Here is a 54,667-nt window from a genome sequence, read left to right as displayed (position 1 = left end):
ATATTAAGCATCTTGTGGACAAGAACTATGTTTGACACACTAAAAATCATCATGTTTTATTGAATTTTATTGGCTCCATCAATTGTAAGAAGCACCTACAGGTAAGAAAGCTCCCATTTAAACCAGTTATCACTGTAAAATATAATTTCAGAAATATTAATATATGAGAAATACACATCTTCAAATGATGAGATTGGTATAAGCCTCTCTCCTAGCTTCTGGCAGAGAATTAACACATTTTTTACTTAAAATGTTCATTGAGGGATCCCTGGGTGGCGCAGCGGTTTGGCGCCTGCCTTTGGCCCAGGGCGCGATCCTGGAGACCCGGGATCGAGTCCCACGTCGGGCTCCCGGTGCATGGAGCCTGCTTCTCCCTCTGCCTGTGTCTCTGCCTCTCTCTCTCTCTCTCTGTGACTATCATAAATAAATAAAAATTAAAAATAAATAAATAAATAAATAAATAAATAAATAAATAAATAAATAAAATGTTCATCGAATAAATAGTAGAAGGGACTTCATAGCTGAACAGCCCCACCACCACATCTACATCCTACTTCTGTTCTTTCCCTCTAGTAGATACTATCATTGCTGAAAGCCCAGTGCCTGTACATAACAGATTCTCAGTAAATGCATTTTGAATGAGGTCATTAGGGTAAGCCCTCATCCAATCTGACTGTGTCCTTATAAGAAAAGGAATTTGGTCACAGATATGCCGATACACAGAGGAGAGACCATGTGAAGACACAGGGAGAAGATGGCCGTCTACAGCCAAGGAAATAGGTCTCTGAAGAAACCAACCCTGCTGACACCTTGATCTTGGACATCTGACCTCCAGAAGTGTACCAAAATAAATTTTTGTTGTTTAAGTCATCCTATTGTGGTATTTTGTATGGCAGCCCTAATAAACCAATACATACCTTATGAAAGGTACTCTCAATACTCGATGCACTAGGCAAACTTCTTCATATAAATCATAGTTTTACGGTAGTTTCTAGCTCCTTCCCGAGATTACTAAGAAACTAAGGAAAACCTTTTCTATCTTGAGCCCAGAGCCTTCCTGAATCTATGTGAAAATCATTCATCTGATTATAGCTACTCTTTGAAATAGAATTATTTTTCCCGTCTGTACATCTTCCTAATTTGATCCTTGTATGTCATTTTCCTTCATTCTGCAATCTGCAAGTTTCATTATACTCTTGCCCTCTCCAAGGAATAAGCCCACCTAAGTAGGATAGAGTTAGAGTTAACCCCCACATTTCCAAGTTTCATGATAGCCATTAGCAAAATAGTTTCTTTTATATACTTTTTTTTTTTAATTTATTTTTTATTATTGGTGTTCAATTTACTAACATACAGAATAACACCCAGTGCCCGTCACCCATTCACTCCCACCCCCCGCCCTCCTCCCCTTCTACCACCCCTAGTTCGTTTCCCAGAGTTAGCAGTCTTTATGTTCTGTCTCCCTTTCTGATATTTCCCACACATTTCTTCTCCCTTCCCTTATTTTCCCTTTCACTATTATTTATATTCCCCAAATGAATGAGAACATATAATGTTTGTCCTTCTCCGACTGACTTACTTCACTCAGCATAATACCCTCCAGTTCCATCCACGTTGAAGCAAATGGTGGGTATTTGTCATTTCTAATAGCTGAGTAATATTCCATTGTATACATAAACCACATCTTCTTTATCCACTCATCTTTCGTTGGACACCGAGGCTCCTTCCACAGTTTGGCTATCGTGGCCATTGCTGCTAGAAACATCGGGGTGCAGGTGTCCCGGCGTTTCATTGCATTTGTATCTTTGGGGTAAATCCCCAACAGTGCAATTGCTGGGTGGTAGGGCAGGTATATTTTTAACTGTTTGAGGAACCTCCACACAGTTTTCCAGAGTGGCTGCACCAGTTCACATTCCCACCAACAGTGTAAGAGGGTTCCCTTTTCTCCACATCCTCTCCAACATTTGTTGTTTCCTGCCTTGTTAATTTTTCCCATTCTCACTGGTGTGAGGTGGTATCTCATTGTGGTTTTGATTTGTATTTCCCTGATGGCAAGTGATGCAGAGCATTTTCTCATGTGCATGTTGGCCATGTCTATGTCTTCTTCTGTGAGATTTCTGTTCATGTCTTTTGCCCATTTCATGATTGGATTGTTTGTTTCTTTGGTGTTGAGTTTAATAAGTTCTTTATAGATCTTGGAAACTAGCCCTTTATCTGATATGTCATTTGCAAATATCTTCTCCCATTCTGTAGGTTGTCTTTGAGTTTTGTTGACTGTATCCTTTGCTGTGCAAAAGCTTCTTATCTTGATGAAGTCCCAATAGTTCATTTTTGCTTTTGTTTCTTTTGCCTTCGTGGATGTATCTTGCAAGAAGTTACTATGGCCGAGTTCAAAAAGGGTGTTGCCTGTGTTCTTCTCTAGGATTTTGATGGAATCTTGTCTCACATTTAGATCTTTCATCCATTTTGAGTTTATCTTGGTGTATGGTGAAAGAGAGTGGTCTAGTTTCATTCTTCTGCATGTGGATGTCCAATTTTCCCAGCACCATTTATTGAAGAGACTGTCTTTCTTCCAATGGATAGTCTTTCCTCCTTTATCGAATATTAGTTGCCCATAAAGTTCAGGGTCCACTTCTGGATTCTCTATTCTGTTCCACTGATCTATGTGTCTGTTTTTGTGCCAGTACCACACTGTCTTGATGACCACAGCTTTGTAGTACAACCTGAAATCTGGCATTGTGATGCCCCCAGATATGGTTTTCTTTTTTAAAATTCCCCTGGCTATTTTATATACTAAAAACCTGGGCAGCCCCAATGGTCCAGCAGTTTAGCGCCGCCTTCAGCCCAGGCATGATCCTAGAAACCCCAGATCAAGTACAGTGTTGGGCTCCCTGCATGGATCCTGTTTCTCCCTCTGCCTGTGTCTCTGCCTCTCTCTCTTTGTGTCTCTCATGAATAAATAAAATCTTTAAAAAAAAAATCTTTCATATCCAATCCTGTTAATCCAGACAATAACTCAGAATCGTAGAACAGGTATTATTATCCCTTTCTGATATACAAGAAAACTTGAAAGCAACATTTCCCAAAGCATGCTCTATAGAACTTTCATTCAGTGAAATAAATATTGAAAAAATATATATTTATATATGAAGACAGTCTTGTTGCAGAGATAAATTTGGTAACAATTGACTCTAGGGATGCCTGGGTGGCTCAGCAGTTAAGCATCTGCCTTCAGCCTAGGGCATGATCCTGGAGTCCCACATCGGGCTCTCTGCATGGAGCCTGCTTCTCCCTCTGTGCCTATGTCTCTGCCTCTCTGTGTGTGTGTCTCTCATGAATAAATAAATAAAATCTTTTCTTTTAAAAAATTGACTCTACTAATGTAAAAAGGATTCCTTACTCCAAGTCTTTTTAGAGCCTTATGTATATCATGATTCTCCAAGAGAATATGGCATTTTCAGACTTCTTTGACCATGGTATCCTATCCCCACATTCTACTCCACCTCCCACTTCCCATCTTACAGAGTGGTCCATGAAACACATAGTTGGAAATACTGGTTTGAGACATTGTGTGATTTCTGTAAGAGCAAATAAATGTCAGAATTATGATTAAACATGGATCTTATTTTATTTTCAGGTCCATAGAAAAGAACTCAGAAACATAGAGATTGCATACCAAAAAACGCCAAACCATTGACATGAGGACTGTCCTTAGTAAAACTATGAACTTTGAAAGTTAATTATAAAATAAAACTAAGTGGAAAAAAAGCAATCCCTAAAAATCAGAAATAAAATTAAAAAAAAAAAAAAAACCTGAAATGCGTATCCAGTTGGTGGCTCAACTATAAAGAAAATAACTCTGCCAAGTGATTTTAAAACAGGGTAACTTGGGACGCCTGGGTGGCTCAGCAGCTGAGTGGCTGCCTTTGATTTAGGCGTGGTCCCGGAGTCCGGGGATGGACTCCCGCATAGGGCTTCCTGCATGGAGCCTGCTTTTCCCTCTGCCTGTGTCTGCCTCTCTCTCTCTCTCTCTCTCTCTCTCTCTCTCTCTGTCGTGAATAAATAAAATATTTTGAAAAGATGCTTTAGAAACCTTTTTTAAAAATACATGGTAATTTGGCAGTAAATTCCTACTACAATATAACCTAAGGAAAAAGATCTGTTTAAAAAAATAAAATGAGGGACGCCTGGGTGGCTCAGCGGTTTAGCGCCTGCCTTCCGCCCAGGGCGTGATCCTGGAAGCAGGAAGCCTGCTTCTCTCTACCTATGTCTCTGCCTCTCTCTCTCATGAGTAAATAAATAAAATCTTTAAATAAATAAATGAATGAATAAAATAACTGCTATTAGTAAATGTGTTGTTGGTATTAGGACTAGTGCTGTATGTGTAAAGTGGGATAAAGAAAATGAAGGTTTATATGATAATTCAAATTGTATCATGCTGGTGTTTTGATATCAAGATTCTTGGTATGAGAAATGAGTTAAGATGTAAAATGGAAGTTAAATATCAGTATAAACTCATGATTTGGGCAGCCCAGGTGGGTCAGCGGTTTAGCACCACCTTCAACCCAGGGCGTGATCCTGAAGACCTGGGATTGAGTCCCACATCAGGCTCCCTTCATGGAGCCTGCTTCTCCCTCTGCCTGTGTCTCTGCCTCTCTTTCTGTGTCTCTCATAAATAGATAAATAAAATATTTAAAAAAATAAAATAAACTCATGATTTATTTTACTGAATTATGGAAGGGAAGGAAAGAAAGAAGGGAGAGAGGAAGGGAGGAAATAGAAAACATACTGCCTAGCTTTTTTTACTGAGAGGACTTAAAACAAAGATGAACTCAGTAATAATGAGCATCCAGATTGTGGATCCAAATAACAAGCACACAGATTGTGTCTTGAAATACAATCCTATTATAAGGAACCAAGGATTCTGGGAGAAATAGCTAACTTGTTACAAGTCTGGAGAAAAAATAAATATACAAAAATCTGGGACATTTTATTATACTATCAAGGAAACTATCAAAAACTATAGCCAATGTCAAAAAGTCTCAGGAGCCAACTTGAAGAAACTCCTACTGGCCATAAATGAGACACATTGAGCATCAGTAAGCATAATAACCAATGGATTGAAACACATCAAATTTGAATTGTCTGTGGAATCGTTGCATTCTCCATGAGCTCATGATGATATTAAAAAATCACCAATGGAGGAAGCTAGTAAACCACTTATTTCGAAAACTGGTAAATAAAGAATCAGTTATTCTGCCTTTGTTATACAAATTATTCCACTGGGTAGCCAAATAGTTTTTACATACACACACAGTCACCCTTGTTTCAAACCACTGAACAGCCTTATAGATGAGACTAATTGCTTTTGGGACTTCAGAAACTTACCTCATATTTGAATGGGACCAAAGTGGAATCAACCCTAACTACATCATTTTCTACTGTGAACAGAGTGATTTAAATGTCTTTATTGCGGGGCAGCCCTGGTGGCTTAGCGGTTTAGCACCGCCTTCAGCCCAGGGCATGATCCTGGAGAGTCCTACGTTGAGCTCCCTGCATGGAGCCTGCTTCTCCCTCTGCCTGTGTCTCTCTTTCTCTCTCTCTGTGTGTCTCTAATAAATAAAATCTAAAAAAATAAAGAATAAATGTCTTTATTGCTTAAACGAAGCTAATTAAGGTAGTTTATAATTATTTATGGATATACTCATTTACTCAACAAATATTTATTGCATAAATAGCCTGCTCTTAAGGCGTCTATAGACCAGGGGATCCCTGGGTGGCTAAGCGGTTTGGCGCCTGCCTTTGGCCTAGGGTGTGATATTGGAGTCCCGGGATTGAGTCCCGCATCGGGCTCCCTGCATGGAGCTTGCTTCTCCCTCTGCCTGTGTCTCTGTCTCTCTCATAAATAAATAAATAAAATCATAAAAAAAAAAAAAAAAGGAGTCTATAGACCAACATTTTATACAGTCCAAGAGATAATAAATCATTATTATTTTTGCTGTCAATTTCAGATGCCACTTCTAATATTCTCATACAAATTCAAAATTTTCAACTGTATATATATAAAATCATACATATAAAATAATTTTGTTGATACGGACCATAAAAGAAATAATACGTGTTCCTGCCACATAATTCAAACACTGTTGTAACAGGATCTAGGAACAATTCTAAGAAGTTCATATTTTTGTATCTTTATTTATATTGAGATGTAAATAAAACATGAAATATATATATCTATAAAGGTCTACAGATACAATTTGGCATGGAAATCTAAGTTCTTTAAAATCATAAGATTTTACAACTCTGTTTTTAAGTTACTAAAATGGAAGATGGTGCTTATATCTTTACAGATAAAAAGAGTTCTTTAATGTGGCAATGCAATGTATTCATTGGTTCATGGTCCCCAAACCTCCAAGGAGTGTTGCAAATCTACATCTCTCTCATCACCGGATTTTGAATTTAAATTTAAATATATGATATATGATATAACTTAACATATTTTGAAGAATTATAAACATCTATAATTTCCAATAATGAGTAACAATGTTGGGTCAGTGTTTAACTACATTTGTAAAGCCACTGTGATAACACAAATGCTACTTTATTACTTTATCTCCAGTGTCTTTCACAACTGAGTGGATTGTCACACTCTATTATGTGACACACAGATCCATTGGCTAGAGCTATCATGGTACTTATCTAAAACGGTCTTTGAAAATGAAAATTTGGGCTAAATATAAAGAAGGCAACCTGGCAGTAAGAGCTATTCAAACCAAAAAGTCTCCCCAAGGGAAATGGTAAGAACTCCATTTTAAAATAATATAAATCAAGATGGTAGGAGGTTCCAACTTGTAAATTTTACAGTAAATACATCAAGATTTAAAGTCAGATTTTTAAATAAATTTTTACTTATAGTAAAGGATGAAAGTCCATACCAGAGAAACAGGATAAGTCACAAAATAAAGCCTTTGCTTTCTACACAATTTTTTGCTTTGGCTCACCAATTTTTTAAAAAGATTGCCAAACTAAAAAAGAGCACTGAGGAGAAGGGTAAGACACAAAATATGTAAGGTGTCATTTTTTTTTTATCACCATTTTGTTTTACAGTGGGTTGGGGTTTGGTTTTAATGAGAAGGGAGATGGCAGATATTGTCAATAGCAGCACTCTGCCCCTGGGAACATGGATTAAAAAATCTAAATGAGATACCACATGTGCCCAATAATAGTAGCTACTACATATCACCTGAATGATTCTCATAAAACTAAAGGAAGAACCTAGGTGCTTTGATGGTGTGAAGGAAAATAATCCTTCCTAGATATGCAGTGAAGACAGGTTTGGAAAAAACTCTATAAAAAGTTATTTTCTATAATTGATGGAGTTAGTTTTCTGGAATAAGACTACTGTTGAATCCACAGTGGTCAGTTAAGCAGGAGAAATAACCTCTAGGTGCCCTTTCTTTCCTAGGATTTCTTTCAGGATCTGGAGCAGGAGGCTAGGAGGAGGAAAACATCTTAAATTATAGCACCCAAATTTGCAACCCAAGAATGTATATAAGAAAAAATAAAAACAACAAAAAGAATTTTTTTTTCTAAAACCTCTACCCAAAACTGTAATAGATGATCATTGTGTTTACATTTCAAATACTGGAGCACTTATTCTTTATAATTGTTCTTGGGAAAGAATGGAACTATTGCATTACCCTAGGTATACATTTGGGCTGATTGGGAGGGTGGGGCCAGAGAGTACTAAATCCTATTCAAATAAATAAGAGGGACTAAGAAAAGTGTGAACAGTCATTCTCCAAAATACACCCCAGTGAAATGCAATTACAATTTATCACATACCCTGCATTTTCCTCTCCAAAGAATTCTGCAGAACATTGTAGTTTAAAAGAAATGCACCAAAGCTGGTATCTACATTCAGCCCTAATTTGACTCCTTGATTTGTTATCTGCTAGAAGCTTTCTGTGTATACTCTTTCCAAATGAATTTTCCCTAAAGGCATCAAGGAAGTAGAAAACCTTTCTCTAAAGGTTCCTTTTCTAATTTTTGCCTCTTTAAAAAATATTCAGTTCCTGGGCAGCCAGGGTTGCTCAGTGGTTTAGCGTCACCTTCCGTCCAGGGCGTGATCCTGTGTACCGGGAATCGAGTCCCATGTCGGGCTCCCTGCATGGAGCCTGCTTCTCCCTCTGCCTGTGTCTCTGCCTCCCTCTCTCTCTCTCTCTCTCTCTCTCTCTCTCTCTCTCTGTGTCTCTCGTGAATAAATAAATAAAATATTTAAAAAATATATATTCAGTTCCTTTAAGCCATTGCACAGTGGGGGATTTCATTGAATTCTGGGTTGCTTTTTTTCTGGTCCTTCCTTGGTGTTACTGATTTGATTGAACCCTGCCCCTCCACCCCAAGATTGTATTGGGTCCTGGGATTGGGATCTAAGATATCCAGATCAAATTTTGGAAAACCTTGTGTCTTAATAATGTTCTCTACTTTCTCAGCACACTTATCTTACAATGAATTAATAAAGTTTTGGTAGTTGTTTAAATAGATTAAATGTCACACTTTAAATAGAAAGAGAAGGCTCTACCTAACTGACCTATTTTTCATCTGTGATTTAGAAAAAGGCAAGATTAGCATGGATATTGCATTTTCAAGGACCTCACCACTATTAAATAGACTGTTAAGTGCATTTTATGGCTGAAGAGTCTGTTCCCAGTTCAGTCTACAAGACGTGCTAAGTTCATCTCTACCTGCTACATTGAACATTCACTGACTAAAATACTTTCTGTGGATGTAATACCTATGCTCTGTATCTTTTAAGTACATAACTAAATATTTTAAGACTAGTAAAATGTAACTCAATAAAAGTCCCAAGAATATGTGTTGTCCCTCAAGAAAAATACAACGTTCATATATATCCAATGATATATATATATATATATATATATATATATATATATATCCTGTACTCCATTAGCACCTGCTTATTATAAGGTAACCAGACTTTGAAAAATAACAGGCACTCACAAAATGGGATTGATAGTCTTGTTTAAACCAAAAAAGCAACAATAGCTGGTTAAAACTCCATCCTCACATCAGATCATCTTGTTCACAAGATCTGAATGCTGTGAAAGGAGTGGCTTATGGGCTTATATTCTAATGAACAAGATAGATATTTTACCATTCATTCTCACTGCATTATGGGCCAACTTCAGCATTTTGTTGTAGTTCAGGGAACTTCTGACTTACTATTTACCTTTTTTATTTAGGTGATTTTTAAACATAAAATATCAATGAATGGGCATGAAATAAAATCTTTAATTTAAAAGTTAAAGATATAGGGGGATCCCTGGGTGGCGCAGCGGTTTGGCGCCTGCCTTTGGTCCAGGGCGCGATCCTGGAGACCCGGGATCGAATCCCACGTCGGGCTCCCGGTGCATGGAGCCTGCTTCTCCCTCTGCCTGTGTCTCTGCCTCTCTCTCTCTCTGTGTGACTATCATAAATAAATAAAAACAAAACAAATAAAAGTTAAAGATATATAAATTAAGAAATTATCATCCTGTATCTCCCTTGCTTTCATCAGAATTTATAATCTGGTGTGCTGTGTTAGCAAATGTGTTAGCAACACAAAATGAAGTAAGTCTGTTAAAGGAAAATTGTGTTAGAAGAGCTACTTACCTGCTTTTGCTTACTTGGCAGAGCAGAACTTTGATTTTAATTGTTTGGTAGACTAATTCAAATATCCATGCATAGTAATAATTAAAGGGATTCTTCAATTCAGAACTTTATGTACCAAAAAGACCTCCTTAGGGGAAAAAAGATTATCTATCCTGAGGGTTCTCAATACCCAGGACTATATCCTAAGCACTTAAACCTTTTAAATTCCCTAACTTTAACTTTCCATGAGGAAATCTTGCTAACTACTCTAAATATATATCTCTTTAAGTTCTTTTTTTCCCCTTTCCACTATAAATAATGATATTTACCTCTGTCTGGTTGTCATGATTGTAATCATTCTTGGGGGGAGGGGCAGGAGGAGAAAGAGAATCTTAAGCAGGCCCCACACTCACCAGTGCAGAGCCAGACTTGGAGCTTGATCTTGTGACCCTGGGATCGTTACTTGAGCCAAAATCAAGAATCAGCCGTTTAACCAACTGAGCCACCCAGGTACCCCTAGATATTAAGCTTCTTAAGAGGGAGGAGTGACTGACTCTTGACTTTGGCTCAGGTCATGATCTCAGGGTCATGAGATCAAGCTCCATATAAGGCTCCTCACTTAGCAGGGAGTCTGCTTGAGATTCTTTCTCCCTCTGTCCCTACCCTGGCTCCATGCACATGCTCTCTCTCTAAAATAAATAAATTAAATCTTTTTAAAAAAAAGAGGAAAATGAATGCTTTATTCTTTTCTATGTTCTTTATAATTTTCAGCATAATACTTTGAACTCGTAGGGTCACAATAAACATTTGCAGGATAACTTAAAAATTAATTAACCAATCAATTAATAATCAAGATTATATTAATTAAAGACTAAGCAGAACTGTTAAAGCACTCCTAAATTCTCAATGGGCAGCCCCAGTGGCACAGCAGTTTGGCACCACCTGCAGCCCAGGGTGTGATCCTGGAGACCCGGGATCGAGTCCCACGTCGGGCTCCCTGCATGGAGCCTTCTTCTCCCTCTGCCTGTGTCTCTGCCTTTGTGTGTGTGTGTGTGTGTCTCTATGAATAAATAAATAAAATCCTTAAAAAAAATTCTCAGTGGGATCAACAAGATAATTTAAATATACTTAGCAATACATTTGGTTTGTAAAATCTCCCAAAAGGAAAAATCATCTAGAGCCATTTGAACATTTTATAAAGCAATTTTGACCAAGTTATTTATGACTTGGTAAATTATTTATCCCACAGATATACTAAGACTAGGTTTCTTAAATAAATAAATACATAAATAAAAAAGAAGCACTGAGACTAGACAACCTAGATAATTCAAATTCCCATTATAGGGGTGCCTGGGTGGCTTAGGAGGTTAAGTGTCTGCCCTCAGCTGGGGTCATGATCCTAGACTCCCTGGATCAAGCCCCACATTGGGCTTGGGACTCAGCAGGGAGTCTGCTTCTCCCTTGGCCCCTCACCCTGCTCGTGCTTTCTCTCTCTTGCTCTCTCTCTCTCTTAAATAAATTTTTTTTTAAGTTTTTTAATTCCCATTTTACTTTTCTCAGAATTGTTTGGATTCTTTCTTTAGTCTTACCTTCATTTGGTTGAGGTGTAACCTTCAACATTCTCAACTATGAGAGTAATTGGGCTACAAAGTTGTCAAGGTCTCTTGATCAAAGATCATTAATAAGCTTTGCTGGCAAAAGGAAATCTTACTGTGGAATTAAGAGCACAAGACTGGAAGTCAGAAGACCTGGTTCTATCCTAATGCTACCACTGAGTTAACTTACCCAAAACATTTTACCTTTCTGACCTCAGTGTCCTTCCTATAAAATTAGAAGATTTTATATAAGACAATCTCCAACGTTTCACCCAATTCTTCTAAAGATTTTTACAAAATAGAATTTAAGTAACCTTTACCCCTAACACGGGGCTCGAATTTACAATCTCAAGATCAAGAGTCGCATGCTCTTCCAGTTGAGACAGCCAGGCACCCTCCACCCAATTCTTAAAATCCTATGAATTTATTACAAATAGCATTATTTTATTCAAGTAATCTTTTATTTGAAAAAGTAATGTATGAATGCGGTAAATTAAAAATGGCCACAAATTCTTTCTTTGCAACTCCTCCCAATAAGAGATGGAGTCTATTTCCTCAGTCCATGAATCTGGGCTAGCCTTGTGACTTACTCTGACTAACAAAATGCAGCAGAAATGTTATGTGAGTTCCTCTGGGAGTCTGAGCCTCAATAAGCTTTGCAGCTTCAGCTCCTGGTCTTTTTGAACATAGGCATTGTATTAAGCTGAGGCTAACTGCTGGAGACAGATGTCTTTCATGACAGCCAGCATTAGTAGCCAGACACTTAAATGAGTTTCTCTTAAATCATCCAGTTCTTGTCTGGTCACCAGACGACTGCAACCACATGACCAAGAGAAGACCTTAGGAGAACTGCCCAGCTGAACCCAGCCCTAATTGCTGACCCTTAGAATTGTAACCAAATAAAATAGCTGTTTAGCCACTAAGTTTTGAGATGATTTGTTATATAGCAATAGATAACTGGCATAACATATCTGGTTAAAAAAAATGTTCAGAACAAGCAAAAAATATCTCTTCCTTCTTTCAAAAAACTTCATTCCCCAACCACAGAGACAAGAGGCATCATAATGGGAGCATATTATATCCAAAGCTCTCTGTCTTGCTTGATTCTCTTAATATAATATGTAATTTACTGCATATCATCTATATAAATGGTCACAAAGTATTCCATTATATGGATATAGCATAATTTTTTTAAGCAGGCCCCTTCAAATGGACATTTAGATGGTTTCTGCTTTTTTTTTTTATTATTTACAAAGATTGATGCAACGATCATCTTGGCACATATACATCTATGCATACGTGTTAGTGTATCTATGGCACATATACATCTATGCATACGTGTTAGTGTATCTATAGGAGGTAGGTATGAGGATCAAGAATGGTGCTCCCCCACTCAGATATGTGGAGAATCCACTCCAACAAACTTCCTTCCAATAGCCAGAACTAGCAGGGAAATCCTATGGTCCAGCCAATCCCAATGAGGATCCCTACCAAAAGCAACTTAATTTTTGCTTAGCTTTTTGTCTCCCTGCCAAAGTCACTCTATGTTGTCCTCAGTGCTGTGTGTTCCTCTTGGTACCCTAAAGCAGGCTTATGACCTTTCACCAAAAGCTATAAATGTCATATCCCTTGCCCAGATATCTAGCCTATGCCAAGAAATCTACCCAAGCTTTCTATGATCACCAATCTCACCATGACCTCTCACAGAAAGCCTACTCCCTAACAAGAGAGCTACCGAACAGGTAAATGCAGATTAAAAAATAATGCCTAGCTTTCTCTGTATTACATCCCTAAAAGAATACTCGATTTCACTCGTTCACTTCTCAATTTTAGCTCTCATCTTCTTTTGTGCTCTCCAGAGCCCTTTTTATGGCTGGAGTTTTTCAGCTTTCACTTCTTACACTTTTGGAGCTGGCTTGGCCTTCTCCACATGGAAGAAGTGGCTTATAAAGAACACAAACCTCCTATGGCTCTGGTTCAAGGCATATGCCAGCATTCTCCAACCAAAGACTCTTAAATGCTCTCCATTGCCACTTTCCAAAAATACATGAACCCCCAATTATGAGAGACCCAATTTCTGAGTTACCTTACCATTCTGCCTCAGGCTGCTGAAGGTGAATAATACCCAGCATATAGGACCAAGACTTTCTCAGGGCGCTTTCTCCCAGATAAAAGGAAACTTCACTCACATATTCCCAGATCCTACACCTCAGCATCACTCTTATGCTTTTTTTTTTCTTTTTAAAGATTTTATTGATTTGTTCAGGAGAGACACACACACAGAGAGGCAGAGACATAGGCAGAGGGAGAAGCAGGCTCCATGCAGGGAGCCCGATGTGGGACTCGATCCTGGGACTCCAGGGACACACTCTGGGCCAAAGGCAGGCACTCAGCAGCTGAGCCACCCAGGCATCCCTTATGCTTTCATTAATAATGAATTGAGCCCATCCACAAAACAAATGAGACTAGAAAGTAAGTTACCCTCCCACCCTCCCTTGTAGCTAGAAGTGGCCATTGTGTAAGAGTTCTAGTCAATAATGTATACGGGGAAGTCAGCTGGTAGGGTGGTTGTGAAAGTTTGTTCTTTCCTGACAAAAGGGGTGGATGCAGCATGCTCTGCCCTTTCATCCCCTACCTTTTCTCCCTACATTAAATGTGAAAGTAATACCTGGAGCTCTGACAGCCATCTTGCAACCATGGGTGATGTATTAATTTTCTATTGCTAAATGACCACAAACTCAATGGTTTAAAAAACATACCTGTTATATTACAGATTTGGAGAATCTGTAAAAAAAAACTTTTTTTAAATTTTTTTTTTAAGATTTTATTTATTTACTTGAAAGATTGACAGAGCAAGCATGAACAAGGTGGTAGGGGGGATGGGCAGAGGGAGAGGGAGAAGCAGACTCCCCTCTGAGCAGGGAGTTGATATGGGGCTTGATCCCAGGACCCTGGGATCATGACCTGTGCCGAAAGCAGATGCTTAACCACCTGAGCCACCCAGGCGCCCCTTCTCCAGCTTTTAGAGCCTGCCTTCATCCTTGGATCATGACTCCTTCCTCCATCTTCAAAATCAGCAGCATAATATCCTCAAATCTCTGTTTCCCTAACCTCTGCTTCCATCAATGCATTTCTTTCTTTGACTCTAACTCTCCTGCCTCCCTCTCATAGGGACCACATGATTACATTAGTCCCACCTGAATAAACCCCATCTTAAGGTTCTAAACTAAATCTACAAAGTCCCTATTACAAGAAAAGACATATATATTAAATATATATATTAAATATATTCAGATGTTCTAAGTATTCAGATATGGGGGGTGGGCTTTATTCTTTCTACCAAAACTAATATATGCATAATTACCAAAAGCTGAGGATGGTGAAATGGAAAGATGGGAAGAGCCCAGATGTGTGATGACATAGAATCACACTACCAGCCCTGACTGGCTCCCTCAGATAATTAAATATCTTCATTGTTTAAGTCACCATTCATCATGTTTTCATTTCCTTGCAGCTAACCACATTCTAATTGGTACATTGCTTTCATTGTGAAAGATTTAACATGTTGGATGAAAGAAGATTTTGTTTTGGAAAGTGTTTTGTATGCTTTGGTCATAGTGAATTCCCTGGAACCACCATATTGTTTTGCCTTTGAGTAGTTGTTCTTCCTTTTATGTTCTTTTTTACTTTCTACCCTCTCTCATGTGTACCAACCCTTACACCACCCCCATTCATGTGGCTAATTCATACTCTTCATTTTGATCTGTCCTCAGATGTCCCTGCCTGTCCAGAAGTCTTCTCCCTGACTTACCTCTGCTCACTAACATTCTGGCTAAGTATCCTGCCTTGGTGTTTCCATGGTAGCCTGACCCTTTCCAATCATACTGTTCCTTTCCTATTATAGACTCCTTGTCTTACTTTTGGCTGGATCTAGATGCTAAAGGATATCATCAGGAATCAGTTTCCCTCCACCCGTCAGGTCTGCGGTTCTTACTCTTGGCTTTATTCCTGAGCACAGTCTTCCCACAAGGAACAAGATAGCTACCAGTACCTTTAGGCTTACCTTTTACCAACTTGGCAACCTCGATGGAAAGAGAGTCTCTCGGGGCATCTGCGTGGCTCAGTGGTTGAGCATCTGCCTTTGGCTCAGGTCGTGATCCCGGGGTTCTGGGATCGAGTCCCACATCAAGCTCCCTGCAGGGAGTCTCTCTTTCATGTTTGGTCCAGAAAGGCTGGCCTGGTTCTCATTGTCCTAAATTGGGCCAGGGCTGGGCCATATATGAATTTGTGGAGTAGAGATATAGGGTCAGCCCCAACAGAACCCAAGAACTGAGAATGAGGGAGAGGAATTTTCACAAAGGAAAATTGAGACTTTGCTACTAGAAAATGAGCAAATAGATACTGGGCAGGCAAAAACTGAAAACCACTGGAGAAGATGATATGTATAATGTTCTTTTCTTGAGTATTTACTATGTTTAAGACACCAGGCTGAGCCATTATTTTATTCATTCAGAATTAGTTACTGAGGGATGCCTGGGTGGCTCAGCAGTTGGGTGTCTGCCTTCGGTTCAGGGCATGATCCCAGGATCCAGAATCAGGGACCAAGTCCAGCATCGGGTTCCCTGCTTCTCTCTCTCCCTATGTCTCTTTGTTTATACTGAGGAAAAGACTAAGGCATGGTTAAAAAGACTCGTTCCAAATCACTAGTCTATGAGAGGCAAGGTTGCACCAATGGAGCAGGTCTTCATCGTCCTGCTCAGTCATCAGGCACCTTTGTGTAGGCAAGATGGAGTAAGAAAACTTGGATAATGGTGCCTATGCTTTGGCAAATAAGTGCGACTCTAAGGGTTTTTCTCAGTCTTCAGTACTCATTAGTTAACAATCTGTCTTATCCTGCTTGGGTTGCTGTAAGAAAATACACAGGCTGAGTAGTTTAAACAACATAAATTTGTTTTTTCATAGCACTGAAGACTAGAAGTCCAGATCAGGGTCTGGCAGTGTAGTTCCTGGTGAGAACTTTCTTCCGGGTTTGTAGATGGCTATCTTCCATGTCCTTAGATGACCTTTCCTCAAGCATGTGTGTATGTGTGTCTGTGGCGAGGGTTGAGGGTAGACACGGAATGAATCTGTTGCCTCTTTCTCTTCTTACAAGGTCACCAGTGCTATTTGAGTAGTAGCCCACCCTTATCACTTCATTTAACTTTATCTCCTAAAGACCCTATCTCCAAATACAGTCACATTGGGGGTTAGTACTTTAACATATAAGTTTTGAGGGGGGCACAATTCAGTCCACAGGACAATCCTATTAAAAGTGAGGGGAAGAAACAATGTGCCATCTCAGAAAACATTCTAACCTACCTCCCAAACTCTTTGTGAAGACTTAATTATGAAAATAATTAACCATGGGGAAACTCTTAAGTTTTCATCAGGGCAAAAGAACTCGCAAATCACCTAATAATTCTTGAGTTCTACTATGTGTGCCAGGCACTATTATAAGCACCTTACATGTATTAACTAATTTCATCCTCATATCACATCAGATACTATTTTAATTCTTATTTTATAGACGAAGGAATAGAACCTGTCCAATATCACACAGCTAGTAAGGGGCATGTCTAGGATTCAAACCCAGATAGTCTGGCTCCAGAGCGTGTGCTCTTAACCACAGCTCCATATTACTTATTATAGTTATTTCCAATTTTCTGTGGCAAATAAACAGTTATATGAAACAATTGGAAAATAATATATATTGGCGGAACTTTCCAGAACGCTCGGTGAGACGCGGAGGAGCGGCGGCTGCCCGAGCTGCGCCCAGCAACGCGCCCCTTCCCGCTCCCCCACACCGGCTTCGGCCCTCTCACCGGCTGTAGAAAATGGTGAAAGAAACCACTTACTATGATGTTTTGGGGGTCAAACCCAATGCCACCCAGGAGGAATTGAAAAAGGCTTACAGAAAACTGGCCTTGAAGTACCACCCTGATAAGACTCCAAATGAAGGAGAGAAGTTTAAACAGATTTCTCAAGCTTATGAAGTGCTCTCTGATGCAAAGAAAAGGGAATTATATGACAAAGGAGGAGAACAGGCAATTAAAGAAGGTGGAGCTGGTGGTGGTTTTGGCTCCCCCATGGACATCTTTGATATGTTTTTTGGAGGAGGAGGCAGGATGCAGAGAGAACGGAGAGGTAAAAATGTTGTACATCAGCTCTCAGTAACCTTAGAAGATCTCTATAATGGCGCAACAAGAAAACTAGCTCTGCAAAAGAATGTGATTTGCGATAAATGTGAAGGCCGAGGTGGCAAGAAAGGAGCAGTCGAATGTTGTCCCAATTGCCGAGGTACTGGAATGCAAATAAGAATTCATCAGATAGGACCTGGAATGGTTCAGCAAATTCAATCTGTGTGCATGGAGTGCCAGGGCCATGGGGAACGGATCAGTCCTAAAGATAGATGTAAAAGCTGCAACGGAAGGAAGATAGTTCGAGAGAAGAAGATTCTAGAGGTGCATATTGACAAAGGCATGAAAGATGGCCAGAAGATAACATTCCATGGTGAGGGAGACCAAGAACCAGGACTGGAACCAGGAGATATTATCATTGTTTTAGATCAGAAGGACCATGCTGTTTTTACTCGACGAGGAGAAGATCTTTTCATGTGTATGGATATACAGCTGGTTGAAGCCCTGTGTGGCTTTCAAAAGCCAATATCTACTCTTGACAACCGAACCATCGTCATCACCTCTCATCCAGGTCAGATTGTCAAGCATGGGGATATCAAGTGTGTGCTAAATGAAGGCATGCCAATTTATCGTAGACCATATGAGAAGGGTCGCCTAATCATCGAATTTAAGGTAAACTTCCCCGAGAACGGCTTTCTCTCTCCTGATAAACTTTCTTTGCTGGAAAAACTCCTACCTGAGAGGAAGGAAGTAGAAGAGACTGATGAAATGGACCAGGTAGAACTTGTGGACTTTGATCCCAATCAGGAGAGACGGAGCCATTACAATGGGGAAGCATATGAGGATGATGAACATCATCCTAGGGGTGGTGTTCAGTGTCAGACTTCTTAATGGGGCCGGTGAATAACACTGCTGCTGGCATTTTATATGCAGTAGTGGATGAGTGAAGGACTATAATCATAGCTCACTACTTGCTATTGTTTTTGTTTTAATATTCAACTATAGTAGTGTTTTAAAAGTTAAATGAAGAATAAACTCAAATATAAAAGCTCTGACTTTGCCCTGTATGTATGATGACTTCAGTGTGCAAGATAAGTTTAATACTGTAAAAACTACTTTAAAAAAAATCTCCCCTAGCGTTTGTTAGGCCATACCTTGTAATTGATTGCAGCTCTATGTATATGAAACAGTTCAGACTGAAATGCTAGGTGTATGTATTGACTTCAGTGTATGACCCTTAATTGTTAAAGCTATGAAGTTGAAACTTGTATTTAATTGGCAATCAGACAAAGAATTTATTAATTTGTAGAGAAGTGTTGGTCTGTAGTTACGTTAAGTAGGATTCATTGTGATGCCTCTGCATTTTATTGCCTCAACTGTTATTTGAAGATGGCATGCTATGTAATTTGGCCTGTGGTATCAGTGATAGAAAGGATACCTCTCTAAAGAAGTGGTTTATCATATGCTGCTGCTTGAGGGCTTGCACTTGTAGAATTGCATTCCCTTCTGTGCCATCTTTTTTTTTTAATATTATATATATATATATATATATCAGTCCTGGTTACACTTTTTTTCCTTCTCTTTGGACCATGATAAACTTCAGAGTAGTGACTTCAGGAGCCAGGGTAACTTAGAGTGAAGAGACATTTATGTGGAGAAGTTAATTTGCATGTATGAGACAGGAAGGTGTCTTCTAGGTATGTGACAGGCTTACTTTAAACCATTTAACTTATGCTCCGAAGTAACTGTAATTTCATGTTGGTAGTATAGCAAATTATGATGAATAGCTTTAATTGTATGTTTAAAAGTCATGTTCACAAGCTTAAATCTGGAATCAGAATTAAGCAATTGAAATGTATGAATGTCTCCTTAATATACTGATTACAAAGCAAAAAAAAAAAGGAAAATAATATATATTTATACAGCTTATTCATGTAAGCAGTTTAGAATAATAATTTTTAAATTAAAACACAAAAATAGAAGCAATTGCCGATGCCTGAGTGGCTCAATTGGAAGACCACGCAACTCTTGATCTCAGAGTCATGAGTTTAGCCCCATGTAGGGTTCAGAGACAAATGAATAAATAAATATAAGGGTTTTTTTTTTTAATGGAAACAATTGAACACTACAGCCAACTCAAGCTAGTAATGCGTGAAAAAATTATCCCTCCTAAAACTTTGAGGAGTTCCAGCTATTTTCTTATATATAATGAGAACACTGAAATATTGCCAAGCCTTGCCTCCATTAGTAGAATACTGAATGAAAGTCCTTAATATAGGGCACCTGAATGGCTCAATGATTGAGCATCTACCTTTGACTTGGGTCATGATCCCAGGATCCTAGGATCAAGTCTTGCATCAAGCTTCCCAAGGGGAGCCTGCTTCTCCCTCTGCCTATGTCTCTGCCTCTCTCTCTCTGTCTCTCATGAATAAATAAATAAAATCCTATAAAATAAAATAAAGTCCTTAATATATCCAACAACAATTTATTTTGTAAATACCAAGTATAATTGAAACCAGAATAACCTCCCCACTAAACTAGGATTACCAATTGTCCCAGTTTGCCTAGGACTATCTTTCTCTTCCAATCCAGAAAATTTGTATCTCCTGTGGAAACAGAAACAACCGTACTCACCCAAACATGTTTTTTGTTCACTATGCATTTGGTTTTTGGTGCTCAAAAGCCAAAAATTTAGGTTATATTGTTTCTTCTGGATTCCCTTTCCTGTGGCAGTAGGTGATGGTCTAGTATGGACTTCAGGGAGGGATAGGATTTAAAAAAAAAAAAAGACCAAAATAAATAAATAAAAATCTATATATCTATAATATATATATATATATATATATATATATCTCATAATATCACAGGAAAGGATATTATGCTAAGTGAAATAAGCCAGACATAGAAAGACAAATACTATATGATCCTATTTATATATGGAATATAAAAAACTCAAATTAATAACAAAAGCAGAGAGTAAAATAGTTGCCAAGACTGGAGGAGGGTGGGAGGAAATGGAGAAATGTTGGTAAAAGATACAAATGTTCAGTTATAAGATGAATATATGCTAGGGATCTAACTTGCAGTATGGTGATTATGGTTAGTACTGCATTATATACTTCAAACTAGCTAAGAGAGTAAATCTTAAGTGCTCTCACACACAAACACACATACAACAATTGCATCGCAAGAGTCCAAAACATATTTGTAGGAAGCACAATTCTCCTCTGCTGTCCAATCCCCAAATCCATCCATCCAGAGGGATATTCTTGGATACCCCAACTCCAAGAATTAGCCTGGCTTGGGACAGGTCCTAAAATACCCTCCTCTGCTTCTCCCTACTTGTTTCTCCTCTTTTCTCCCTAGGGCTAGGAAATTTTACATAATTTAGACAGTTAAGACTCTATCTGTTGTTCCAAAATGAGTTGTTAACATAAACTTTTTCCTTGGGTACATAGGCTTTTGACAGGAAAGGAGTCCAGTTCTTTCATAAAGCTTCCTTTCTTTGGCATGACTTTTGCCATGAACTTCAAAATGTCTGTTTTAAAATTCAAGAACTAAGCAGAAGAGTGCTGGTTCAGTCTGTAGAGCATCTGACTCTTGATCTTGAGGCTGTGAGTTTGAGCCTCTTGCTTGGTGTAGCAATTACTTAAAAACGAAATCTTTGGGGATCCCTGGGTGGCGCAGCGGTTTAGCACCTGCCTTTGGCCCGGGGCACGATCCTGGAGACCCGGGATCGAGTCCCACGTCGGGCTCCCGGTGCATGGAGCCTGCTTTTCCCTCTGCCTGTGTCTCTGCCTCTCTCTCTCTCTCTCTCTCTCTCTCTGTGTGTGACTATCATAAATAAATAAAAATTAAAAAAAAATAAAAACGAAATCTTTAGGGGCAGGTACCTGAGTGACTCAGTGGGTTCAGTGTTTCAGGTCTCAATTTCAGGGTCATGAGTTCAAGCCCCACCTTGGGGATCTGTGCTGGGCATGAAGCCTACTTAAGAAAATAAAAAACAGGGATCCCCGGGTGGTGCAGCGGTTTGGCGCCTGCCTTTGGCCCAGGGCGCGATCTTGGAGACCCGGGATCGAGTCCCACGTCAGGCTCTCAGTGCATGGAGCCTGCTTATCTCTCTGCCTCTCTCTCTCTCTCTCTCTCTCTCTCTGTGACTATCATAAATAAATTAAAAAATTAAAAAAATAAAAAACAAAATCTTAAAAAAAATATTTTTAAGGGGAGCCCGAGTGGCTCAGTGGTTTAGCACTGCCTTCAGTCCAGGGCCTGATCCTAGAGACCCGGATCGAGTCCCACGTCAGGCTCCCTGCATGGAGCCTGCTTCTCCCTCTGCCTGTATCTTTACCTCTCTCCCTCTCTCTCTGTCTCTCATGAATAAATAAATAAAATCTTAAAAAAAAAAAACTTTTAAAATTTATTTATCTGAGACAGAGAGCTCAGAAGCAGGGGAGAGGGGTAGAGGGAGAAGCAATCTCCCCACTGAGCAGGGAGCCTGATGCTGGTCTCACTCTCAGGATCCCGGGATCATGACCCGAGCTGCAGGCAGTCACTTAACCAAGTGAGCCATGCAGGTACCCAAAATAAAATAAAATCTTAAAAGAAAAAAAAAAAAAAAAAAAAAAAAACGAAAACTAAGCAGAGACTTTTCTCCATGAATTTCTGCTATAATAAATAATAATACCTAATATACATCATAGTTTATAACAATGGTAATACTTCAGGGCACCTGAGTGGCTCAATGGTTGAGTGTCTGCCTTCAGCTCAGGGCATAATCCCAAGGTCCTGGAATCGAGTCCTGCATTGGGCTCCTTGCAGGGAGCCTGCTTCTCCCTCTGCCTATGTCTCTGCCTCTATCTCTGTGTCTCTCATGAATAAATAAATAAAATCTTTAAAAAATAAAATAATGGTACTACCTCATGGGGTTTTGGCGAAAATTAAATATGTTAGTATGTATAAATTTCCTAACATAAGTTAGTATTCTACAAGTGTTTGCTGGTCATGCACTAATGTAAGCACTTTACATACATTACATACATTTTCACAACTTCGTGAAGTAGGTACTACTATTATCTCCCCCTTTTAAAAAATATTTTATTTACTTTAAACAATAAAGTTACATGGGCCACATGGCTAGTAAGTGGCAAAGCTGGATTTCAAGCCCAGGCTGCCAGGATCCAAAAGCCTCCACTTTGCCACAATGCTTCTGCCTCAGATAGGAAAGAGGAGTTGCAAAAATTCCGAGGAAAGAAGCAAAGGTTAGCATTTCAAAATATTGCTGCAACACTCTGTTTTCAAATGCACCAGAAAAGATGGGATGATGGATAGATGAAAGGATGAGTGGTTGAAAATTCTGTGATAGAGCAAGTGTATTAAAATGTTAATGGTGGGGGCACCTGCCTGGCTCACTTGGTGGAACAAGTGACTCTTGATCTCAGGGTTATGAGTTTAAGCCCCACGTTGGGTGTAGAGATTACTTAAAAAATAAAATCTTTAGGGACGCCTGTGTGGCTCAGTGATTGAGCATCTGCCTTTGGCTCAGGGCATGATCCAGGGTCCCAGGATCAAGTTCTGCATTGGGCTTCTCACAGGGAGCTTCCTTCTCCCTCTGCCTGCGTCTCTGCCTCTCTCTCTATGTCTTTCATGATGAATGAATAAAATCTTAAAAATAAAAACTTTAAAAAATATTTTTTAATATTAATGGTAGAATGGTGAGTATACAGATACATGCTGTAAAATTCTTTCAACTTTTCAGGGCACCTGGCTAACTCAATTGGTGGAGCATGTGACTCTTGATCCCAGTGTTATGAGTTCAAGTCCCATATTGGGTGTAGAGATTAAAAAAAAAAACCTTAAATCTTAAAAAAAATTCTTTCAACTTTTCTTTGTTTGAAATTCTCCATGATAAAATGTTGAACACACTTTCCCAAATATTACTGTAACATATTCGTATCCTAAGAAGAGACACTGAGGTGCTTTTCTTTAAAAAAATTATATCTCAGCACCTGGGTGGCTCAGTTGGCTAAGCATCTGCCTTTGGCTCAGGCCATGATCCCAGGGGGCCTGGAATTGAGTCCCCCACGGGGATCCTTGCAGAGCCCTCTGTCTCTGCCTCTCTCTCTCTCTCTCTCTGTTTCTCATGAATAAATAAATCTTAAAAAAAAAATTCCGTCCTATTCAGCATCCCATTACATATGATAACACACATTTAACTGTGAAATTGTATAGGATAAGCAAAGTGCTATGGGGCTCTGAAATAAGAGCAAGCACATAGACTAGCCTGAAGAGCTCAAAGAAGTCTAAAAGTATCCCCTAGATATATGTCACTGTGAGTCTCATTTCTATGGATTGTGGCAAGGGGGAGGAAAAAGATTAAATTGCCGTAGTTAGCACAGAAAACAAAGAAGTAGAAGGCTCCTGTGCTAATAATCAATGAATCAACATTTTTTAAGGAGGGTAGTTAGAAGCTGAATGCAAATTATTTAAGCAAATATTTATATTGTATCCTTGGGCTATTAATGTTAATATAATAATGGGAAAAGCTTGGGGATCCCTGGGTGGCTCAGCGGTTTGGAGCCTGCCTTTGGTCCAGGGCATGATCCTGCAGTCCCGGGATCGAGTCCTACATCAGGTTCCATGCATGGGACCTGCTTCTCCCTCTGCCTGTGTCTCTGCCTCTCTCTGTGTGTGTGTCTCTCATGAATAAATAAATAAAATCTTAAAAAAAATAATGGGAAAAGCTAACACTTATTGAATGCTGATAGGCCCAGGACTATTCTAAGCATTTTACATGTTTTAATTCACTTAATCCTCTCACTATGAGGGTAGGTTCTATGACTGTCCCCATTTTTCAGATAAGGTAACTAAGGCACAGAGAGTTTAAGTAAAGTGTGTAAGGCAACACAGCTGAAAGTGATGAAGTCCAAATTTGAAATTAGGTAAATTTGTTTCCACACCTGTGCTCTTAACCACTCCCTTATACTGTCTCTTGGTAGGGTTTTAAGTAGTTCATTCATAATCTTTCTCTTTCCCATCTAAATTTAGAACCAACTGAGGAGTAGACACAGGAGTCAGAGACAAGAAATAGTAGTCCTATTTCTTTTCTTTTTTTAAAGATTTTATTTATTTATTCATGAGAGACACATACACAGAGACAGAGAGAGATGCAGAGACACAGAGGAAGAAGCAGGCTCCTGCAGGGAGCCCAACACGGAATTCGATCCCAGGTCTCCAGGATCACGCCCTGGGCCAAAGGCAGGTGCTAAACCACTGAGCCATACAGGGATCCCCTCTATTTTTAATGAAATCTAAATTAAGTGATGTGCAACCAAGTGAACTTGCTAACAGATGCTAAATGAGTGAGATTTACCTACCTACCTACCTACCTATCTGCTTACCTGTTTGGTGTTTTGGGAACACCAAATAGCTGAGATCTCAACCACAAGTAAGGGCACGTTTTGCTAAGGTCATAGTATGACAGAGGTTGAAAACCTGAATGTGTCCTCTCCGAGAGCAGGCAAATCCAAAATGTGCAGGAGTGGCTGATCCACAAATGCTTAGCTCCTTCTCCTAAATTCACTAAACAGATAAGTCCTCCTTCCTCCCTCAGGGATGGAGTGAATAAGTGGTAAATGTTCGAGGTGCCTGCATGGCTCAGTTGGTTAAGTGAGACTATTGGTTTTGGATCAGGTCTCAGGATCATGAGATTGAGTCCTGTGTTGGGCTCCTGCTTAGCTGCTTGAGATTCTGTCTCCCTCTGTCCCTCCCCTGCTCACAGTCGAATGCTCATGTGCACACATCCTTTCTCTAAAAAATAAATAAAATCTAAAAAAAAAAAAAAAGAGGTAAAGGTTCACATGTCCTCAAATGAAAATTCCTCCCCATGTAAATAGTAGGAAATAAGTATTTTCTCACCTAGCACTTCTCAATCAGGGGCAACCGGGCAGCTTAGTTGGTCGAGTGTCAACTCTGGATTTTGGTTCAGGTCATGATCTCGGGGTCGTGGGATTGAGCCCCAAGTCAGGTTCTGCACAAGGTGGGAAATCTGCTTGTCTTTCTGTGCCCCTTCCCCCGCTGACTCTCTCTCTCTCTCTCAAATAAATAAAATCTTAACAAAAAATCAGCTGTATCAGATGAAAAAAATACTGGCTACATAGATGAATAATGTGAGGGTTTCCCAAAAAGTGTATATAGTATTTGAAACTGAGGTACCCTTACGAGGGCCTGGAGTACAGAAATCTAAATGGAAGAACTCTTCCCGAAGCAGTATCTAATTTAGATAATCCACTTAAAGTGCTAAACACATCTCCTGGGTTGTCGTAAGTGGTCAATTAACCAATCTTCTTACCTTCTATCATTATTGTTGTGATTGTTGTTCTGTACACAGCTATAATTCACTTTCTGTGTGAGAACACAGAATAAAAACATTTAAATGGTTGACCAAGCCTTGTCCAGATTACAGAAACATTTTACATTTTATAGCACTGTGAATTTTGCAGACCACTTTAACATATATTATTGCATTTGATTCCCAGAACAACCCTGGTAAGGCAGATATTACAACGAAAATTGCATTTTGTGCAGGAGTTAGATTATAAAGTAACATGTAAGGTAAAAAATCAAATATAGTAAAAATTAATCACAAAATCCCTTAAAGTTGCCCTTAACTATATGCCTTAACAAGCATACAATCTCTCCATTGATCAAATAGTCAGCTTTTTCTCCATTGTTAAAACAGGTTGATGTCCCTTTGTTTGAAGTCTAGATGTAATCGCTAGTTTGCATTTAGGAGCCATGTTGTACAAAAATATAAGAGCAGTATATTTAAACATTGAGATCCCATCCCATTTTCTGTAGCAAGATGCTCACATTACAAAATACATGAAGGAACTGAGACTGTGTGCAACTTCACACCACCCATATACCTTTCCCTGTGTTTCATGCCCATTGAAGAGAACTAAAGGCAGTTTCACATTTTAATAGTTTTTCATTCTTTCTCATACTTTTTAAGTGATATTTGCTTTAGTTTAAGTAAGCCAAATAGACAAAGGTCTCAACTAAATTATCATAATTTGAGGTTTCAAGTGACTTAGTCAAGATCACTAAGCAGCAAAACCCAGTCAATCTTATTTCTATCACATCTTCCTTTAACTAAATGATATGACATCCTCCCATTAACCAGACAGTATAACTGAGGTGATCTTTACAAGCTCAGAATTAGGTGTTTGCCTTATCAGATCCAATCTAGGCAGAAAGTGACTTCTCCTAGTGAAATCTTAGTGCAGATCTAGAAAAATGTTAAAATTAGTCCACCTAGACCCGAGCTCAGCAAAGACATAAGGCACATGGCCTTGTTCTTGTGAAAGTGCTATCATATCTTTAATGACTATTGTCAAGACCTCTCATCCACAAGACTGAAAAATATCCTGAAAGTGAAAAAGTGATTTACCAAGTGGCACTACAGAGTAAATTGTTTCACATTTGTTAAGTTGTGAGAACACAAAAATGATACCTCGCTCAAACAGATAGAAGGGACAGTGGTATCAGCAACTTCATTTTTAAATATGAAATGTGACAACTATTGGTATATGATATCAAAGAAAAAAATAAAGGTAGCCTCATGAAAATATGAGTGCTATAAAATCAGCAAAACTGTAAAGTAATAATAGCCATCATTTTTGAGCACTCCAAATACATTATCACAGTAAATCTTCATATTGTGATCCCCATTTTATAGATAAGAAAACTGAGCTTTAGACAGACTAAATAACTTTGATGAAAATTATATTCAGAAAATGGTAGAGCCAGGATTTGACAGTAGGACTATTAGATTCAAAGCTCATAGTCTTTCCAGAATATCATTCTGCACCTTGAATAATAAACCTTCTTAGCAAGGGAATCGATTCTGAAAATACAGCTTAGCTCTCTTATACAGTAAGTTTTTAGCTCTCAAAGTTTAATAAAGTTTTTCCTTATACTTCATCTCACCTATGTAAGAGTATTTAAAAGCAATAACTGTAACCCATTAAGTTCTTTTATTGAATATACTGTACCAAAATGATGGTTCCCAAAGTGGAGGGTGGATTCACTCTCAGGATCCTGTGGGGGAGGTCTTCAATTTATTCATGGGGCCCCATGGATGGTGGTAGTAGAGAAGAGGTGATTTAGTCCTCTACCTTAAACTACAATATATACTATCAATATCAGAGTAAAGGAGTCATTAAACTGCTAGAGGTTTGAGTGACAGATGTCTTGGAAAAACATATCTTAAACCAAGACAAAAATGAAATTAAGGTTTTAAAAAATCTCTAAATTTTTAAACAGTACTCAAAAAACTCTTTTGGCTAAAACTTTAAAATGGTGGTTATAATACTACAATTCTTTCTCTCAGCTAAATTTTCAATAGTAATCTTTACATGGGCAAATATAGAGTCCACCAGATACTTCGAAGTTCAATGTCAGGACTAGGACTAGGAATTAGTCTTGTCTTTTAATCCAGTCTATTAATACTTGCACTTGATTCCCTCCAGCAACAAGAGCAACTTTATCATAAAGCCATAATTCCTGATGCATGTGGAAAGGTGATGCTGTTGAAGTACCATCAATAAAGCAGATGTTTCTCAGTGGTTGTGATTAATTTGTGCTGATCTTGATACCACCTTGCTCTTGTAACCAACATTTACATTTGCAAGATGGTAGAATTTGAGAAATGGCTTACTGGGATAATCTGTAACAATGGCAGAAGAAGAAGCTAACTGGGCTATATAAAGACTAAATCAATAGAGACCACACAAACTAGATACAAATTTGAAAAAAATTGCATTAAGTGTATAAAACTAAAGAGCATGATATATATATATATACACACATATATATATAAAATATCTTATTTAATTACTCATGAGAGACACAGAGATACGTAGGCAGAAGGAAAAGTAGGCTTCATGCAGGGAGCCCAATGTGGGACTCGATCCCAAGGACTCCAGGATCACGCCCTGAGCCAAAGGTATACACTCAACCTTTGAGCCACCCAGGCATCCCAAGAGCATGTTATCTTGATTCCAATACGAGGGCAATAGTCAAATAATCTGGGATTTTCCTTCTTTCTTCTTTGTATTAAATAGCAAAATCCATATGAATATTTTTCAGAGAAGATATCTAGTTTCATATGGTGAAGGTTGGGATGACTGACAGGTAAGAGATAACTGTTATGCCAATGGTCATAGCAATGAAAGACAAATTAAATGATCTGTTTAACTATTTAAAGCTTTTTATTTTTTTGTTTGGTTGGTTAAAATAACATGAGATTCTAACAACCATCTCACAAAACTTTTACTGCCAGTATTTTCTGAACCCAATCCTAGGAGGGGTGACGGTAACTAGGACTTTCCAAGTGAATCTCAGAACAAGGCTCCTGGACAGTCCTAGAACACATATACTGAATATAGAACCCTAATGCTTTCTCAAAGCTTTATTTAGCTTTTGCTCAGTTTTCCCCACAAACAATAGTTTTCATGGAAAAGCCAAACCACAGTAAATGTTGTTTCTACATAAAGAAACCCAACAGTTGATAATATGAACAACTTATATGGTCATCTTTAATATTAAAATCTAAGCAAATGACTCTCAAATCCTCTATATTTTACTAAATAAACAAACCAGTTCTATAAGAGAAAGACAGTGTAGCAAATAAAGATGCCCCCAGAAGTGATGAATGGTGAAGTTTGATTCCTCTTCCACTGGAAGAAATGAAGCAGAATCTTGCTGAAAACTCAAGTGCTCTAGAGGAGGTTTCCATTAGGTTGGAGGTGGAACTGTCTGATGATATTTCATGTAAGAGAAGGCAGAGAAGGGGCAGCCCCAATGGCCCAGCGGTTTGGCGCCACCTTCAGCCCAGGGTATGATCCTGGAGACCCAGGATTGAGTCCCACGTCAGGCTCCCTGCATGGAGCCTGCTTCTCTCTCTGCCTGTGTCTCTGCCTCTCTCTCTGTGTGTGTCTTGAATGAATAAATAAAATCTTAAAAAGAGAGAGAGAGAAAGAGAGAGAGAAGGCAGAGAAAACATTCCAGAAAATCAAATTATATTATGAAGCTGACATGTCTTATACCTTTTAGATCTCTAATAAATAGTTTTAAAATTCCTTCATTTAAAATATTAATAGAGGGCAGCCCCGGTGGCACAGTGGTTTAGCGCAGCCTGCAGCCTGGGGCGTGATTCTGGGGACCAGGGATCGAGTCCCATGTCGGGCTCTCTGCATGGAGCCTGCTTCTCCCTCTGCCTGTGTCTCTGCCTCTCTCTCTCTATATGTCTCTCATGCATAAATAAATAAAATCTTTTTAAAAATAAAAATAAAATATTAATATGGTTTTGGGCAGCCCACGTGGCTCAGTGGTTTAGCTCTGCCTTCAGCCCAGGGTGTGACCCTGGATACCTGGAATGGAGTCCCATGTCGGGTTCCCTGCATGGAGCCTGCTTCTCCCTCTGCCTGTGTCTCTGCCTCTCTCTCTGTGTCTCTCACGAATAAATAAATAAAATCTTAAAAAAAAAAAAAAAGATAACATGGTTTGGGACACCTGGGTGGCTCAGTGGTTGGGCATCTGCCTTCAGCTCAGGGCGTGATCCCAGTCCAGGGTTTGAGTCCTGCATAGGGCTCCCTGCGAGGAGCCTGCTTCTCCCTCTGTCTGTCTCTGCCTCTCTCTCTGTGTGTGTGTCTCATGAATAAAAAAAAATTAACATGGTGTTTATAAAAGCATTATCATAAAGAAGGGGACTGAAGAAAAGGAAGGGGAAGAAAATAGTCCCCCAAACTCTTGAGAAAGACCTGTTTTGATCAATTAACAGCTTTCCTCATCCTCATACCCACGGTCCTCGCTTGTCATTTGCTAGGCAAAACATTTTAGCTGTCCCTTTTGTGCTAGGCAATGTCAGGCAGTAAGAAACTCACAGGGTATCTACGACAACGGTTCATTGATTGGCCAATTGGGCTCCAACGAGGTGCAACTAACCAGGGCTGCGAGGTTCTGTAAGGCTTCCTGGAGGAGGCGCTGCCTCCCCCCCCCCCGCCCCAGGTGGAGCTTGAGGGCAAAGAGAACATTTAGGGTTTGGATTTGCTCTGGCGCTGACCCCAAAGCTCTCTGCGATACCAGGCACACGCCCCTTGCAGAATAGGGTAACGGGCAAAATGTGTGGTTGATCTTTAGGAGAAAACGGAGTCTCGCTCACCATGTGTCGAGAGGAGAGAGTTGCAAGGGATGGAGGGAGGAAAAGAAGCAAAGCTCCCCTCTTCAGTAAGGGGCGCACGGCAGCCCCTGTTGCCAGATCCCGGGAGGGGACGTTGCAAACGCCAAGTCGGCTCCAGAGGGAGCGGCCAGAGGAGACCTTGCCGCGCACTGGCGGCCGCGCGAACAGGCCCGGGGTGGCGACCCTCGGGTCGTCCGCCACCCAGGCCGGGTCTCCGGAGTCCTCTCGACCCTCCTTTTGCGACCCGCCAGGGCTGTGGCCTCACTAGAACGTAGTAAACTTGCTCTTGGTTTCCCAGAGATCGCAGGCTGCGGTCCCAGGCCGCCCGAGTCCCCCCGGCGGGTACATCTCGCGCGTCGCGAGCCTCCCGAAGCGCGGGCCAGTGGGGCGCCGCGGGAGAGGCCCAGGGGGACATCCCCACCACGCCCCTCGCTGCCCCCGGCCCGCGGCGGGCATCTTTCCCGGATGGGTTTTCTCCCTAATTAATTCAAATTCTCTTCTTCCCTCCCTTCAGACAGGGGGAGCTGGAGTCCCGCAGGCCGAGTCCTCGCGGCTGGAGCAAAGGTGGACCCACGGAGGGGGGGGGGCGCTTGGGGGGCCCCTGGGGACCGGCTGCAGACACCGGAGCGCCGTGGACGCGCCGCTGACCTGCGGGGCGAGGGCAGTTGCGGGCCTGGGGTTCCCGCCTCCTTTCTTCCCTTCCCAAATCGCGCGCCAAAAAGAACATCGAGCCGTCGGTCTCCGCAGAACCGACCAGGGCTGGGCTAGCGGTGCCCCGGCGGGTTGGGGCGGAGCGGGCTTCAGGTCCTCGGAGACGCCCCAAGGCTCTAGGTCTTGGGTCTTCCCCAAGCAGAGTCCCGCCCCGCCCAGCGCTTCCCTGGGTTGGTCTTTTTTCTTTTCTCTACTCTTCCCAACCTGACTTGCCCCCATGGTTTGCTTTTTCCTTTCCTCAAATGAACATCCTTCCCTGGTACGTAGAGAACACTCCCCACCCCCCACCCCACCCCCCACCCCGCCCCGGAGTATTTCCATAGCTTACACTTGGCTGCTGAGTGACCTTGGGGAAGTCCCAGAACCTTCCGGGGCTATGTGAATAGAGGGGAGGGTGTTCTGTAGGACTGTTTTTCTGAAGATGACTCCGAAATGCAGCCTCGAGGGACTAGGGAATGAAGGTGTTCCATCCTCCTCCCCACCTTGCCACTGATTGGAAGAAGCTGTGTGCGTAAACACACCATCATCTGGAAAAGAAGGGCTTCGGTATGGGTTTTATATTAAAATAGGGAAGGGGATTAATGTAATCCTTATTTTGAGAAATTCTATTGTAAGACACCCCCTCAAGAAGTAAAAAATAAATAAATAAATAAGATGACAATGCTTTCCTACTACTTCATGGATGATTTTGCAACATTTCTTTTCAAATTTTGTTCTATGCACCCGCCCTTCTTGGCTGGTCTTGCTTCTGGGGAGCAAAGAATGGCCTGTACATTCCTAAGAGGGCAAGAGGAGGAGATGGTAATGGTTAAGAGAGAAGTTGGCTCTGGGTATAACTCTGCCAACTGTTAGAGGGAGGCAAAGGGAGGGTGGTCTTTTATGTGACTTTAGGATCTGGTTACCTTTAATTCACCTCCGAAGCCCATGTTTTACACTAATGGGCATCTGTCAGCGAAGGGCTCCTGTTTCCCCCACTTGCCTCAGATGGTGCAGGCAAAGGGGAAAATAGCAAAGTGGACCATTCAGCCAGAAAGAAATATGCCAGGCCTCTGGAGCTGGCCTGAGGATTTCTCCTCAGGCCCAAACCATAGCGGAAGAACTCAAGACCAGGAGGAGGTCCACCTTTTAAAAGCCCCTTCTGACCAGCCTCTTTTGCTCCATCCTTCCAGGCAGCAGGGGACTGGAATAGGTTCTTTGACCCCTCTTAGAAAAACCCACTTTTCACACCTAAAATCGAGTTTTTCAAAACCCAACAGTGTTAGTGCTTGGAATAGAGTTGTTTTCTCTGTCCAGAAGCCATTAGAAATACCAAGCAAACTCCTTACATCCCCTTTAGCTCCTTACAATTTATAAAACATTTTTCACTGACACCAACTCACCTAATCCTGTAAGCCCAAGCATCAGATGGACTCCTCATTCTCTCTCTCTTTTTAAAATTTTATTTATTTATTCATGAGAGACACACACACACACACAGAGAGGCAGAGACACAGGCAGAGGGAGAAGCAGGCTCCATCCAGGGAGCCTGACGTGGGACTCGATCCTGGATCTCCAGGATCACGCCCTGGGCTGCAGGCGGCGCTAAACCACTGAGCCACCCGGGCTGCCCACTCCTCATTCTCATTGTAGAGGTAAAGAAATGAAGAGACTCAAAGAAACCAAGCAGCTTGTCCAAAGTCACAGTCACAAAATGCCTAATCCCTGATTGAAACCCACCTCTGCAAGGTCTCTGTCATTCCATTGCTTCCTATCATCCCTTCCCATGAAATAGGTACCCAATCCCTCATGGCTGGGCTTGGGCACCCTAAGAATGCTCTTCCAACACCCATCCCTTCCACCCCTCCCAGCGAGGAGAACATTGACTAATTCATGCTGCAGTTTGCCACAATCATAGTGGAGTCCAATGGACACATGACTTTGGAATTGGCTTTCAGATCACATTCTCTTCCAGACAGTTCTTCAAGGAACCCACGTTAACCACCGCCCCCCCATCAGCCTTTCATGTTCCCCTCACTGACAAGACTCTTCCAATAAACCATATAAAATAAATAACCTCAAATATAATTCTTAATTGCTACCAAGTCGATGTTTCCTCATCACTAAACTTTATTGCTTCCCAATCTTTAAGACAAACTTCCCTCGGGACTCTGTCCCTTTCAGGAGACAGGCCGAGGAAAGCTGCTTCTCCAAGATTCTACCTGCATGTCCCAGACCCAGAGGATGAACAAGGGTGCCAGGTTGTTCAGAGGCTGCGAGACCAGGAGAGGCCTCGGTGGGTTGGAGCTGGATGCTAGGAGACAAAATGGGTAAGTTTTCCATCTGCTCGTCGCCCCCTACAGGCAACATCCGCCATCGCAGCGAGAGCCCATCATAGTCCGTGCAAGGGTCTTGCTCTAGTCTAGGTTCCTATTTCCCTGGACCTCCGGATTCACCCATTCCCCGAGGAACTGCATGCAGGGACCCCATTCGGGGACTCGGTCCCGGAGAAGTTCTAAGGACTACAGGCCTCGGGACTGGATTGACTTTCTAGAAATGAGTGCTGGAGGAGGTGGAAACCAGTTTAAATTCGTGTGTAGCCGAAAGCTAAAAATCTCTCTCCCATAAAAATCAACCAGCTTCCTTTTTTTTTTTATTACAAATAAATCTGCCTAAGTGGAATAAAAAGCAGATATCAGTCTTGTTGCCTTTAAATCTCAATGTAAAAAAGGGATTTCAGTGTCTTTCATCGCTGCTGCCCGCCGTTCATATCAAGGGAGTTTCAACCCCCCCCCCCCACCAAATGCTTGCGTTCATTATATATATTTGCATTTTCCCTTCTGCTCTACACCTTCGTGGTTTAAAAAGCTTAAACCAAAAAGAGCTTTTCAAAGGGGTAGAGTCAGGTCTATAGCCCACACATCTGCCAGCACTTTAAACAGCCGCTGTCCAGTTTGGGGTCTGCATCTGGGAGTCTCCTATTCTCCAGGAAATAAAGGAAGGGGACCATGTCCAGGCTCTAGTTCAAGGTTGAGAAGCGGCTAGAAGGAAAGTTGCCGGCAGATTCCTCCTCTACTCCCTGCCGCCTAATGCATCTCTGGAAAAAGCCCTGCGGATCTCAAGCGGCGGCTTGTGGCCGAGTGTCAAGCTGCGAGCTCAGGCTCGGCCGGTATTGCTGCTATGCGTGGAAATATGAGCGAGTAATTTTATAAGTAACAAAGGATCAGGGATGGAATGAGGCCTCTGTTATCCAATGTCATTTAGAAGCCTTGGATCAGCAGCTTCTTGAGGCTAAAAGTGAATTCAAGAAGCCCTGCCTTTCCCTTTTCCCAGGGGTGTCAGCTAAAATTAGAAATAACCTCTATGTGTTTGCAATCATGTACCATTTGCTGTTTGTGTAAAAACCGATTAGCCAGACACAACTGTGAAACAACTTGTTACTTTTATAGCTGCAACACACAAACAAATTTAGATCCGTTTAGTTTTCCTTGTAAAAGGAGATTAGAAGGGACCCGCCCGGAGACTGTGTGGTCCATAATCTCTTCTCCGTGAAGGTTACTGTTGCTCCCGTTCGGCCGCGGTTGATTATCAGGTTCTTGTTTATCAAGTTAAACTATCTCACCCCCGGCAGCCTGTTTTATTTTAGGACCCTGATCCAAGAGGAATGTTTACTCAGGACACAATAATGTTTACTGTTTACCAGGAAAACAGATTCGGTATTTTCGAGGACGTGTCTTTCAAAGCGACTCCCTAGCTCACGCCGACAGCAGAGAAATAAGGCTCGGATCCGAAGCCGGAAGGCATCTCCAAGACCAAGAGCCGAGGCTGACGCCATCGGCAGGGACTAGCCGTGTTTTGCAAGCAGGACGCGCGTAGGGCCGAGCTGACAGCACTGCTAGCCGTTCCAGTTTTGGAAAGCGATTTCGCATAAGACAGCTAAATTAATTACAAAATAATTAGAATTGATGCCGTTTGAGGAGAAGTTGGTGGTGATGGGAAACGGCCTTCTTCTAGATGTTTCATTTCTACATTAATACTTTTGAGGTTGCAACAGCCGATCTACGAGGACATCTCCCCATTCCTGCCCTATGATCTCTCACTTCCCACTAACCTAGACTATGGTTTACTCTCTTAAAAAAGTTTTAAAAAGAGGGGAATAAAGGGGGTGACGGGGGATGTGCACCTGTTTTTTAAGACTGTTAAGGCCACACTATTCCTTGGCCTTTCGAAACCCTGCGGGTTGGAGAAGAGGCATTTATAGGAATCCTTCAGGAATCAAAATTATGTTGTAGATTTATTGCCATAGGAAAGGGAAAGGAAATATTTTCAAAGTATTGTGATAGAATAAGAACTGTCTTATTGATCAGGTTAATATAGGTAATACAGTTACACTGCAGAAATTAAACTGCCGTCACATACATTAAAAAAAACTGTTTATTTGCCACTTCCACTTAATGAAAATTAATAAATTTTTGAAATTAAGATTTGAATGCTAAAATGGGGCATGTTTGTAATTTACATTCCTTAGAAAGGGTAATTGAAATGACCAAGAACTCATTATGAAAGACAAAAGTCTGGTATTAAAAAAAAAAAATCAAAAGATCATTCTGTTCTGTTGTTCACACTTAGGTTGGTTTTTTTAAAAAATGGCAGCTTATTTTATCTATAGAAATACCTGATCATTCAGACTTAATGGATTGGTATGAACGAGATCATCACCCACATTCCAATTTTATGTGAAAACTAAAAGAAAAACGTTAATACGATATAAACTAGGCATTCTTTCCTTTCTCCAATTAAATTTTTCATACATTCAAATTATGCATAGCTAAGTTTGAAAGGGTCATTACTTGAAACTCCTCGAATTTCTGGTAAAGATAAAAATACAAATACCATATTAAAATATTGTCGTTTACCTCAGACATCTAAAAAAACCACTAGGGAGAACATTTTAAAAATTTATTTACAAAGTTGTGTACAACACGATGGAATAACATTTAGAATACCATATATATTCATTCATATATAAACAGACTTTTATAATAGAATGACACTTTTCGCCTTTTGAAAATTTTTTATATTTAAAATCTCCCAACGTCTCTATACATTTTTTTTTTCTCACATAAAACTGCGGAGAGTGAACCTTCAAAAAAAATGAAAGTTCAGAGCTCTAAATCTACTGAATTTTTTTTCTTAAAAAAATAAGAACCCCAAAAGGAAAGTCAATAATTTTTATACAAATATGTACAAAGAATTTCCCTCCCAGCCCCACGGTACTGAGGGCAGGAGCCGTCGGGGTACATTTTTTGGAAAATTCAGTTTTCGGTTTTACCTGTACGGAAAGCTATTCCCGGCGGGCGGGCGGGCGGGCGGGCGGCGAGTTTGCTCCGCCAGCCTAGGTGTGCGCGAAGGGGTGGAGGCCGCCGAAGGTCGGTGTTGAGGGGTCGGGGGAGGGGGGGGAGGAAATGGAGGAGAGGCAGAGTCCGGGATTGGGCAGGGGGGCCGGGCCCGGGGCGGGGCGCGCAGACCAGGAGTGCAGCGGCCGCCGCGGGCCGCCGCCCGGCCCGCGGTCCCGGCCATCGGCGCGTCCCTATTGAGCCGGCCACTTTGCTTGCGCGGCGGCGGCGGCGGCGGCGGCGGCCGAGGCTGCGGGCTGCAGGAACTGTCCAGAGAGCGGCACGCTCAGGATGGGCGCGATGGTGGCCGTCGTCCGGCCCAGCGACAGCGGCTGGTGCGTGGCCATGAGCGCCGCGGACTGCACGGTCCCGGGCGGCCGGAGGAAGGACTGCGCCGCGCTGCCGCCCCCAGCGCCCCCAGCGCCCCCAGTTACCCCGGCGCCCCCAGCGCCCGCTGCCGAGCCCCCGGGCGCCGCGGGGCCCCCGCCGATGATGTTTTCGATGCTGAACGACGGCCGGGCGCTCGGCTCGGACTTGATCAGCGACGCCGTGGTGCCCGCAGCGCCCGCCGTGCCCGCGGCGGCCGCGGCGGCGCCCAGGCTATTCAGCTGCAGCTGCAGGCCCGGGCCGAGCTGCGAGCCGAAGGCGGCCGCTTTGCGGCCCAGCTCGCCCGAGGGCAGCAGCGGCACCGCGGGCGGCAGCACGGGGGCCACCGGCGGCAACGCGTACGGGTACTGGAGCGCCGCCGCCGCCGCCGCGGCCGCCGCGGCCGCCGGGTGGGAGTAGGCGCCGGCCGCGGCCGCGGGGTGCAGGCCGTAGGGGCGGCCGTAGGGCCCCGCGGCGCCCGCAGCCGCCGCCAGGCTGTAAGCGCCGAAGCTCTGCATCATGAGCGCCGTCTGCTCGCGCAGGTGCTCCTGCTGGTGGCGCTTGAAGCGTTTCCGGCGCCGCAGGAAGCTGCCGTTGTCGAACATGTCCTCGGACTGCGGGTCCAGGGTCCAGTAGTTGCCCTTGCCCGGGTTGCCCGGCTCGCGGGGGATCTTGACGAAGCAGTCGTTGAGCGAGAGGTTGTGGCGGATGCTGTTCTGCCAGGCGGGGAACTTCTCCCGGTAGTAGGGGAAGCGGTTGCTAATGAACTCGCAGATGCCGCTCAGGGTCAGCTTCTTCTGCGGGCTCTGCAGGATGGCCATAGTGATGAGCGCGATGTAGGAGTAGGGCGGCTTCACCAGGCTGTTCTTGGGCTTGCTGGGGGCCAGGCCGGCCGCCGCGCCGCCGCCCGCGCCCGGCCCGCCGCCGCCGCTCCCGCCGCCCTCCTCGCCGCCCACGCCGCCCTTGCAGCCGTCAGCTTCGGGAGCGCCCGCCTCGCCCCCTGGCCCAGCCCCGGCTCCGGTCGCCTCTTTGGGCAGCGCCAGGGGCTGCTGGTGCGGCGGCTGGGGCTGCCCGTGGAGGGGTGCCGCCGGCGTCACCTCGTCCGCCTCGTCCAGGCGCAGCTCCGGCGGCCCCACGGGGCTGTCGCAGCCCGCGTCGCTGTCTTTCTCCTCCAGCCCGTCGTCGCCCTCGCCCACCACATCGATGTCCACGTCCTCGGCCGTCAGCACCGTCTGGCCGGACATGTCGCTGGCGCTGCCGCCGCCGGAGAGGGTCATCCCTCCTCGGGGTTGGTGGCGGCGGCGGGCGACGGGAGTCGTCAGGGGCTGCCGCCGAGCTCCGGGGAAGGGGGTCTGGGGTGCTCCCGAAAGATGGGAGGCTGGGAGAGGGGAGGGGGACGTAGGTGGTTCGGGCCCTCCCGGCTGAGCTCACACTCGGCAGCCCGGCATCGCGCGGCGCGGGCGCTGGCGTCCGCCCCCCGCGGCCGCGCTCCTCAAACTCCGGCCGTCCCTGGCGCTCGGTACTAGGCGCTCGATGCCGCTCCCGGCCGCGGCGGCTGGTCCACGCCGCGCCCCCCGCCCCCTCACTTCGCCCGCCTTCCTCGGCCTCTGGCCGGGGCGCGGAGAGCAACAGCGGTGCGGACGGGCGCGGGACGCCGGGCGCCGAGCAGCTCGGGAGGGCGCGGGCAGGGGCGGGGGGGGGAGGGGGTGTCAGGGACGCCGAGCCCCCGTAGTCGAAAGTCCCGTTTTAAGGACTGGCCTGATAGATTACTTTCTACTTAAAGATCCAGCGGGAGGCGGGGCCACGTGACCGCGCGTGACGTCAGGGCCGCGGCGGAGCCGGCCAAACTCAAGTTGGTTCGGGGAATTGTCAACAAAGGGACGAGGGACGCGCAACTCGGCGCCGCGCGGTGCGCCAGCATCCCGCGGGCCCGCCCTGGGACCCCAGCCTAGGCTGGAGCCCCGCGCGGGGCTCCGGGGAGCCCATGGGTGTGAGTGCCGGAGGGTGGGTGTGAGCGAGTGAGGGCGTGGGCTCGGGAGGTCCGCGGGACCCGGCAGCTCTCGCCGCTCGGCCCTCCCTGCCCCCTCTCCCTTCCCCCCTCCCCCTTTGCCAGCACTCCTTAGGCTGGGACTGGGCAACAGAGAAGGAGATTCCCATCCCCCCCCACCCCCTTTTTAAAGAAAACTTAGTAGTCTCTTGTTTTGTTTTGGGGGTTTGATTCTTTTTAGCTCTCCAATAAGGGCGGCGCACCCGGCTCCGTTTTGCTGATTAGGCTTCAGAACCTCCCCCCACTCCCGCCTCAGTGCTTTTTCTGCGGAGACACCTACTGAGGGGACAAGTTCCCTGTCCCCCAAAGCCAAAGCACCCGGGTCCTGCCTTCGCTTTCCCCGCTCGATGTGGGCGTGTTATTTATATATATGTATATGTCCCTCCCCCGCGCGGCCACAACAGCATCAGCTGGGGTTCCCGAAGGTCAGAAAATAGTTATTGATTAATCTATTAGAATAGTTGCGGTGAGAAATAAAAACGACGTAAAATAACAGGGAACCTATAAATAAGAGGCCGTAACTAGCTGCTGGGAGTTGTTAAACGACTTAGCATGTGAAAAAGTCGGAAATGAGGCGCTGGGGAAGGAACCGGGACTCAGCGGCCTGGGTAAGTCGAGTGGAGCGGAGAAGAGGCTTCCCGGCCTCTACGATGGACGCCGCGCTCCGGCTGGGGCCGCAGGACCGCGCCGGGAGCTGGTGGTGGCCCTTCCCCGGCCGCGGGGCCCAGCCTCTGGGGAGCGGGGGGGCGGCCTCGGGTACGCGGGTGGGCTAGGCTCTCAGTCGCTGTTAACTAACGTGGATTCTCTTCTCTTGAGGCTTAGGTGAATCCTCCAAGACTTAACTTCCGCGAAACCAGTCGCAGAGCGGATGGAGGAGGCGAGGACGCGGCTAGTTCACACCGTTTCCTTGGCAAGGAAAATCACTGGCGGTAGGAAAGGCTACGGGGATTTAACTGGGATTGGGGGTGGGGGGGATCGCAGACAGACCGTGGGTGCGTGACATCGCCCGTGCGCTTGGACCTCGCACCTCGGAGTAGTGTTGGTGACCGGGTAAGTCCGCGATGCGCCACCTCTCTGCTCCTGAAGTTTTAGGCCGCCTCGGAGCGACCTGCAAGCGCCTGCCGGGTGTTGGCGGGCCCCTTGAACCCAAGCCCTGTCTGTCCGCCGAGTCCTGGGAGGAGAATACCGGCCTCACCAGAAGAAGGAGAACACGAGAGAGGTCCGAGAGGAAATATTGGTGAAGTATTTACAGAAGACGCTGGGAAACCGATTTAATTCTTGCTGGACAGGTGGTGTTTCTGATTCCCTCAATCTGTGTCTCTCTCACCTACGATCCCATCAGTCCTTGGCCTACACACACCCTCGCCCCAAATCCGTAAAGTAACTTGATTATAGGCAGTGAGACACACAGATTGACTTTCATCTCCATTAGATAATTTCCTGGTTATAACACTAACCCATTGGATCTCCATTTTGCAGAAAGTTCCTGGTTTGTGCTGAGGATGGGGGGGGGGGGTAGGAGGGAGGCGGCAGGGTATCTCTATCCATCCTGAGATACCTGCGAAACTCCAAAGTTTTTTTCTTTGTATCTAAATGATCCCCGGTTGTACCTGACCCTAAAATGCATCTCTGAGTTCATCTCCGAAGCTGCACCTTTTTTGTGGCCCCGCAGGTCCGAAAACCGTTTGCAATGTCATCTAGACAGCCCTCCGAGAAACCAACCCCGAGCGGCGCTGGCAGCCCACCCCTGCACCCGGCTGCAGAGGTGGGGGCTGCAACTCTCCGAGCAACCCAATAATTACAAAAGGAAGGTCGAAGGACAAAAACAAACAAAAACAAAAAAAAAAAACGAAATTTAAAATTCAGAAATTACTTTTTCCCCAGCTTCGGTTGTCCAGCTCCAGTGGGCCGCCGGGGTCCGCGAGCCCCATCGCTGCGGAAGAGGCTGGACCCGCGTGGCCGCGTGCCCTATGTGTGTGCGCGTGTGTACGTGGGCGCGCGGGAGTGTAGCGACTCCAGGGGCTGCCCTCGGCAGTCTTTTTAAAGTAGCCTCCAAATGAGCCTAATTTTGATTCTGCTGCCCGCCAGGGCTGGCTCTCAGGACTCCCTCGGCGCTGCTGGTCGCTGCCTCGCCCTCCCTCGGCCAAGACCTGGCCTGATCCGTCCCCATCCCCGTGTCTCAGTGGAACCCCCCTGGGGGAAGGGGTGCGGAGTGAACAACTCCCAGCCGCCAGTTCCATTTGTTGCGCTTTTTTCATTCGACACAATAAAAGTCAAATTAATTGATTCATACCATTAATTACGGCGCGTAGCGTGAAAAGCAACGCTTCCCCTCGGTTAGAGATCTACTGTGCTAATCTCTTGTTCAATCAGTGTTACCATCTGATGCCGGGTCTGGCCCTTACAGAAACTTTTCGACTCGATTAGCTAAATGATGAGACGTGCAGGACCTACTGGCTGCGGCCCCGACGTCCGTCGCCGGCGCCGGCCCAACCGCTTAATATCGATTTCCAGCGGAGGCAGCGATTTTTCCCGCGACCGCTCTCCACCGGGGGACCTGCCCGCGTCCTCCTCCTTCCGGGCGGCCGGTAGGACCAGCGCAGCCTCCCGGGGCCGGAAGGAGGCCAAGCGCCGGCCCAGGTGGGAGGCCGGAAGGTTCCCGCGGTTCCCGCGGCGGGATGCCGCCGGGGCGGAAGGGCCGGGACTCCTAGCGGTGCAGGGACCTGCCCGAGGCGCACTGGAGTCTGGGCCAAGTAAACCCTGTTTGCCCCGTAATTGCAGTTTGAAGCGAAGAGCCCACAAATCGTCAGATACCGCCAAACTTTAGAACAGAGCGAGACTGAAGGAAGATGCGAGACGGCTACAAAGAAAAAGTGACACATTTAGTGGGGGGTGGGGTGGGGGGTGGAGGGGGGGTAGAAAAATGTGATAGAGGAACAAATATTAGGAGGGGGAGAGAAATGTGGGTAAATATATTCTAAGTCGCAGAGGGCTTACTGGGGAAGATAGAAGCAGAACGAGTACACAATATTATTATGAGTGAGAGTAACTACTTGGGGTCACAACAAGCAAACTTCCCAGGAGGGATTTAAAGAAGATGGCATCCAGCTGTCTCACCTGTTCAAATGTTTGAAACGTTTCAGCCCAAGGAGAAGGGAATGAGTCTCCCTCTTTCTCCCGAGGCCGGCACAGTCCATGGTACCTGGACAGGAGCCGCGGAGGGCGCGGTGGTGGTGGTGGTGGTGGAGGGGACCGAGTTTCTAGCAATAGGTAACAAGGAAAGTGGAGTCCCGGATCGATAAGAAGGAAATTGAGACGTCTTGGGGGAGGGGAGATTTAGTGTGTTGTGGGGGTGGGGTGGGGGTGAGATGGGATGGGGGAGAAGGGGATGGAACAATTTATGACGGAGAAGACGAAGTTAATTACAGCTCAATTTGGATTCCTAAGTGGTCAACATGGGAGGAGGGGCACGGTCAGAGCGTGTGGGAGGCAGGAATAGCCCACCTACCCCCTTGCCAGGCCCAAGAACACCCAAGGGCCTTCTTAATCCTCCTTTGCGTCGGAGTATGTGCCAATGGCTTGGATAAATCGTTGGTCCGAAATGAGACAGAATCATGCCCGTGCGCGGGTGCACTTTTCTTATAATCCGGGGAGACAGGGCCAGGTTCTGCGCAGTGAGGGGAGCATCCTCCACCGAGAGCAGCCTCCCTCTCTCTCTTGCAGAGGAAACCAAACGTAGGTGGAGCCCATTTGGAAAATACCCCCTCCTTTCTCTTCCCCTCTAGCCTCCCCCCCGCCCCCCCAAGAACCAAAGTCAGCTCCTTCTCGACAATCTTCGAGATTTGTTAAACTATTATCAGCCTGTACCTGGAAGGCCACCACCGAGCAAGATGGGACAGGCTGAGATGATACCCAGGTCCCCAACCCACCCAGATTATTTCTATTTCCAAGTGGGTGGGATTTTTAAGCTCACTTCCCACCAGCCACAATTGTGTATGTCTCCAGATCTCTTCGGGGTGAGAAAGAACGGGGGGTGGGGGTGGGGGGGAGGCTAATTTAACGTTCTGGTTTGGATTTTCATCTTAAAACTTCATTTATTTTCAAGGTGTCCGCCACTCCGGGCCCATGCCAAGAAGTGCGTATAAATGGCGAAAGACCAAAGGGAGAGGAGAAGGAGAGAGAGAGAGAGAGAGGATGGTTTCGAATTTATTTATATTGGAAATGTATAAACATCCATTCTGTAAAAGGCAACACGTTTAATTAACGATGAGAGAGCAGTTAGGGGCAGAAAGCTAGTAAAATTGTGTGATAAATTTGTGGCATTGTTAGCGTGCTTTTAATTATGGCTATTATGTTAATTATTTCACATTAGCATGGAGTTATCAGCAGCATGTCAGATTTAATCAAAACGAGCCTTTCTCTCGAAAATTGTTCTTTTCATCCGCGAGGAGAAAGGTCCTGGGCAGGATCGGGGCTTAGAAATGACTTGGCATTGAAAGCTCCAGTGTCTCCGACACGGTTTGGAGCGATGCGGCCGGGCCGGGCTGACGGCTGGGTCCCTCCAGGCTACGGAGGCAGCTTGCGGAGGAGCCCAGGGCTGGGTTTTTAGGAATTCACCATTTTCACCCCCTTCGGAGCCGGCACTTCATCATATGGGATCATTCTGTCAAACAATATGATGCTGCTCGTTTTTATCTGTCCCACTTTACAAAACCCCCATTCAGCCCGCCGTGGAGCAACAAAAGCCTCGGAGCGGCGCTGCGGCCGCCGGCGGTCCCCGGCGGTCCCCGGCGGCCCCCGCCTGCCCCGCGCGCCAGACCGCGAGGCAACAGGGGCCCGGGGAAAGCAGGCGGCGGGCGCGCGCCCCTCGCCGCCCGGGGCCCGCGCGCCCAGGTGACCAGCCCTCGGGTGTGGTCCGGGCGGGACCCGCCTCTCCCAGGCCCGCGCCCGCCCCGGGAGCAGGGCGGAAACACCTTGGTCTCCCCGCGAGCGACTCGCCCACCCAGGCCCTATCGATTTTTTTTTTAATCACTGCCGATCGATTTATTGGGAGCGAATAAATAGCCCGTGTTGGAAACGTTTCAATCGTTGCCTGGATGGTCGGGGCGCTGACGCCGGCGGGCGCGCAGGGCCGAGGGGCGCGCGCCGCCGGGGGCTTGTGGGAAAGCGCCGCTCGCCGCGGGAGTCGCGCGTGTCTGCGCGCGCGAGGCCGCCCCCCTCAGGTGCCCCTGCGGCTGCGTCCCGGGCGAGGAGGGTCCGGCTCCCGCCTCTCGCACTCAGCTCCCTCTGGCGGCGGGGCGGGCGTGAGCTCAGCGCCAGCCTTTCCACCTTGTCACGTCCAGGCAAGTTCGCCCGGGGTTTGCGGTTCCTCAGTAAAGTTGTCGCTGAGGCCACCGAGCGGCCCCGGAGTCCAGTCCCTGGGACGCCCGCAGGTGGAGGCGTCTCGGGCCCAGAGCAGCTCGCGCCCACCTCGCTGGCCTTCCGGGCCCGGCCCTGCGGACGCCGCTGCCTTCCGGCCCCGGGTCGCTGAGGGGGTGGGGGAGGGGTGTGTGTGGAGGGGGAGCCCTTCAGGCGCAGGACCCCTCAGTCCCCCGCCCTCCTTCCCGGGACAGGGCTGTGGACGCGCCAGCTGTTGCCTTATTTTTAGCGCCATTCCATTCGCGCGGTTATATTTAACTCGATCCACTCCTGCGAGGAGGTCGCTCGGACATCGAATTCTCGACATCGCAGCCCGGGCCCGCCCGCCTTGCCTCAGGGGCAGATCGGAAAACCCCTGCCTAAGAATCTTGGACATCTCTGGAGTTTGGCTGGGAGAGGAGAGGTTGAGAGGGCTGGCTCTGGGAGCAGTCGCTGCCGCCGCGCCTGCATGCACACTGCGCAGAGGTGCAGTCCGTGGGGGGAGGGGAGTCTGGCGAATCCGTCTGTCCCAGGGGAAGGGTTCTCTGCGGGGAGTATCGGGGGTCCATTTCCTTCTTATGCATGGCCCAGAGAATCCAGGTGACCTGGAAGACCTCTTACAACCGTGCCCTTTAGAAAGTTTATGGGTTTGTTTTTTTGTTTTTTTTTGTTTTTTTTGGTATTCATGCAGAAATCCCCTCTCCTCCCTGCTCTCAAATACATGCTCCACAGGGTACTTAAATCGGACTTGGATGTTGGCTGCCGAGTTCCAGCCCTGTCTTTTCTTGACAAAAATCTCAAGAACACCATGCCATTGGCTGGCTCAGTTACATCCTGGAGAAAGGACCCACTTAGATAGATGTCCTGTAGAAACACCATTCTGATACATACCTCATTCACTCAGGTCAGCTGAATTTACAAACAATGCAAAAAGCCACATATTAAGAGTACACATTCAGATGTGACACGACCTGGGATATGGAAACACACTTTTAAAATTTAAATTCCCATTCTAGCACTTTTAAAGAAGCAACTTTCATAACCTTTGGTCCACAGTGGGTACTTCCGGTAGCCTCTTTTTGTAGATCTCTCTACAATGTAGAGGAGAAGGATGGAAGTCATACAGCTGAATTTAGGGAGAGAGGATATACAGTTGACCGGGAACAACAGGCTTTGAATTGCATGGGTCCACGAATAGGCACATTTTTTTTCCCATACAGTACTATAAATGTGTTTTCTCTTCCTTATGATTTTTTTTTAAAAGATTTTATTTGAGGGATACCTGGGTGGCTCAGCAGTTGAGCGTCTGCCTTCAGCCCAGGGTGTGATCCTGGAGACCAGGATCAAGTCCCACATGGAGCCTGCTTCTCCCTCTGCCTATGTCGCTGCCTGCCTCTCTCTGTGTGTCGCTCATGAATAAATAAATAAAATCTTTAGGAAAAAAAATTGCTGGGATCCCTGGGTGGCTCAGCGGTTTGGCGCCTGCCTTTGGCCCAGGGCACAATCCTGAAGTCTCCGGATCGAGTCCCGCATCCGGCTCCAGGCATGGAGCTTGCTTCTCCCTCTGCCCATGTCTCTGCCTCTCTCCCCTTCTCTCTCTCTATCATAAATAAATAAATATTTTTAAAAAATTGCTAAAGATTTTATTTGAGAGAGAGAGAGGGAGAGAAATAGAGAGACCAACAGCAGGGCAGCTGAGGCAGAGGGAGAGGGAGAAGCAGACCCCCCACTGAGCAGGGGACATGGGGGCTCCATCCCAGGATCCTGGAATCACTACTGGAGCTGGAGCCAAAGACAGACACTTAACTGACCAAACCACCCAGACATCCCTTCCTTATGATTTTCTTAATAACATTTTCTTTTTTCTAGCTTACTTTATTGTAAGAATATAATATATAATACATAATACAAAATAGATGTTTATTGACTGTTTATATTATTGGTAAGTAGGTCTCCTGTCAACAGGAGACTGTTAGTAGTTAAGTTTTGGGTATGTCAGAAGTTATACCCAAATTTTCAATGGCTTTGAGGTGGGTGCTCCTAACCCCAGTGTTGTTTGAGTATTAACTATATTTAACAGTATAAATAAATGTATGTTTATTCATTTACTCATTTTTCTTTTTTAAGATTTTACTTATTTATTTGAGAGAGAGAGAGCATGAGCAGAGGAGAGGGGCAGAGGGAGAAGCAGACTCCCCGCTAAGCAGGGAGCGGATGCAGGCCCAATCCTAGGACTCTGGGATCATGACCTGAATCTAAGGCAGATGGTTAACTAAATGAGCCATCCAGGTGCCCCTCATTTACTCATTTATTAATACTGTGTTGAACAGTTCTAGACTCTGGAAAATGCTAGCGAGGAAAATAATTAAATTCAAGATTCCAGGGTGATAGGTACTAATGGTAGAGGTAGAGCATTTAAGAGGTCTCAGTGGATGGGAAATGAGAAAATGTGAAGCTTTCCAATACAGAAGATATTACTGAGCAGCTAGTTCTGACTTCAGGGGCATTGCAGAAAATTAGGGAGGAGTAAATTAGGACCTGGGATACTTTGGGATACTACGATGCCTAACTACTTCTAGATAGTGGGTACTTGGTACTGTAGTTGGATGGAGGGTACTTGGTCTCAAGGGAAATGGGGAATAGTGTGTGACAAGAAAACAGGAAGAAAGGAAAAGATATAGAATAAAAATAGAACTTTGCTTAGAAATTTAGTCCAGGTCCAGTATGGCTCGTTTTGGATTACATGGACGTGCTTTGATGAACACATGAGAGAAAATTAAAAGGGAACATAGATAAAAGGAAAAGATCTGGCGGAAGAGCCTGACAGGGAGAGACTATTGAAAAGATTGGCTGGTAGGCCCATCCACTTTTCTAACCGTATCCTATTAGTTCATCAGGGGCTGGGCACTGGAACTGCAGGGGTAAATAAGGTAGGCTCCACTTTTACAATGTTAACTCCACAAGGTCAGGGATTTTCTTCTGTTTTGCTCACTATTGTATCACTGGCGCCCAGCTAAACATTCCTTGGGTGGGGAGTGGGGTGAAGGTTGGGGGGTGATGGTGGGGAAGGGGAAGTCATGCTCCATATATATTGGTTAAATGAAGGAATCAGTAAGGCACAGCCCCACTCTGATGGGTGACTTATTCAAGAAAATCCATAGTTAAAATATAATGTGATAAATTATAAATACTTGTAGAATGTTGCAGGAGTGCAGAGTAGACTTACCTAACTCTGTCTGGAAAAGACAAGGAGTATAAGAAAGTTTCCCAAAGGAAATAATGCTTGAGCTGTCTTGAATAATGATAACTGCTATTAGGTGGATGAAAAGAGGAACAGAGTTCTAGGCAGAGAACACAGCATGAGCAAAGACACAGAGGACACATAAGGAGCAGCGTATAGTTTAATATGACTGAAGTAGGAGGTGGGGGGAGTGGCTGGAGTTGATATTAGAGAGCTAGAAAAGGGAAAATCATGAAGATTCCTGAATATTGTGCTAAAGAGCCTGAAGATGATAAGGAGTCACTGATGGGTTTCAACTTAACGATTGGCATGATCAGAGTAAAATGTTGGAACAATCTATTTAAGGGCATGTAAAGGGTATACTAGATGGAGTAAGAGTGAAGGTAGAAGGGCTATTTCAGTTATCCTAAAAGTGATGAAGATGTGGTTCAAATTATTGGCAGTGGGATTGGAGAGAGGGGATGAATTGGAGAAGGATTCAGGAGGTAACATTGGAAGGACTAAGGGTCTGATCAATAAAAGAGAAAGAGGAGACGCCTGGGTGACTCAGCACTTGAACCTCTGCCTTTGGTTCAAGGCGTGATCCTGGGGTCTGGGATCGAGTCCTGCACCTGGCTCCTTGCAGGAGCCTACTTCTCCCTCTGCCTCTCTTTCTCTTTCTGTCTCACATAAATAAATAAAACCTTAAAAAAATAATAAGGAAAAAAAAATAATAAGGGAGAAAGAGTTCATGGTAACTCCTAAATAAAAAATTTTAATGTCTGGAGGAAATGTTGGGAGAATACAGATGGAGGAACATTCTCTAGTCTCTTGCTTTTAGTCATCCCCATGACTACTCAAGTTATATCCTTAAATATCAGAGCATGACAATCACTCTCTGATTTTAAGAAAACCCTCATTGTTTATAGAAGAAAATGCAACTCTTCAGGAAAGTTTTAGGTGTGCCATGATCTGGCTCCAACTTACCTTCTAGTTTCATTTGTACTCCACGCTCCAGCTCCATGAGACTATATTATTATTCTCAGGACACATCATGAACTCCATTATATACCAGTTGTGTGACTTTGAGCTAATTTCTTATTTCCTCATCTGTAAAATGAGAATAATAATACCTTCCCTATGTGGTTGTTGTAAGGATTAAATATACCCAAAACACTTTAACACATATTAAAAACATTTTATTTAATGAGTTCTATCTTTGAAATGCCTTTTCCTGTTTTCTGATTGAAAGGCATAGTCCCAGCCTTCTAGGAATTTTCAATTGCAAGGGTAAGAGAGGCAGACATTGTAAGCCCTTGAAGGTAGCAATTGAGAGGTTTAGATTATTATTATCTTTATCCTGAAAGTGACTATTGTAGAATTTTGAGCAGGGAAATGATGTGACTGGATATGTATTTTAGCAATATCACTCTTGTCATCATTGTGGAAAATGGACTGAAAGGAGAAGATGAGTTTAGTTTTTCACATACTGAATTGGAGGTGCTGGTAGAACTTCTGACCAGAGATAATTAGTAGAAGATAAGAGTTTAGAGCAGTGCTGTCTAATAGTTACATAGTGTGAGCTATAAATGTGAAGTATGTATGTACTTTAAAATGTTTAATAACTACATTTTAAAAAGTAAACAGGGCAGCCTGGTTGGCTCAGCGGTTTAGTGCCGCCCTCAGCCCGGGGTGTGATCCTGGAGAACCGGGATCGAGTCCCATGTCGGGTTCCCTGCGTGGAGCCTGCTTCTCCCTCTGCCTGTGTCTCTGCCTCTCTCTCTCTCATGAATAAATAAAATCTTAAAAGAAAAAAAATAAATAAAAAGTAAACAAATAGATAAATTGATTTTAACGATACATTTTATTTAGCTCAGTATTGCTAAAAATGTTGTCATTTCAACATGTATATGAAAAAATTTGAGATATTTTCCATTCATTTTTTTCTAAGTCTTTGAAATATGGTGTGTATTTTATTCTTATAGACATCTCAGTTTGCACTAGCCACATTTCAAGTGCTCCCTAGCCACATGTGGCTAATGGATATGGTATTGGACCACTCAGGTCCAGAACCTAAGAGAGAAATCAAGACTACAAATAAAGATTTGGTAGTCATCAGCATTCAAGTGTGATAGTTCAAGCAATGAAAGTGTGTAAGCTCTGCAAAGCAAATGGGAGTGTGTGGGATGAGAAAGCCAAGGAAATATCAGAGATGGGAAAAGGAAGAAGAGCCCATAAAAGAAAAGTGAAAAAAAATCAAGCATAAATCAGGAGGAGTACCACCACAGAAAGCAAGCAAGAGGAACTTTTGAGAAGATAAGTATAGTCAACAAGGCCAAGAGTTTCTGAGATGTATTTTTATTATGGGTAATTTTTCTTAAAGATTTTATTTATTTATTTATCTGAGAGAGAGAGAGAGAGAGAGAGAGAGCCTGAGCGGAGGAGAGAAGGAGAGAGAATATCAAGCATATATCTGAGCATAGAGCTTGATGTGAGGCTTGATCTTAACCCTGAGACCATGACCTGAGCTGAAACCAAGTGCCAGATGCTCAATCAACTGAGCCACTCAGGCACCCCTCTGAATAATTGTTATATAGATATTATTATAAGGGTTTGGCAATGTCTGATAGGAATTATTTCAATATAAGTAGATTGGCTTTTCAAATTCTGGCAAGACAATTATCAGTAGTAGACACCAGGGATGCCTACGTGGCTAAGTGGTTGAGCCTCTGCCTTTGGCTCAGGGCATGATCCCGGGGTCCTGGGATTGAGTCTTGCATCCAGCTCCCCCAGGGAACCTGGTTCTCCCTCTGCCTATGTCTCTGCCTCTTTCTCTGTGTCTCTCATGAATAAATTAAATCTTAACAAAAAAGAAAAAAAAAGAGTAGATACCGTTTCTTCATTTTTGTGCATAGTCGCAAAATACTGTTTGATTTCATGTGTATTGCCTCTTTCTTTGCACTTGTGCTGTAGTCACAGTGACCAAATGTCCATTGCTACTTGACCTGAACGGTTCCAGTTTAAGCCTACTTTTCAAATATATCTAGGGCTTGTTTTGTTCTTAGAAGTGTCCCAGTTTGGATAACAAATTATTTGGTCACTCTGTACATAGTAGACATAGTTTTCAAAACCTGGAGCATAGTCAAGTGCCCATCAGGTTTTCTACTGATGTATATAAAAAAGTGCTGAAAACAAACAGAGGTGCCACTTACTATAGTTTTAATTGCCTCCCAGTTGGATCAGGGCTTCTCTTTCCAGTCTCCTGAAGTGTTCTGAAGGGAAATTGAAGCAGCATAATCTGCTAAGTAAGACTGTGACTGAATCTTCTTTGTGAATATGTCTATACATTTTCATCCCATCCACATTCTCAGGATAATAAAAGTGATTTATTAAGTACTTGCTAGGTGCTACATGCTCTCATATGCAATTTACATGTATTTATTCCTTACAATAATCTTATGAGGGAGGGTGGGGGAGGGGACATAATTATTCCCATTTTACAAATGAAGAAAGTTACTCAACCAGAATTTGAACCCATGCAGTGTGCCTTCAGAGCCCATGCTCTTAACTACTACACTGTACTGTTCTGTAATATCATCTTTCTTTTCACCTACCCCTTCTATTCCTTCCTCATCCCCAATAACTTTCTCACTGGCACTCACAACTGAATTAAACCTTTCAGTGGGACATACTGATTAAATATTTATATACTTTAAAAATTTTTTTTTAATTTTTATTTATTTATTTATGATAGTCACACAGAGGAGAGAGAGAGAGAGAGGCAGAGACACAGGCAGAGGGAGAAGCAGGCTCCATGCACCGGGAGCCCGACGTGGGATTCGATCCCGGGACCCCAGAATCGCGCCCTGGGCCAAAGGCAGGCGCTAAACCGCTGCGCCACCCAGGGATCCCATATTTATATACTTTTTAAAAAGGATTTTATTTATTTATTTATTTATTTATTTATTTATTTATTTATTTATTTATGAGAGAAGGACAGCACAAGTGGGGGGGAGGGTGTCGGGGAAGAACAGAAGAAGAGGAGCAAGCTGACTGCAGTGAGCATGGAGCCTGGCGCAGGGCTCAATCCCACAACCCTGAGATCATGACCATGGCTGAAATAAAGAGTCAGAAGCTGAACCAACTGAGCCACCCCGGTCCCCCAATACTTCTATACCTTTAATATTAATTATTTGAATAATAGAAGATGAACAAAGAACAGAGATCTTTAATGTCTAGTCATTACTTTGATATTTTATTTTTTTTTCTCTTTTGTGGCAAGTGAAGATTTTTTTCCAACCATTTTGTGTTATTTTCTTTCAGAAGGGTCCATAGTACCTTTAAATTTTAATTTAACTTAATTTTTTAAAGGTACACTCTACACCTAAGGTGGGGCTCAAACTCATGACCTCAAGATCAAGAGTTACTTGCTCTACCAACTGAACCAACCAGATACCCTTCCAGTACTTTTATGATAACTGATTTTGAGAGCTTCTCAGAACAGACAGTCTTAGGAAAAAATGGATACAGAATTTATAATAACTACCTCTAATTATTATCTTTTTCTTTTCGAAGATTTTATTTATTTATTCATGACAGGCAGAGAGGCAGAGACACAAGCAGAGGGAGAAGCAGGCTTCATGCAGGGAGCCTGACGTGGGACTGGATCCCTGGTCTCCAGGATCATACCCCAGGCTGAAGGTGGCGCCAAACCGCTGGACCACTCAGGCTGCCCTAATTATTATCTATTACTGCGTTATCTTCAAATTCAGCATCTTATAATAACAAATACTTGGGGATCCCTGGGTGGCTCAGCGGTTTAGGGTCTGCCTTCGGCCCAAGGCATGGTTCTGGAGTCCCGGGATTGAGTCCTGCATCAGGCTCCCTGCGTAGAGCCTGCTTTTTACTCTGTCTGTGTGTCTCTGCCTCTCTCTCAGTGTCTCTCATGAATAAATAAATAAAATCTTAAAAAAAAAATAGCAAATACTTATTTTCTCACTGTTTCTGTGGATCAGGGATTCATATGGGGCATGGCTTGGTGGTTCTTGCTCAGAATCCCCCATGAACCTGCAGATAAGCTGTTGACTGGGCTACATTCATCTGAAGCCTTGATTAGTGTTCACTCACATGTGCTGTTTGTAGGAGAGTTTAGTTCCTTGCCATGTAGGCCTCTCCACAGGAGTATTTATGTGTCCTTATGATGTGGCAGGTGGCTCCCCAGATCGAGAGAGAAAGCAAGGCAGAAACCACAATATCTTTTGTGACCTAGCCTCATCCTATGCTATCACTTCTGCTGAGTCTATTGGTCACACAGAACAACCCAATACAATGTAGGAGTGTACTATATAAGAATATGAATACCAGAAGGTGGGGATCGGTAGAGACCATCTTGGTGGCTGGCTACCCCCGTCCACTTTGTGGTCCCCTAGGATCCATGTTGCTCCTGCATACAAAATGTACTCACTTCCTCCTAAGGTTCCCAAAAGTCTCATTTCATTACACCATCACCTCAAAGTTCAGAATCTCATCATAGAAATCAAGTTCAGGTATAGATAAGACTTCTCAGATGTAGGTCCAAAAGTATAGCTCCTTAAGTGCAGTTCTTGATCTGAAGACCTGTGAACTAAACAGACAAATTATCTTCTTTTGCGCACACCCAACATGTAATGGAGGATAGCATAAGGTAACTGTTATACACTCTTATTCAAAAAGGTACAATAAGGGAATCACATAAGAGTTAGTGGTTGATAGCAATTCTGAAATCCAGTTATGCACAGGTTGGCATTCTGTGATTAGAGCTCAATGCCTGAGAATAAGTCTCCATGATCTTTTTTTTTTTTTTTTTGATTTATTTATTAATGAAAGACACAGAGAGAGAGAGAGAGAGGCAGAGACACAGGCAGAGGGAGAAGCAGGCTCCACTCAGGGAGCCCGACATGGGACTCCATCCCTGGACTCCAGGATCACACCCTGGGCCAAAGGCAGGTGCCAAACTGCTGAGCCACCCAGGGATCCCAAGTTTCCATGATCTTGTCTCCACCTTCTGGGTTATTTCTATCCTCCAAATTTTTCCTGTCTTGTGAAAGATGGCACATGTTTCCAGCTCAGTAGTTTTCTTAGTCAGCTTCTTGCTTGTGGAAGTTTGGAAGATCCAAATACCTCTTTTCATTTTGTACTGTTTATGTCCCTTTTTGTCCAATCTGGTGTTTTCTGCCAATATAGTTCTCTTCTGCAAGTATGATTCCGCAGGTATCTCCTGTCATCCTTATAGCTATGTGTATTAATGAAAATCCCATTCCAGCTTCATGGGGGTGAAACTTGATTGATTTAATCCAGCTATGATTGTTTCATTCACCCTGCCAGAGACTAATAAAGACATGGTCAAGTGATACCATTTGTCCAGTGAGAAAGAAGGGGAACGTTGTTCTGCGTTTCTAGGAAGGGTTTTCTTTACTGACAAGGATCTCTGGGGAAGAAAGAGTTCCTTTTCTGCTATAGACATTGTTAGGTCTGCATATCATACTTGCAGTTGTCATCTTTTGGCCTTGAGGCTAGCAGAGGAAAAAGATGGAAAGCACTTAGGTTCTTTGTTGTAATTGAGCAACTGAATTAATCAATGCCAGAAAAGAAATTTTTCCTTTATTTTTAAACTAGTTGCCAATTGTAGTCATAAATTTATGTATTTATTTATGTATTTATTTATTTATAAATATTTTATTTATTTATTCATGAGAGATGCAGAAAGAGGCAGAGACAAAGGCAGAGGGAGAAGCAGGCTCCCTGCAGGGAGCATGGTGTGGGATTCAGTCCCAGGATCCTTTGATCACTGAGCCACCCAGATGCCCCAGGTGCCCCTGTTGTCATGAATTTAAAGTGAAACTCAGTC

At 43.9% G+C, this 54,667-nt stretch overlaps 1 protein-coding gene, 1 long non-coding RNA gene and 1 pseudogene across 3 annotated transcripts; 2 read left to right on the top strand and 1 right to left on the bottom strand.

The window, feature by feature from the left end:
* Window positions 1–17,007: 17,007 nt before the first annotated feature.
* On the top strand, window positions 17,008–18,476 carry LOC144310723 (dnaJ homolog subfamily A member 1 pseudogene; annotated as a pseudogene).
* Window positions 18,477–36,945: 18,469 nt separating this feature from the next.
* On the bottom strand, window positions 36,946–38,615 carry FOXD3 (forkhead box D3). Its single transcript, XM_077883891.1, has one exon. The coding sequence runs from the start codon at window positions 38,392–38,394 to the stop codon at window positions 36,946–36,948; it is 1,449 nt and encodes a 482-aa protein (XP_077740017.1). The 5' UTR covers window positions 38,395–38,615.
* A 218-nt stretch (window positions 38,616–38,833) lies between these two features.
* LOC144305208 (uncharacterized) lies at window positions 38,834–41,463 on the top strand. 2 transcript variants are annotated; one of them, XR_013372272.1, is made up of 4 exons: window positions 38,834–39,772; window positions 39,987–40,093; window positions 40,251–40,453; window positions 40,837–41,463. It is a non-coding gene; the product is annotated as an uncharacterized LOC144305208 (long non-coding RNA). The 2 variants fall into 2 exon arrangements; XR_013372271.1 differs by having other exon boundaries at window positions 39,981–40,093.
* Window positions 41,464–54,667: the final 13,204 nt, after the last annotated feature.

Source organism: Canis aureus, chromosome 3 (assembly GCF_053574225.1).
Source record: "Canis aureus isolate CA01 chromosome 3, VMU_Caureus_v.1.0, whole genome shotgun sequence".
NCBI classification, from domain to species: domain Eukaryota; kingdom Metazoa; phylum Chordata; class Mammalia; order Carnivora; family Canidae; genus Canis; species Canis aureus.
Note: the sequence above shows the minus strand (reverse complement) of the source record. Positions and strands in the feature narration are given on the sequence as shown.

Excerpts from the sequence above, each read along its gene's own strand:
- FOXD3 (XM_077883891.1), bottom strand. The coding sequence starts at position 38,394 with ATGACCCTCTCCGGCGGCGGCAGCGCCAGCGACATGTCCGGCCAGACG.